The following is a 71,289-nucleotide window of genomic DNA, read 5'->3' on the forward strand; positions in this document are numbered from 1 at the left end:
GAAATCTTCTTTGTATAATAAATAATTGACGTACGTCATTTCTATACATATGTATACACGATAATTTAACAATACTAGGCATACAAGCAGCTACATTCGGTAGACATTCAAGCACGGCGTACACATTGTTTGTACAGATTCCTGTGTATATTTCTAATAACTAACGATTCGAATTCCGACTGTTTATCAATCTTACCCGATTATTTAATTTATTACGTGTAATTTACTCTTCCATTTCTTCTGTTTATCCATAATAACTTTTTAAAAAATATTCTTCTCCTTACAGGTGGCAGAAGGATGCTGGTGATATTAATAATCACTACAATAGCGCTAGTATTTCCGAAATCCTTGTTTTGACACCAGTGTTGTCTTACTAATCGTAAGTAATTCTTGTGTACTTTATGGTACTAGATTTCGGACGTATCACGATACTGCTTTACGTTTCCCTGAAATACTAAATATAATACATTTGCGAGCCATTTTAAATATTTCAATCGCGATTTAAATATTATCTCGTTGTACCTTTGTACCTTACTGTGCATGAGACCAGATTTTTAGAATAGCGTCATGGTAGTTAATGAAACCACATGCAAGCGTAACTCTGTTTGTAAATATTTAATGTTCGTGAGAGCCATACGAAATGTGCCTATCCATTTCCAGAACTGGTGGACAATATCTGCTAAGCACAGTTGTGCTAATACTGCGGCATTACATGAAGTATGGTGGAAATCATTAAATATGGCTGCGAATCATTTTGTTTGTGGAGAGGTATGTATTATTTTAAAGCTTGGGTTCAAATTACGGTAAATCCGTGTAGTAGGTAAAAATGACGGCGTAAGCTTGTCGTGCCACCTGTGCTTGAAAAATCAAGAGCTGTAGTGTTCTGAAACATTGATTACATTGCACTGCTAACGCTTTCGCTGATAAACATGTAACTGCTCAGTGAAGTCGTCCGAATTTCTACCAGAGCTATTATGTTTTCGTTTGCAGTGTTTTCCGATATAACTGTGCAACAATGTTATGTATGTGATGCAAAAAATAAAAAAAACAATTATTCCTCGATTGATTAACTGAGTACTTGTATCATATCTGTTTACCTGGATGACGTTAGTAAACGTGTATACATACACACATTGTTCTTTCTGGCGATATTTAAAAAGGTCCAGTACAGTAATTTTTGGGAAGGTACACAGTATTACTTGCGAATTAAAGAATATCAACTAATCATCGTGATTTATTAATTTTATTTATACGTTCGATATAACGATAAACTATTATATCGGTTATTATACCATCTTCATGCTTACTCAGTCCAAGTATAAAATGCAACGGATATGGAGGTAACAGTGAACTTCATCCTTTCAATGACATTATCATCGTAATATACGACATGCAGGTTTTGAAGGTCTTAAAATGAAAACGATTGTAAATAATGGTTGATATAGTGCAACAATTACAATCGACTTATGCTGTGTTACATACAGTTCCAAAGTTCTCAATGTTCATTTGGTATAATCCACACGCAGTTAATGTACATGGCTTCCTAGTTCTTATTTGCATCATGTAAAGCATTCTTTGAACTTTTACTGGTGCTCCATACCATGTAGAACCGTATCTGTTTCAATGTCAGTAAAACATTACATTCTATGGTTTAGAAGATTATAGTAGAATCTTGATTATCCGATCTAACCATATTGCCAAAAGCGCTGTTCGGTTAATCGAATAGCTTTGTTTGGTTATGGAAACATCATTTACTTCAATTATTTTTATAAATAATATCGGAAGGAATAAAATGTTTGGATAAAAAGTAATAATTCCATCAGTTCCCGTCTTATTTTTCCTTTCTTTCATATACAGGAGAACCACCCACAAATTTTTCATTTAATCTGTGATCTGATAATCAAAGTTCTGCAGTTATGTTTCGAAAGCATAAGCACGTACAATTTGTTTCGTTAGTTCGGTGCAATGATCTACAAAATTTGTCAGGTAAACTAAGCATAAACAAATGAAACTGATTAGCACCGCATAGCACAGCGCTTTTAATTGATTCTCCCGGTCTATCTAAGTTAATGACTGTCTGCAGATATAAAACAATTGATTAGATTAACGATTTTTCAAGCTTTGCTAGATTTTCACTAAGAATACATAAGAATATCTTTACTTGAACAGCTGTCGTGGTTATACCAATCATATTTAGTCCAGTTTGAATCATATAGCTAATTCGATTGTTTTCATCTAATATATCGTAAAACCTAAAAATGCAACGAGCAAAAATGATTAATGTCGTTCAATAACAATTTGATAATTTATTGTATTTTATCGTTATTTGTTCAATACCAACTCTATGGCTTTATTGTGCATGATCACGCAATTTCTGATCTGTTTGTATGTGTAACTTTCCGACATAGCTTCATTAGTGAACGAATTTAAGTTCCTTGTATTTTTCTGGATTTGGTGCCTGTATATATATCGAGAATTAAAAGAAATTGTCATAATGTCTATTGGTACATACAGTGGCTGACAAAAGTATATATGTTGTTTCATGTATACATCCATTACATATGTTTCATAAAACGTTTTGAAATTTTACTAACACTAATGCGACACATCTGTCATTATTGTATTAGTAAAGTTTTAAACTAATCCAAAATTCTATATAAACGTATATAAGCGAATATAAACGAATATAAAAGCTATAAAACATTTACTACAAAAAGAAGTAAACGATTAGTATTTGGATGTCGAAGTACTTTCGTGACCCACTGTAAGAAACATCTGAAAAACTTGAACATCTACAATTTTATAGTTATGTTGCAACGAATTAAAATATGTGCAAATATTTTTAAGCGGTAATATATATACATAATTATATGTAATACCATTGTATTGAGTAAATCATATTTACCCACATACTACAAATAGTCCACTATTGTGGTGAACTATAAGCATCAATAAAGAATCTACGGTAACTATGCTTATCGAAACTACTACTGACGCCCAAGATAACTGTAGTACACAGAAAAATGGATTATGCTGTCCAAAAAGCAATAATTAACATTAACAAGTTGTTGTCGTGGTCGAGTTTCGTTTGATGGAAGAACGATATCAATATTGGGAGAAATCAGTGGAATGAGTAAAAAAAGTACCATACATATTAATAAAGTATCTGAAAAGATTACAATTGATCATTTATGTGCGAAGTATTAAGTAGTACAAAACCGTTTTTGCGTGTACTAGAAGTATGCCGATTGCAAAATTAAGGCACGATAACTTACTTCGATACAATTTCGCCATTTTGCTGCCCCGTATGGTGACTTCTTCCAGAATGTACAAATCTTGACTTAACTTCAGCTGCTGCCATTCTTTCGTTATAGAATCGAACAATTTTCTAAACTACAACATAACGTGTGTTGTCATATCTTTATAACATGCTTTCGTCCGAAAAGATTATTCAGTAGTAATAAATTTGCATACATTTTCTCTGTTGAGATGAACATTCAATACTTTAACGAAACTGGTCAAAAGTGCACCTAAATGTGGCAGACACTCGAGCACCATGTCCAGATTCTTGGTGTATAATGATCCGTACAATACGATTGACTAATGAATTATAAGTTGCAGTTGTTTAATGACAGTATCTGACTATTTAATTTATTACGCAGAATTCAATCAATTATCACATTTTAACTATAGTACTATTTTTCTATAACATGTTCATTTTGATCTGTTTACTTACCATTGGAATAAATTACACTTGTGTAGTCGCAGTACATAGAGTACGGCAAAATCAATCCATTTTTTTAGTTATTGGATCTAGGCCCAAAAATCTCAAATACTTCTTGATCATGTTATAATAAGGAATGTCATATATATTGGGATACTGTTCTCCGGTTTTCTGAAATACTACATATTTCGAAAATTGAATAAAATTATTTGAATGAACTATATTTGAATAAAATTATCGATATAGAATATGTACAGAAATATAATTCAGATACCGTTAATATTATTAGTAAACGAAACGTTAGATATTTTGATCACGGTATAATATAAGTATATCGTATCCCTTCCTCTTACCGTCCATGTTTCCAAATTTCGAAACAATGACTTGTAAAAGAAACGCAACGCACGGAACTACAAACTCAATAAAGCTGACATGTCGTTACCGAATGCATGATGATTCTTTATAGATCAAAGTATAAAGTGGTAGTAGAATTGATTCGGTAAAGTGTAGAAACTTAATGACAGTATTTTCATATTATTTTCATTTATTGTATCGCGGCAAAACTGTTTGATTGCTGTTGGTGTTGTTATTGTATTAGCAGTTTATACGGTAGTTACATATGTGCATACCTATAAAGGCGTAATCGTTAGGGACTACTGCAGATTTAGGATGCATCGCCCATCCACAAAATCATCTCTTTAAAGAGCTGTGGCTTGTTGGACATTCGTTTAGGAAGAGGCAAAAGGATTGATCCTATTGTTGAGAGCATATTGAGCCTCGAATGAAATGTTGAGATATAGACAAAGGAGATTACGGAATATGAGATAGGGTAGAAATATGAAGAACTCAGGTATTCTGTGTATAATACTTACATTGCAGTTACAGTACAGTTCTGACAGTTTTGATAATCGGTCGTGTAGATTTTGTATACTGTTATAACGGCTAGAACCTCTCCTAGTAACTATTGCTGATAGTTATCGTTCTCTTATTTGATGTACATTTTACGTTCCAGTCGCAGTAGGAAGTGTCTTCATGTTCTTATTGAAGTGAAACTCACGTTGGTTTACTGTGTGATTTTAAAACAAAACAAAAAGGGGAAGTTATACTACTATAAGATGAACTATAAGATGAAACCTACTGTGTACATGTAATAGAAGAATAATATATATGTAGAGGAAGAAATCTAGTAAGAACTAATAATAGTTAATCATTAATTTAGACATGTAATTTTCTTACACGATAATTTTATTTGCATATTCGATAGGGTGATTTAAATAATATAAAATTAATAATATATGTCGATTATCTTTTCTATTATCTGCATTCTTGCTTAGTAAAAATTCAATGTCAGACCATAATGACTATGATACCATATTTCCCACAGCTGACGTGAAAGCATTATTTTGCCGACGTTATCATTGTGAAAGACGACATGTATGTTATGAAGGTCTTAAAATTTAAAAATAATCGGAGTAGATAATAATACGAATACACATACAAGAATATAAATAGCTATGTCAGCCTTGTACAAGTACACAATATACCGAAGTTTCCATATTCATTTCGTAGAATCCATCTGCTGTTGAGAACACATGGCTTCTTCCACCTTGTTGCGTCACGTAAACAATTTTTGAATTTTTTGCACCGATATATTTGTAGCATGCGGAATTGTATCTATTTCAGTTCAGTCAAATGTTATATTGCGGATTAGTATGATAATTTGCATATGATGGTCCACTAAATACACGTGCGGCACTAAACGTACTATTGTTTCATTGAAAGTCAGCATAATAGTCTAGTAGTATTGTCGAGGAGTAAACTGAGCACAACTAATGGATCTGAATGGCTCTACAAAATACACCACATTTAAGAGCTACTGGTCTATCAAAATTGACGATTTTCTGAAACATATGGGTAAACAACTGTCTCTAACGCCTTGAGACAAAAACTCAAGTTGTTTGGTCCAACCTTTAAAAATTGATTCGATTTCGTGAATCACTTTGTACATTAATCTTACTTCCATACAATTGGGTCATTTCATTGCCTTGCAGAACTATTTTTTCTAGAACGGACAATTCATTATTCAATTACAACTACTGCCACTCTTACGACGCAAAATCGAACATCTTGTTAAACTACAATATATAAAATAGCATGTCCTTTCAACATTTCGCTGTTGCCTGAAATCTTCTTTGTATAATGAATAATTGACATACGCCCTTTCTATACATATGTATATATGTATATATGTATATACGATAATTTAACAATACTGGGCATACAAGCAGCTACATTCGGTAGACATTCAAGCACGGCGTCCACATTGTTTGTACAGATTCCTGTGTATATTTCTAATAACTAACGATTCGAATTCCGACTGTTTATCAATCTTACCCAATTATTTAATTTATTACGTGTAATTCACTCTTCTGTTTCTTCTTTTTATCCATAATAATTTTTTAAAATATATTCTTCTCCTTACAGATGGCATAAATATGATTGTGATACTAATCATCACTACAATTGCGCTAGTATTTCCGGAATCCTTGTTTTTGACGCCGGTGTTATCTTACTAATTGTAAGTAATTCTTGAGTACTTTATGGTACTAGATTTCGGACGTATCACGATACTGGTTTACGTTTCCCTGAAATACTAAATGTAATACTTTTGCGAGCCATTTTAAATATTTCAATCGCGATGTAAATATTATCTCGTTATACCTTTGTACCTTACTGTGCATGAGACCAAATTTTTAGAATAGCGTCATGGTAGTTAATGAAACCACATGCAAGCGTAACTCTGTTTGTAACTATTTAATGTTCGTGAAGTATACAAATGTACCTATCCATTTCAGAACACAATTGGACAATATCTGCTAAACACAGTTGTACTAATACGGCATTACATGAAGTATGAAATTGAACTCATTAAATATGGCTGCGAGTCATTTTTGTTTTATTGGAGGAGTATATATTCTTTTTTAAAAGCAGGTTCAAGTACGGTAAATCCGTGTAGTAGGTATTAAAAAAATGACACGTAGCTTAATTGTCGTGCCACCTGCAATGTTGAAAAATCAAAGAGCTGTATTGTTCTGAAACATTGATTACACATTGCACTGCTAACGCGTTCGCTGATAAACATGTAACTGCTCAGTGAAGTCGTTCAATTTCTGAAGCTATTATGTTTTCGTTTGCAGTGTTTTCCACGATATAACTGTGCAACAATGTTATGTATGTGATGCAAAAATAAAAAGCTCTGTTATTCCTCAAATTGATTAACTGGTACTTTGTATCATATCTACTGTTTACCTGGATGACGTTGGTAAGCGTGTATACATACACACATTGTTCTTTCTGGCGATATTTAAAGGGTCAGTACAATGTGTAATTTTTTTGGGAAGGTACACAGTATTTACTTGCAGGAGTAAGGATCAATTAATCATCGTGATTTATTAATTTTATTTATACGTTCGATATAACGATAAACTATTATATCCGGTTATTATACATCTTCATGCTTACTCAGTCCGAATTATAAAATGCAACGGATATGGAGTAACAGTGAACTTCATCCTTTTAATGACATTATCATCGTATTATACGACATTACCTGCAGGTTTGAAGATGTAAAATGAAAACGATCGTAAATAATAATGGTTGATATGGTGCAACAGCTGCCAATCGACTTATGCTGTGTTACATACAGTTCCCAAAGTTCTCCAATGTTCATTTTGTATAATCCACGCACCCAGTTAATGTACATGGCTTCCTGTAGTTCTTATTTGCATCATGTAAAGCATTCTTTGAACTTGCGGGTGCTCCATACCATGTGAGCAATATCTGTTTCGATAATCTGTAAAATATTACATTCTATGATTAATAAGATTACAGCAGAATCTTGATTATCCGATCTAACCATGGTAAGCGCTGTTCGGTTAATCGAATAGCTTAGTTTGGACATAGGAAAACATCATTTACTTCGAATTATTTTATAAATACCAATATCGGAAAGGAATAAAAATATTTGGATAAAAAAGTAACAATTTCTATCAGTTCCCATTCTTATTTTTCAATCTTTCATATACAGAACCACACACAAACTTTCATTAATCTGTGATCTGATAATCGAGATTCTACCGCAGTTATGTTTCGAAAGCATGAAACACGTACAATTGTTTCGTTAGTTCGGTGCAATGATCTACAAGTATTTGTCCAGGTAAACTGAGCATAAACAAATGAAACTGATTTGCACCGCACAGCACAGCGCTTCTAATTGATTCTCCCGGTCTATTGAAGTTAATCACTGTCTGCAAATATAAAACAATTGATTAGGTTAATGATTTTTAAAGTTATGGTAGATTTTCACTGTATGAATATCTTTACTTGAACAGCTGTCGTGGTTATACCAATCATATTTAGTCCAATTTGAATCATATAGCTAATTCGATTGTTTTCATCTAATATATCGTAAAAGCTAAAAAATGCAATGTCCAAAAATGATTAATGTCGTTCAATAACAATTCGATAATTTGTGGTATTTTATCGTTATTTGTTAAATACCAACTCTATGGCTTTGTTGTGCATGATCACGCAATTTCTGATCTGTTTGTATGTATAACGTTCCGACATAACTTCATTAGTGAACGAATTTAAGTTCCTTGTATTTTTCTGGATTTGGTGCCTGTATATATATCGAGAATTAAAAGAAATTATCATAATGTCTATTGGTACATACAGTGGCTGACAAAAGTATATATGTTGTTTCATGTATACATCCATTACATATGTTTCATAAAACGTTTTGAAATTTTACTAACACTAATGCGACACATCTGCCATTATTGCATATAAACGTATATAAACGAATATAAACGAATATAAAAGCTATAAAACATTTACTACAAAAACAAGTAAAAGATTAAAGTATTTTGATGCTCAAGTACTTTCGTGACCCACTGTAATAAACATCTGAAAAACTTGAACATCTACAATTTTATAGTTATGTTGCAACGAATTAAAATATGTGCAAATATTTTTAAGCGGTAATATATATACATAATTATATGTAATATAATTGTATTGAGTAAATCATATTTACCCACATACTACAAATAGTCCACTATTGTGGTGAACTATAAGCATCAATAAAGAATCTACGGTAACTATGATTATTGAAACTACTACTGACGTCCAAGATAACTGTAAGTACACGTAGAAAAAATAGTTGTGCTGTCAAAAGAAATCGTAATCAGCATTAAATATTTGTTGTCGTGGTCGAGTTTCGTTTAGTGGAAGAACGATATCCAACATAGGAGGAAGCAGTGGAACGAGTAAAAAAAGAACCATACATATCAGTAAAGTATCTGAAAGGATTAGAATTGATCATTTATGTGCGAAATATTTAGTGGTATGAATTCGTTTTCACGTGTACTAGAAGTATGCCGATTGCAAAATGAAGGCACGATAACTTACTTCGATACAATTTCGCCATTTTGCTGCCCCGTATGGTGACTTCTTCCAGAATGTACAAATCTTGACTTAATTTCAGCTGCTGCCATTCTTTCGTTATAGAATCGAACAATTTTCTAAACTAGAACATAACACGTGTTGTCATAACTTTATAACATGCTTTCTTCCGAAAAGATTGTTCAATAGTAATAAATTTGCGTACGTTTTCTCTGTTTAGATGAACATTCAATATTTTAACGACACTGGTCAAAAGTGCACCTAAATGTGGCAGACACTCGAGCACCATGTCCAGATTCTTGGTGTATAATGATCCGTACAATACGATTGACTAATGAATTATAAGTTGCAGTTGTTTAATGACATTATTTGACTTTTTAATTTATTACGCAGAATTCAATCACTTTACACATTTTAACTATAGTACTATTTCTATAACTTGCATCCCCGATATGTCTACCTTACCATTGGAATAAGTCCGCTTGTCATACTAATCACCATTATAATTACAATGACCAATCCATATTTTTGGTGTGGATCTAAGCCCAAAAATCTTAAATACTTCTTGATTGTGTTATAATATGGAATGTCATATATATTAGGATAGTGTTCCCCGGTTTGAAATACTAAATATTTCGAAAATTGAATAAAATTATTTGAATGAATTATACAGGGTGGTTGGTAACTGGCAGTTCAAGTGGAGAGGGGGTGATTCAACACGAAAAAAGAAGTCGAAAGTATAGAATAAAAATTTTTTGTTTTAATTTTTCCATCGAGACAACGATCTACATTGAGATCCGTTATAACGAGACGTGATAAAATGCACGCGTACCGAGCGAAAATTCAAAGTCGATTTTCTCGAAAACAAAGCCTCAAACGGAAAATTTTTATTCTATATTTTCGACTTCTTTTTTTCGCGTAGAATCGCCCCCTTTCCGCATGTGCCACCAGTTACCAACCATCCTGTATACAGAAATATAATTCAGATATCGTTAATATTATTAGTAAACGAAACGTTAGATATTTTGATCGCGGTATCATATAAGTATATTGCGTCCCTTCCTCTTACCGTCCATGTTTCCAAATTCTTGAAACATCGACTTTTAAAGAAACGCAACGCACGGAACCACAAACTCAATAAAACTGGCATGCCGTGTCAAATGCATGAAGCGATTCTTTGTAGTAAATTGATTGGGTAAAGTATAGAGAAACTTAATGACAGTATTTTCATATTATTTCATTTATTGTATCGAGGCAAAACTGTTTGATTGCCGGTGTTATTGTATTAGCAGTTTATACGGTAGTTACATATGTACATACCTATAAGAAAATGACGTAATCGTTCTGTTAAGGGGCTACCAATTTGAATTAGGATGCACATCATAAAATATAAATCATCTCTTTCTAAAACTGTCGCTTGTTGGATATTCGTTGAAAGACAAAGGATTGATTCCCCTTGTTGAAGAACATAGATACCTCGAAGATAAATGTTAAGATATAGACAGAGGAGAGATTACGAATATGAGATAGGGTAGAAATATGAGAGAACAAAATTTTATTCTGTGTATAGTACTTACAGTTACGGTTACAGTACAGTTCTGACAATTTTGATAATGTCGATCGATATGTAATGTCTCTCCTAGTAACCATTGCTGATAGTTATCGTTCTTTTATTTAATGTACATTTTACGTTCCAGTCGCAGTAGGAAGTGTCTATATGTCCTTATTGAAGTGAAATTCACGTTGGTTTACTCTGTGATTTTGAAAAAAAAAAAAACAAAATCGGGAAGTTATACTACTATAATCGAGATGTAGTAAATCAATGAAGTGTTTCTGGTTTTGATTATGACATAATAAGAAAAAGTAAAACGAACGAATTGGCAGAAATATGAGAAATACTTTATTGCTATATGACCGCCTATATAGTTTATACAGTAAATAATCAAATGGATGTCGATCTTTCCTTCAAATGCCACGGATAAAGGTAGATAAAAAAAAATAAAAAAATTTAAGAAATAATTATTTCGAAAAAAATATGATACAAGCTATTAAAGCTGTTTAACTAAAGAAATTTGACTACATTAGAGCAGTGAAGTTATTATAACGTGTGACGATAGACTGTAAGATATTAGTGCTGAGAATATATGTAGCTTGCACAGAATTAGCAAAAAACTTGCACTATACTGTACTACTATCATAATCTTTAATAGTTCGATTTTACCTTCATTTAAAAAAAAAAAAACGTTCGAAAGCCCCAAAAAGATCTGGAGTTCTATAAGATCCACGAGATCTATGTTTATACAGCACATTTCACATAACATTTTCCAAACTTCTTCGTGTGTTTTTTCTATTTATGTCTCTTCTGAGACACTCTACACTAAAAAATAAAATGTATATTCCATATTCATACCCTTCTCTAAATATTTCAATATTATAGATCTCTGTATGCTCTTAGTTGCAAATCTCATACTTTGCATAAGTGACACTGATTTTCATTTTACGTAGCGTGTATTGCTGAAATTCACAAGTTTAAAATGTTTGTTTCTTCACAAAAAATGATCTTGCTAAGTTTCGTTTCCCCAATTTATTTTGGGCTTATGAGCATTGAATTTGAAATTATAAAAACTGAAACATGAGACTATGTAATACAAGCATTGTGCTATGTGTATTTTACTTAGAAAATAGACATGTTTTGTGCTACTTTTATTGAAATTAATGAAAGAACAAAGTAAAAAGGTGCAAGACAATATTGTTTTCATGCTTAAACAGTAATACCGAAATAAGCGCCTTGTTTATGAGTACGTTTATTTATTGTACCATACATTGATTTACACCTTTTTATTATACATATCTAACTAGCTACTATGTAGATACACATTGCCATATTCGTATCAATAGTTGATCATTGTTCGGTATTCTTTTACATCAAAAACAGGATTGGCAGGATGAACTTCTTCCGAGAACGAATTAGTCTTTCAATGATAGGAGCACCATGAAGTATGATATGCATGTCTTAAATGTCTTAAGGTATGAAAAAATACCAATTACTACTTCGTTACTTACATCATGACGAAAAATGATTATACCCGTTTTATACAATCATGTACGTACTATTCCAAAATTCTCTATGTTCATTTCGTATATCCCTCCTGCTGTCAACTTACATGGTTTACTAGATCTCATTTGCATCATGTGAAGTACTTTTTGAACATTTATTGGCATGTTAAAATTCACATTGAGCGGTATCTATTAGATAAACTGGATGGATTCTTTTCGAATAAGCTTAAAACATTAACATACATATCATTAGGTCAACTCGAAACTATTATGACCGTGGATTACTATCCGTAGGGTAATAATGTAAGCAATGGAATTGTTGGCCCACAAGAAACAGTCCAATTCTGAGAGCTTCCTCGGGTCGATGCAGATTTATTACTGCCTAATTAAAAGGTATCAATATAGTTTAATATTTGATTCATTAATATTTTCTATAATTGCAAAATAATTCTTACTTGTACGGCTGTTATGGTCATGCCGACCATAGTTAGCAAAATTTGGAAAAAGAAACTCCTGCGGCTGCTGTCATCTAACATCTCGAATAATCTTAAAATACAACCAAAGAAAAAGTCAACCGTAATCTGTAAACTCTTTTGCTACTTTTTCTATTATAACATTTTTATTATTATAACGTTAATTATAACTTTATCATTACTAACTGTAGGGCATTCTTATGCATGGTCAAGCATTGTCTAAACCGTTCAGTGTAAGTTTCATTTATACGAACACCAGTAGATCCTGTTGCTGTTATAATGTTCTGCCTATATCATTGATAAGTATCTGAATAAAGGAAGTCCATTTTTCTTTATATTAAAAGAAGCTAGATAGATTGAATTCAAGATAGAAGTAATTTCGAAAAAATGTTATTTTTATTATTTTTTACAAATACTGTAGCGAACAAAGAAAATCTCATGATATCATTCCTCGCAGCCTGCGATTTTATGTAGAAACGTTTCTAAAATATTATTATATACTTACCCACATATAGCAAATATAGCACAATCGTGATGAACGATCTGTATATACAATGAATCGATAGTGACTGCAATCATCACTGTTACGAATGAACACCAAAGTGAATGAAAATATATATAGATAAAAGTACCGATTTTCATCTAGAAAGTAATGCGTCAGTCTTGAAACATTTGATGTCTTTGGCGAGTTTCATTGAGCGGTATGATGATATCTAAGAATGCAGGGTATAACGGAATGACTATAAATCCTGACATACATGACAATACAAAAGCTGAAAATATCAGAAACTTGTCATTCGTATAGAAATTATTAAAAATATTAATATATAAAAACATATTCAATGTATAAAATTTATCGAAAGATAAGTTGCAACAATTACTTCTATATATTTCACCAATCTTATTTCCTTGCTTAGTAATTTCCTCAAGAATATGTGTTTGACTCTTATCGTTTAATAATTTCCAGTCTTTCTTTATAACATCGAACATCTTTTCAAACTAGAAAATAATTGTATATAGTGATTTTTATTTTTACCGCAGAATTCGTTTTCATAAATTTATATACATTTTTCTTGTAAATTTCATGATTTAGCAATTTTATTAAAACAGCTGATACCGAAGCCACTACAGGCATGCCTTCCAACATCCCTCCCAAATCATTTTCGTATAATGACGTAAAAATTTGTGCAAACTGTTGAGTAAAATCTCTAATTATATTGCATCCAATATCCTTTCATCAATTTCATGTAATCAATATTCACAATATTTTTTTAATAACATAAGTATTTTTAACGTATTTAATTCATTTGTAGCATTTTTACTTACCGCTGGAAAATAGAATGTCAATAGACTGCCTGTCATCACGGTTACATTAAATTTGCTGCTCCATCGCGATTGATTTGGAAACTGTCCCAAGAATAGTAAATACTTTTTAAATACTTTGTAATAAGAAATATCAAATACAGTGCTTGTGCGTCTTTCATTCTTCTGAAACACTAAATAATATATATATACACATATAGTTGACATAACATTAATGTTATTAGTGAACGAAATGGTAAATATTTTAATCGTGATATATGTATATTGTATCTCTTTCTCTTACTGCCAGTGTTTCAAAATTTCTGGAGTAATACTATGGAAACGTAGCGTGGTACGAACGTTTCAACAATACTGCTGGACACGAAGTAAGAATCTACTCTTTAGAATAAAAAACATTTTGTTGATCAGATAAGATATGGATATCTTTTACATTCAGTGACATCATGTTATTTTCATTATTACAGGTAGAGTATGTGTACATTAAAATTTATGAGATAGCTATTAGTCTATAAGAAAATGATGTACTTATCTTTCCTTTTTTCAATCTGTTTGTTGAATGACTCTGTGATAAACGGAAAATTGATCGTTAGAGACTTCTGAATCGTTGAACAAAAATTATTATAGGATTTCATTTATACTATGTCTATTTCGACGAATTGAAACGACATTGTAGTTGAAACGATATTAACCAATGAAGTGAACTCCTTTCGTTTGAATTCTCTTATTCAAATTCCGATTATTCGAAAATAATAGCGAGAATCAGAATCTTTACCATATGTATCGTTTGTTTCTCCGTAGATTTAGGTAAATGAAAGCATCTTAGTAGCAAGTCTGTAAAAATCTTAGTGCAAGTTTCATGCTTTGCATAAATGCCATTGCGTTCATTTTACAGGGTATCGACGACTTTAACAAATTTGCTCCTGTTCATCAAATAATCTTGGTAAGAATCACCTCTTTAATTTATTTTATAACTTACATATGGAATATTTCTTTGATTTTTTCTGAAATATGTCATACTATCGTACATGTACAATTAACTATTTTGACTACAATTAACAATTTTGGGGAAAAAAATAACTTGTCAAAGTAATTTATCTCAATTAACATATATTAACATATATCAAGTATTAATACTGTCATTCGGATTTTCTTCATATTAATGTTATCCTTTACTACTCGTCAGAAACGAAAGTAAAATACGACTCTTCTGAATTTTTCAGCGACATTGTGGTGTGGGCTCTACGTAAATAACGTAATTACTTTTTCAAAAAGAATGTTTATTAATGTTATCGAAGTGCTTTTTAAGACTCTGTAACAAGAATTGTCTTCTCCTTTTACGACTATACTTATAGAGTACCTAAACTAAAGGGAAGGCAATAACGTTTTTCTGTGAGTCCTACCTAAGTTCGGCTGCGTGTTTTTAAGGATTTACTAAGCAAAGGATAAGGAAGCATCAAAAACATTGATTTCTAATAATCTAGAGTCTACTAACTGACTTCCACTCTGTATAGAAAGACTCTATTTGAAAACAACGTTTTTAGAAAATGTATGATTAAAACAGTATATGACATCTTATCATAAGACGAGGAATAATTGAATATCTAAAATTAAGTGTTAGTTATAAAATGTTTACTATTCGAGGATTCAGCTATCGAAAACGTACAATAACAGTAGTGGTTTTCATATACACTAATTCTCCAATATTTGAAGATTTCTTTCATATGTAAATTCAAGGTGAAATATGATGCAGGCCAGACAGATATGTGTTATGCTATGCTCAAGTCAAACCATTCTATGGCAATTATGTGTAGCCAGTGGACAAAGAAATCAATGGTGGACAAAATTGTCCAATTTTTTCGGACAATCATCGATTTCAGTGAGATGAAGTATTGTAGACGGTGATTAGAACGTTTCATGGAATATTCAGTGACAGATTGACTTCCCAGTAATTGAAGATATTTGAATTCATAAGAATAGATGAGATACTGTGTGTTACGAACAGTTTGAGCTTCCCATTTTTTAAATAACACTGAATTACTTCGACCAATGCCAGGTTTTTTATTTGTGCAATATAGAGATTCTTCACTTGCCTGCTTTCCACCATTCTTTTGCGTTGTTCAGAGAAACCGCATAACACTAAAAGTAGAAATACATTACTATCGCATCACGTGAAATCACATACTATCACATAGCGTATTGCATATAAACAGCATGACGCATGTCGAATGTATCGGATTACGCTTTTCGAATGTTATGTGAAATCACGTGCTATGACGTGATAGTAACGTGTTTTTACACTTTTTACCTTAAGCAGTTAGCCATAACGTCTTAACAGATGAAACGTGCGACGTATTCGTTAAAACGACACGATGGTGGGAACAGCGTTTATCACCCGGGAGACAATTTTGGACAGCGTTGGCTCAAGTTAGGGTCAAACCGTCCAAATCGTCGCGAACTGTTCTTTTATCACGTTCGGGTCATAGACCACAATCGGGTAATATCAATGTGTTCATCGGTGGTGCTTCGCTTTGTAGTGTGTAGTTTGAGTTATGTTATCCGTACAGTACGCAACGTTGCGGATTCGATTCGAACCAGAAACAAAGTACTTATACCACCACCAGTTCACGCTTGGCAAGAACAGGCGACAGACGTAGAAAGAACGATGCAATATCTTCCATTACGAGGTGTTAGTAGCCGCAGGATACAGGCTTTGCGTCGCATGAAACCAAGTTAAATAATCGTGCTCGCTTTAATATTCTTAATCGAAATAATTGTACGTGCTCATATTTATTTCATCGTCGCTGTTAAGTTACATCAAGTTCAGTTTAGTGGATTTTGTGTGAGTTTAATTTAATTTAATTCTTACAATAATCTTTCTTGCTGTGTTATGCTCGTCTTGTTTGTTTTCGTGATCTCATTCTTAGTTCAAATCCTTTCTTTCGGTATCTTGGAGTTTAAACACTGTTTAAACATCGTTTTGTTCTAAACACTGTGCCTTTACACGCAAAGATATAGCTATGAACGTGAAATACAAAATGTCATCTTCATTTAATGATATTGAAGTGATCAAAATTTATTTAAAAAGAGAAACAATATTGTTGTCATGTTCAAGCAATAATACGAAAGAAGAAATGAGGTATATAGTGATTTTATTTATGTGTGCTTATAATTATTCGATGCTAGTATTCTATGTAAACACTATTTCATTGTACGCCTTGTACACATTTAATGTTAATAACACCATAAAAAGTATAATAGATACACATTACCACATCTATACCAATGGTTAGCTTCCGGAGAATCTTATAAATTGAACATACGGAACAAGTCGAATTCATTTTGAAAACGAATCAGTCACCCAAGGATAGGAGAACCGTAAAATACGATACGCATGTTTTAAATGTCTTAAAATAAAAAATATTATTATATCATTATTTAAAGTACAACAAAATAATTATAAACCTAACACTGCAAAGTACGTACCGTTCCAAAATTCTCTATGTTCATTTCGTATATCCCTCCTGCTGTCAACTTACATGGTTTACTAGATCTCATTTGCATCATGTGAAGTATTCTTTGAACATTTATTGGCATGTTGTACCACATTGAGCGGTATCTATTAGATATAAGATTAATACAGATGTTATGCCGAACTGATGATTTTTCTAACGTTTAAAACATATTTGTTAACATACATATCGTTAGTCAACTCGAAACTATGATCCGTGATTACTTGACCAGGTAGGGTAATAATAAGCAAGTGGAATTGTTGAGCTACAAGGAACAGACCAATTCTGAGAGCTTCTTCAGGTTGATGGAGATTCATAACGGCCTATTTAAAAGGTATTAATAGGTTTCAGTGTTTGGTTTATTAATATTTTCTATAATTGCAAAATAATTCTTACTTGTACGGCTGTTACGGTCATGCCGATCATAGTCAGTAAAATTTGAAAAAAGTAGCTTCTACGGCTGCTGTCATCTAGCATCTCGAATAATCTTAAAATACAACGAAAGAATAAGTCAACTTTTATTATAACTTCTTAATTATATCGTTATATAATTATAATTCTTTCGTTACTAACTGGAGGGCATCGTTATGCATAGTCAAGCACTGCCTGAGCCATTCAGTGTAAGTTTCATTTGTGTCAACATCAGTAGATTTTCGTGCTGTTATGAGGGTCTGCCTACATCATTGTCAAATATCTCAGTGAAACTGTAAAACTGTTACATCCTGTCTAATTTCGATGATTTTTGAATATGTTATAAAACTCAACATTTTAAGCAACTTTTTCCTTTACATGTAACAGTCAGTGGACCATAATTTCCAAGATATTAGCAAAAATCCAACGATATCACGACAGTGAATTCCTTCTATAATATAATTGTACGTCCGTAACAGCGTATGTGTTATCATTGGTTGCTAATTATGTAGCGAGCTTGTATAATAACTCTGTTATCAATAATAATAATTAATGATAACTTGTATAATAACTGCATACCCGAGGTTGCAAACGGTGCCTGTTGTATACGTATAACTTATAGCTCGATTTAAAAGTGAATATCATCAACGTGTTAGTTTAGATTTTAGTTAAAGTTACATGATAGTTACATATAAAAGAAAAAGCTGTTCAATTTGTTGAGTTTCATAACATATTAAAAAATCATCTAAATCAGAGAGGACTTAACAGTTTTACAAATTCACCAGTATCTCAATAGAAAATATAATTTTTATTATTTTTCACAAATACTGTAGCGAATGAAGGAAATCACTAGATATCCTTCCGCTATATCTATACTTGTATATATTATTATATACTTACCCACATATGGCAAATAAGGCGCTATCATGATGAACAATTTGTATGTATAATGAATCGATAGTGACTGCAATCATCGTTATTATGAATGCACACCAAAGTGAATGAAAATATATAGCATAAAAGTACTCATCGTCATCTAGAAAGTATGTTACTCTAAACATTTGTTCTCGATGACGAGTTTCATTGAGCGGTGAGATGATATCCAAGATCACAGGGGACAATGGAATAATTATAAATCCTGACATACATGATAACATAAAAGCTGAAAATAATATTAATAACATCATTTGTATAAAAATTATGAAAAATGTTGGTATATAAAAACATAGTCAATGTGTAAAATTTATCAAAAAATAAGCCACAACAATTACTTCTATATATTTCACCAAGCTTCTTTCCTTCTTTAGTAATTTCCTTAAGAATTTGCGCTTCGTTCTTATCGTTTAACAATTCCCAGTCTTTCTTTATGATATGGAACATCTTTTCGAACTAGAAAATAGTTACATTTTATAATCTTTAATTTCATCATTGGATTTATTTTTATAAATTTATATACATTTTCCTTGTAAATTACATGATTTAGCAATTTTATTAAGACAGCTGTTAACGTAGTTATTACAGGTATGGCTTCCAAGAACTTTGCCACATCTTTTGCGTATAATGACGTATAAATTTGTACAAACTGTTAAGTAAAATCTCTAATTATATTGTATCCAATATCTTTTTATCAATTTCATGTAACTAGTCTTCACAATATTTATTTAACAACATAAATATTTTTCACATGTTTAACATGTCTATAATAATTTTACTTACACCTGGATAATGTAATGTCAATAGACTGCCTATCATCACGGTTAGATTAAGTTTCTTACTCCAGCGCGATTGATTTGGAAACTGTCCCAAGAATAGTAGATACTTTTTAAATACTTTGTAATAAGAAATATCAAATACAGTGCTTGTGCGTCTTTCATTCTTCTGAAACACTAAATAATATATTTTTATTTTGTTATTTCCGCTTGCATTTCGGTTTTGTAATGACCTTCAGTTTACATTGTACAAACATACATATAAACAATAGCATTAAACAATATATATATATTTGATATAACAATATAGTAATGAACGACATGGAAAATATTTTAATCGTGATATGTGTGTATTGCATATTCTTCCTTTTGAAGCCCCCGCGCATTAGCGACAATTTTATCGTTTACGGAAAGGACATTTTTATATGAAATATAGGCATGTACACATTTGACAACGCGACCAGAGAACGACTCATTTTTTCCTTTCGTTCACATAAAAAAAAAATTCAATATTTGCTTCTGCTAATAATGCCATAGGGGCATAACCGGGTACTTAATATATTTCTCCTGCTAGCAAAGGTCAAATGGCAAAAAGAACCTTGTATACCGTTGAAAATCTTAATTTGACCGTACGGAATCAGGAAATGAGAGACCGTCTTTGAAAAAGCTATTTAGAATATAGAAAATCAAGATTGTTTGGAAGTGTGCAAATATTTATTCTATAGGTGTCGCTAATATCGGGTACCTATTAAAAACACATAAAATATGATATAATTATAAAATCTTTATTTCTATTATTGTAAAACGGTGAAACTGTAGAAACACTATCTACCCTTAAATTTTGATGATTTTTGGATGTGTTGTAGAAATCGATATTTTAAACAACTCTTTCCTATACGTAGAAAGGATGCATTCGCTTAGTTTCTGAGATATTCGCGAAAAACTGGCATTGAAAACCATTGAAATCGGAGGTAGGCAGCTTTTCGACAAAAGTAATAAGGAAATCTTGCAAAGGAAAGTTATTTTATATGATTTTGACAAATATTGGCTTATTTCAGTTTATATTAACTTATTTTAGCTTGCATTAACTTTTTTCAATTATTTAGAAATTCTTTTTTCGTATGATCTTTTTCCGAATCCGAACAATTTCTTGTTCGAGCTGGTTTTTATATTGTTCCGATTATAACAAAAAGGAATGAATACTGAAACACATTTACACTATAGATAGAAAGCAAGCACAGCAAAGCAACACTGGTTACCGATTTTACCACACAATCAAATACCCAATCTTATAATTTATATTAGATATTTACATTTCAGCATGCGATAAGAAATCGAGTGAAATGTGAAAATACCGTGTAAAAACTGCAAAATATAATTCAGTATTTATCGTAATAATGTTTTAAATTCAAGCGATAAAAAATTATTAATTTACCAACACAACACTAATACTTTCCAACCTGAAATTTTTTTAACTTCACTGGATGAAACACTATGATGTTTTCTGCCCTACTCTTATGATCTCATAATAACTTAAGGTTAGCCCAAATGTAATACCATACCAGACAATACAAGTTTGTCTTACATACCCGGTTACACCCTACGTTCCTCTATTATATAATATAAATGCTAAAGTAACAGTTTTGTCGCTAATGCGCACACAACCTTACTGCCTAAATTTCTGGAATATGTTTCCAAATGTCTTGAACGATTATACGTATGTTTCGTGATACGTAAGGTAGATACGTGGCCACGAAGGTTTCTACAATATCGTTGCTGAAGCATGAATCTATTCTTTATAGACCGGAAATAAGAAATGTTAGTAAGATGACTGGATGAATCTTTTATACTCAATACTGTATACTCGGTACTGCAACAATTTATGTTATTTTCACTATTATAGGTAGCACAAGTTATTTGATATCGGATAAGTATATACGTATGATTAATGTTATAGTTATTACTGTCTATAAGAAAATTAGGTTCATTCAATTTCATCTTTCTTTTTTTCAATCTGTTTGCGACTTCGTAATAGACGAAAAATTGCTTCTAAAATTACTCGTTCAAAAAAGATAAACTGCGCTTATCAGAATGTATTGAAATAGCATTGTAGTCGATTTCAGTTATTCGAAAAATTATAGACGATATCAAGAATCAGAATTTTTATTGTATGAACTGTTCATTGTTTAACTAGTTTAAGTAAATAAATATGAAAAATCTTAATTATTAATAGGTTTTTTTTATAAATTAATTCTCTGTATAAAAATTTAATAGCAATAGTATTTGTAATGTTTCGGAGTGCCTTATTCCATTCCATTCTTTGCAGAAAAATATTACAGACTGTCGAGTAATACTCTACGGATTTTGAATAGTGTATTTTGTAATTCTGCTTATTATTACTACTATTATTACTACTGGGAATGATGATATTTACTGAGACCGATAGTGCTGGAACTAGTAATCAAGTTTATTGGAGAAATAATTACAAAGAAGAACGGTAAATATTTCAAAATAAACTTTTATTATTTACATAATATGATATAGATTCTATGGTATAACTATTTTCAAATCAAGCGTAAGTTTTATTGATTAAACACCAATGTTTTACTAACATTAGATTAAGACGGATGCATTATCTCAACATTTCTAAAATTTGTTTAAATATTATTTTATTACAAATTCTACATGAAGACCGGAGGGAGGAACACGATAAATCACATTTCCTATTTTTTACAGGGAAGTAATTGTAAAATTCAGTACATTATCAATCAGTCTCATATCGCCAAAATTATCTTCATATTTCATTTCGGTGCTAATCATATGTTTTTTCATCCCTTTCAAAATTTTAAAATTTGCTTACATGTTTGGAATCAACAGATCAGTTTCATCTTCAGTTATATCATATCAAAATCCTCCTACTTAATTATAATAAAATCAAAATATTAACAAAAATGCACAATCAAATTGCCGAATAACTATTCGGCAATTACAAATTATGAATAACTGTTACTTCCTCGCCAGTTTCGATGGCCTTGGAATCAAGGTCATCATTTTGAACAACTTTTTCCTATGCATATAATAGGGATCGGTAGGTTGCAAGTTGCATACAAAAGTATGTTTAGTATCATATATGGCGTGTGAAGCTGTCGATGTGTTACCTTCTAATGAATTTAACGGAATTTTTTTTATATCTTTATAGAGATGTACGAACAATGAAAGAAATAATTAGAAGTCCAATCACTGAATTTCAAATGCACAGGAATAGATAGGGTTAAGCTATTTAAATAGTGGCGGTCCCGCGCAAGTCGTGAGGGCAATACCAATAATAATGCGGCTACATTAACATAATTATAATATGGACACATACACGCATATACAGGCAATAGTAATAATATCTAATCGACAATTTTGTACAAAATATAGGAAGAAAGTGCATATATGATACCAAATATATGTTTGTGTATAACGCGAAAACTAAAATCGACCACTCCACATATGTATAGGAAAAAATTGTTCAGAATGATGATCTTGACAAAATATTTCAAGGATATCAAAATCGACAAGGAGATAACTATTTGGCAAATTCACCAAATGTATTTATTATGCATTCCTCCTCTGACAATGAGAAATGTTCTTCATATAGAATTTTTAAATATTCCCGCCATTTTTTAACTTATTTCCTCTACAAAAGATGGCACTATAATATCACGTAATGACCGCAACCTTAGCGTGTTGCAAGTTACCTATCCAGTATCGAACTCTGCATCGCAAGTTACGGTTATAAGCATACTCGAGTTTGTTATTCATTTGATTGGTGTGTTGTATGTGTTTATATTGGTTTATTGTGTAAAAAGTACAAAATTTTCATAATGAGTGCTGAGGAAGAAGTGCTACGGATTCAGAAAAAATTAAATAAGATGTCGAGCGGAGACGGGACGGTGAGTAAGTGAGTAAAATATAGTTGTGTACCCTGCTCGGCATATTGGAGGCTGTTCATTAAGCAAAGCTCTTTTCCAATATAAATTGTGATTACTCTAATACATCATCGTAAATATTTAACAAATACAAAGAAATATAACAAATACAAATATTGTTTGAAACTTTTCTCCAGAAATAAATGTTTGTTCGTATAAATTTTTGTATACACAGTAATTCGATGGTGTTGAAGCAACAAAACGTATTTATGGAACTTTAATATTTGGCACGATAATTTTAATGCATTCATGAAACTTGAGAAAGGCGAGTCATGTTATTTTCGTTGTAGAGTTTTCGAAAATGCGGCTTATAAAATTTTCTATACACATAAGTATTGAAGTCGTCGTTAAAGTCTGTAATCGCACTAATTCAAAGCTCATTAGTATAGACTTTTTGTTTATGCTATAATTATTTGTATATATTTATGTATATATATTATATATATATATATTATTTGTATAGTTCAACTGTTTACATTTAACGTTGCTTTAAAAAAAATTATCTGTTACATACACAAATTATATCCTTATATAAAATTGGTTACAATGCATGTTTTGATGATAAAGATACATGATAACAATGTCTTCAGTAGATTATATAAATATCATGTATGCCTATATGTGTAATCTACATTAGAGAAATATAAATGGATTATGTATACTTCGATTTCCTTTTATAATAAAAGTATGTTCATATTACAGGGGCAAGAACAAGCACTGGAATTACTTAAAATATTACAAAAGTTACCTGTGGATTTGGAACTTCTGACCAAGACACGCATTGGAATGACAGTGAATGCATTGAGAAAATCAAGCAGAGACGAAGAAGTTATATCGTTATCAAAAACTCTTATTAAAAATTGGAAGAAATTTTTATCTGGTAAGAAAATAAATTTAAATATAAAATTAAAAATAAAAAAGTAAACATAAAAGTAAAATTTCTCTTAGATAAATTAAAATTCTATATCTTTCCCATAGGGTCCAATAAAGAAAAAGATTCTACTTCTTCAAGCAGTTCAAAGAAGAAAGACGATAAATCAGAGAAAAGTAAAGATGATGGAGAACAGAAAAAAGAAAAGGATAATGCAGATGGAAGTGATGTTAAAATGAAGGAAGAGAAACCTCATAAAGATATTCAAAGAAAACAGTCTACGTTTCCTGCTCCTACAACCACAGATGCTGTACGGCTTAAATGTAGAGAGCTACTGGCAGCAGCTTTAAGAGTAGATGGAAATACAATTGATGGCTGTGCTACTCCAGAGGAATTAGCAGAAGAACTCGAAGAAGCAATTTATGCAGAATTTAAAAATACTGATAATAGATATAAGAACAGAGTAAGGTCCTAATTCCTTTATATTTTTATATTTTTCTGTAAATGCGAAACCTAATTATATATATCTAATTATTTAGGTGCGAAGCAGAGTCGCTAATTTACGTGACGCAAAAAATCCTAATCTTCGAACAAATTTTATTGCTGGTGCTATAACACCTGCTAGGCTTGCTGTTATGACTGCAGAAGAGATGGCAAGCGATGAAATAAAACAATTAAGGGAACAGTTTAAAAAGGAAGCAATTAATGATGCACAACTTGCTACAGTACAAGGAACGAAAACTGATCTATTAAAATGTGGAAAGTGCAAAAAACGTAATTGTACTTATAATCAAGTGCAGACACGTTCAGCTGATGAACCTATGACTACTTTTGTGCTATGCAACGAATGTGGAAATCGATGGAAGTTTTGCTAAATATCCTTACCTACCACAGTTTTTTCTGATTGCAATGGACAGGAAAATGTATTTCGTTCAAGACCTACCTATTATTAATCATTATTATTAGAGTTAAAGAAACTCAGTGCAAATATATTGCATATTTACAATTCACAGATTACATTGGATGCTTAATGATGTTTTTAATTTTTCCACGAGTTCAAAAAGTATGTCAGTTTTCACTGAATTGTATATACTCATATTTGATTGATCTACCAGAGGTCTCATAGGATTTAAAAATTAGAGACTCATAGAAGCTTTATAGGACCTAAAACATATTAACGAAGAATTCATTAAATTAAACAAATTGAATGATACATGTTTTTATTTTGTGTATATACAGCATTGTCGCTGTAAAAAAGTTCGGATATGCGACTAACGTTAAAATAAAAATATTTTGTTTTATATTGCACGAGGTTACATCGTATTTTATCTGTGAAAAATTAGAAATTGTGGGTACAGTTCTGAAATACATGTATGTAATTACATTGTAGTATTTTTGGAACCCTTTTTGACAATATAGTAGTTAAAAATTTCATATTTAAAAATAGATATGATATATGATTGCGAATGTAAAAGTTTCATTTTTATTTAAATTAAAGAATTTTTATTATATCATCTGAAAAAATTGGATTGGTTAAGTAACAATTGTACATATGTTACCGTACAACCACACACGGGTATAATTTTTCTTTTTGTCGATTGACTTTACCATAAACTTGATAGTTTTTATGAATCACCGTTGGGGGCCGCCACTGCACTCGATGTTTCTAGCAATTTAGATTTAAGGGTTTACGTACTTCAACGCGTACGCTAATTTCTAACCTAATATCAATGTCATTTGTGTAACTATTAAAGTATGTCCATCAGTATGTACTTTTCGAATGGTTTCTAAATCTTTTACGGTTTATTAACAGATCATGTAAAAGAATGAAATTACGTGATTCTGTTTACGTTAAAAGATAGCATATGAGTATTATAGTAAAATTGATCGTAATGATGTAACATTTAAAATGAAGTTTTTTGAAGGTAATAGAAAATTTAATAAATATCCAGGAAAGCATAAGTAACGTTTTTCAATAACTATACATAATGTTTATATAATATGTAACGATCGTTAACTTTTCTGAAATATTTGATGACACAACGAAAAATAATTAAAGAATATATTAAAATAGAAAGTGAATGATTCCTGATCATCACTATGTGCGGAGACGCCCACATCAAAGAGCAATGGCAACTTTTGCAAAACCTTCGATCTACGGTAGAAGGTTTATTGGTCGATGGTGTTTTAAACGTATGGGATGTTTACGGTGGTTTAAATCGTCTTCACAATGTAATGGAAAGGATATTCAAACATGGCTGTCGAATATTTAATCGAAATGTAAGATTAAATCCTTTAACTTGTTTTTGCTTGACATGCATAGTTATTAATATGATATAATTTACTTGTATTTGTAATTATACTTGGCCATATTTTATTTTTGCCTCTTTATTGTTTAATACAATTAAATTTTTGATTGCAATGTAATATGAAATTGTACTATGTTATAATTGTTTGTTTACATTGACAGTGACATTGGTTTTTTTTACTTTCATTGAAGATGTCATCTTCTTTTATATTTAGAATAATTTTACTATTTTTACTTATGGTCAATATATTTTTATATTATTTACATAGAGAAATACTTAATATAAACTTAATGTTGAAAAGAATTTAATAAAATTTATTATAAGGGAGAACCGGATTGTTGGATTTTTATTCAAGGATTAAATTGGCTGCAGCCCTCTGTAGCATTGTCACCTGTTGTTCCTGAAACAGAAGATTATCTTTCAAATTTACCAACTCGAATTGTCTCACACAAAGATATGTTATGGCTGTACAAGAGGTAATTACCAAAAGGAACATGTTGATTTAATCTATTAGTGTTTATATATATATATATATATATATATATATATATATAAACATCAGATACTTAAATTTACATAACATAATTTAATAATTATTATGACATAGTTTGGAAAGTCATTCTTTGTCACATAAGCTTCCATGGCTTTTGTCTGATAAGGAACATTTACTTTCTTGTTTTGAACCATGGGCATTTTTGTGTCAAGAAAACTTAGCTGAAGCCACACTCTTATGTTTAAGAGCAGTTGAAAGAAACCAACCTACATTGCTTACAGAAATTGATCCATCCTTGGTAAGTTGTCCAAAAACATTTTTATTTATTGTAATGTGTATATCATTGTATTTGTATGATTGATACACATTTTAATCTAATCGTTCACTTAGTATTTTTGTTTTTAGTTTTTACCTTGTTGGATTTCTCCTAAAACAAGTCCAAAGAGACATCGTCGATCTTCTTCATATCCAATTAATTTCTCAACAATAAATCTTAGTGTTGCAAGAGATAAAGTAATACATATTGAGAATTGTCAATTAGAATCATTAAAAATAGCTTCAGACAACAAAATCATGCAACATGATGATGTTAAATCTAATGAAAAATATGAAGATAAATCATTAGATTCTAAAGAAATTAATGATATACCTTTGAAAAGTTGGAGTAGTCTTTCAGTACTGACTAAAAATTGTACATCTGTAGAAAAAAGTGCTTCTGCATCTTTATCATGCGTTGCAAAGAGTAGTTCACATAAAAGTAATGATCCTCAAACATCTTCTGTTGAATTATCAAAAATAATTAATGTAAATTATGCCGAATTAAAACATTCAACATCAAATGTGGATAATAAACAACTTGTAAAGCCAAGGACTCCTGTAAGGAAAGTACAAAACAAAACTAAAACGAAACAGAATCAAAGTATGAAGAAATCTAGCGAAGATTCTGATGTGTTAAATTCTGAGGATACATCAATAAATGCAGTAGAAGAATACCGGATTCCTTCTTTTATACCAAATGAAGGAAATCCAAATGCATATAACACAAATTCTACAGAAATTAGAATTTCTCAAACGCCAAGAAGAAAAACTTCTCTTTTATCAGGTTCAGCGCCTGAATTCACTAGTCCATGGAATTTAGAAATTGAGGGGCAAAAAGATATAAGAACAGCAAAGAAGAGTTTCATGGAAGATGGAGGAAGCAGTGTTCAACCTATGGCAATAGGATATTTTCCCCGTCCAACAGAAGGTCAAAGTTTAACAAATTTTTTAGCTTCTGCACAATTTTCTAGAGCAAATGCTGAATTGGACAGAGAAAACGCACATTTCAGTGTTTCCGAAGCAATGATAGCTGCCATAGAACAAGTAAAATGTAATAGGCAATGGCATCTTATGGAAGAAGCAACTGAAGAAAGCGACGAAGAAATAAATAGCTTAAAACAGAGGATACGATTAAGACGGCGTCAGCGACAGGAAGAGCGGTACAAAGGAAGGACGTGGAATCGCGAACTACTGAGTGATGGCAAAACTGATACTACAACCACTGATCAAAGTGTTAGTCCATTATCAACTTCGTCTGATGCTCCCTCAGAAAATATATCTACAGATGACATAGAAGATTTAGAAGTGGATGACGAGCGAAATGCAGTAAAACTTAAAAATGCTGGAATTTCCATATCCATGGCATCTTTATATTCAGATGCAGATTTGTATCAATCATCCCCTGCACATGGAACAGAATCAACTTTAACTGAGAGTAGTATGTCCGCGGAAGGGGTAGCTTTGTCACTTCTTAGTAAATTTAGTGAGAAACAATTACCGAGAGCGAGTGAATTACAATGGCTGGTCTCTGAAAAGGATGTACCACAAAGATTGTTACCATTACCAAAAAGTTGGCCAATAAATCCAGATGATGCAGAAAATTCACAGTCAATTCCTCTGCGTGGAACAACAGAATGGGCTCCACCAAGACCTCAAATTATTTTTACATCACATCCTCCACCAGTGTATGTTTATGAATTTAGAAGATACATATATATAATTTCATTATTCACTTAAACATGATATTTTTTATACATAGGCGACGGACTCTTATAGCCAAACAGAATTACAGGTGCGCAGGATGTGGAATGAAGGTTGCAATAAAATATGCAAATAAATTTCGTTACTGTGAGTATTTAGGTAGATACTTCTGTACTGGATGCCATACTAATCAGGTAGCATTAATACCAGGAAAAATTTTAACTAAGTGGGATTTTAACAGGTATAACAATTAATAAGACAACATACATTTATAATTTATAAAATGATACTATATATTCATTTATTTGTCCGTTTAGATATTCTGTATCAAACTTTTCATATAGACTGTTGGATCAAATGACATCAGATCCATTATTTCAAATAAATGACTTAAATCCATCATTATATAGACGAATAAAACAATTAGCCAGAACAAGATTATTACGTTTACAATTATTTTTCTTTAAAGATTTTCTATTTACATGTCGATTTGCGACAAGGTATGCATTTCAAATATTTTTTCTTTTTTATTATGAAAAAAGATAATATTCTGAAATTTGTGTTACTTCTTTTAGTGTTCAAGATATACTGAAGAAAGAACCAAATTATATAATAAGTGAACCCCATGTATATTCCATTCAAGATCTGATGCATGTTAAATATGGTATCTTGCCAATGAGATTGCAAGAATTAGTTGAAATGTGTAATATGCATATTATGGGCTGTGAGGTAGTGTTTTTTATAGTAAATATATATATTTTTAATGAAAGCCGAGTTATGTATGTTATATATTTGTACTTTTAATAAGATCTAATCTTGTTTTTAGCTATGCCAAGCTAGGGGATTTGTATGTGAGCTATGTCGTTCCAAAGATGTCATATTTCCGTGGGAATTCACAAAAGTTAGTAGATGTGAAATGTGTGGTGCATGTTTTCATAATGAATGCAAGCAGAATTTTAATAAAGTAGATTGTCCACGCTGCATTCGTTTACATGATAGACGAATATCTAGAGAACAATTTTGACATACGGTAAGATTATCTTGTGTCATATTTTTAGATATAAGTATCGAATTAGTAATTTATAAATTTCATTTAAATTATTATTTGTAAAAAAAAGATATTCCCAAATTGTGCTTTGGTTTCTATTTATCATATTTAATACAAAATTGAAATTGTCAAGTAGCAACAAGTAAATTCGAACTACCAAAAATCTCCATTATATTATTAGTTACATAGATGTGTTAAAATGTAAAAGTTATATTTTAATTTAAAAAATTTAATATATTTGCAAATTTCACGAATTGAAACATTCTATTGCTTGAAACGCCTAAAGTATAGCATTTTATAAAAAAATTTACTTAATATAATTATGTGTACATTACAAATGTAGTAAAGACTGAGAAAATGTGATATTTAAAGTAATTGTAACTTTATTCTTGAAGTATTTTTTCTATTTATTTTTTTTTATATTACATAATTACTCATGCTGTAGTACGTATACTGTTACCAGTCAACACGAAAATAGCGATATATATAATTTATTTATAAGTTTTCGACTTAAATAATATAAATTATTTCAATGTGACAAAAGGTAGTGTAAATATTACGTATTTGCAAAATGTATTATTCTAAATATGTATTTATAGCTTGCTTTTATTTTTTTAACTATTAATTAATTTGATAGACGTTTAATATGATTAAAAATAAAATAAAAATAAATTATTACATGTTATAAATATTGATTATAAAGTGGTAATAATATTTTTAGTACAATGGTTTATAAAAATATTATCTTTATACTGAAAAAATATAATAGTCATAAATGCTGTACCTGGTTCCTATCATGATTGAAAGTATGCATTGTTTATTTATAAAAGTTGTTAATATGGTCGAAGTTTATAATAAAATATTAAAATCTAATAAGATGTTTTATTTTCCGGAAGTATTTGTAATATATGTATTACAAATAAGGTACAGAATAGGTGTGATATGCAATGCTCTTTCGTGTCCTACGTTTTGGGGATTATCTGATATTCCCTTACCACTTTCGTACTATATGTGACGTTATCGATTCAGTATATAGTACTGGTTTGAATTAAAACTAAATAAAGCTTTGTACGTACGAAATTATAAATAAAATATAGATCAGGTTATGAGACACGGAGTCCCATTTAATGTCCGTCTATTCTGTATGTTTCATTCTCTTAATAAATTGTATTGGAAGATTATATACAAGAATGATATGTACAAAAAATGAAAAATCATTATTTTTTATTAAATTACATCTCGTTTACAATGGTTCACATACACACATCTTATAAAATAATAGGTAATACATTCACTGCTGGTACAAAAATATGATATTATGTACACCACCTAATGTCAATAAGTCTTACTATGTAGTATTTCTATATGATAAATTTTTATTATAAAAAAATCACCCTAAATTTGATTTAATAAGTGTTAAAAATATGTACACATCGTTAATTGTGTTTACTATGTACAACTACCCTCCTGATCCAACATGTTCTAATTGATAGGCACATGCCTTGCATAAATATTGTTTATGAGAAAATCGTGATGAATTTGACTGTACCAAAGTTTTGAATACATATATATCACAGGTGGTATTTTGTAAAGAACATGCCTTACAGACACAACTAGTGACTATGAGTAAAATTCGAAAAATAGATCTCTTTGTTACACTTATAATATGTATGCAACTAACTAAAGTAGTGAAGAATACAATTTTATGTATAATAGCAAATAATGAGAAATTATTTCCTCTATAAACTACATATTTATATATATATATACTGAAATTTATTAATTTCGTGCAATGTATTAATCGAAAACATCTAAATTTTTTAAATTCCTAAATTTCTTTATGAAGGAGGAAATAATTTCCTACTTTTGATAACGAGTGTAATGCGTAAAAATATATATTCGTCGGTATTTCAATGTAACTATCCTTAGGAGCATACAATTTATTATCAGTCTATAAAGTGCAACAACAATGCATAACAATACGCCACTCTCTATAAAATATGAGTACCACTTAATTTTCTATTTACTGATATTTGAATATGTGTACCAACCAAATCTTTAGTAAGACATCATATAATAGCATTATATATAAATAAAAAAAAGGAGTAAAAGATTCATTTCAATCTTAACATGCTAAAAAACGGATTTAAAAATATTAATTTTTATCAGAATTTCAATGAAGTATAAAAGTGTGGCGCTAAAATAAATTTCTCAACAAAAAAAAAAAAAAAAAAAAAAAAAAAAAAAAAAAAAAAAAAAAAAAAAAAAAAAAAAAAAAAAGAAAAAAAAAAAAGAAAAAATTAACTTACAAATACTGAGATTGTAGATAGAAATTACTAATATTGTATAAATACTAATAATAATAAAAAAAAGAAAAAAATATAAAGGAGAGAAACCGTGTATTTACCGATTCTTTTGGACATGTTAAATTTATACTGAGCGTAATTTATTTGATTTTTTTATGCCGCATAGATAACTTGAAAATTTTCTTATTGGAATTTCATTATTACATAAATTAGCAATCACTTTGATTTATAAGTTAATGCTCAGTGACCATCTCAATTTTTTTATAAATGTCATTACAGATTACCTAGCAATAATTAGGCAATCCTATATATTATTGGCAACTACACATCTTTACTTAAACTAATTATATATTTAAAGTATCTTTTAATGGCAGCGTTGCTACTTCAAAAAATATCCTAAAATAAAAATTATTTGTAAATTTCATTGTTATTTTAATCTCCATTTAGTTTTTCTAATTATATATTAGAGATATATATGAAGCATATTGATATACTTACTTGTGACTGTATTTGTTGTGTATAGTGGTGAGAGTTTCTTTATGTTTCCGATGTAGTCCATCTTCTTTAAGATTCCGATGTAACCCTTGGTTCATAATATTTACGATGTCTCGTATGTCATCAACACTATAACCGCTATAATATTTTAGAGTAGGAGTCCACCCTCCTAAATCTTTCATTTGTAATGCTAGGAGGAGTGCAGATGCAGCCATTTTACTATCGCTGAACATTATTGTCGAATAATCCATTAATGAGTATTCAAGAATATATCGAGCTAAAGTTAATGTCGGCATCGACACTTTTGCACACTGTTCGAAAACGACATAATTATAATTTGTTACATTATGATAAAAAAAAGTGTTATTAACGTAACTCACCCTAGCATATCGTCGAAGAAATCGATAAGAAAGTGGTATACCAAGATCAAAATCGACTACTTTCAATATGCTCATTTCCATTCTAATTAATTCTCTTTGTGTGTAAGCACCGTCACATATATACAAAAAATCTTCCACCATTGGAGGTATTCTTTCCTTTAAAATTATACAATTACAATAACAACGAGAACAATAATGAGAGACGTTAAGTTTGTTTAGAAATTAACCCTTTGCGGACGAGACGGTTCGAAGTCAACCGTACCATGAGGCCGGGCTGCTGCCGCAATAGTCACTTAAAATTGCTAGCACACATTTCTGCTTAGACACGATTTTCGTTCATAGCACTCCAAGATGTCAAATTCTAAACATATTTACACGCACAGTTTCTCCATAGGATAAATAAAATGACACACGTATGAGTCTTTTATATATACGCATATATGAGATACACGAGTTTCTCGACCATAGCAAAGCGTTTATGTGGGACACAGATATGAGTCTTTCGGCTTTATCAGTTGTTTTCGCCAACTGAATATATGAGTTCCTCGGCTAAACTGATGGTTTACGCAGAACGCATATATGCGGCGGTAGTCCACAAAGAGTTAAATAAAAATAATACAATTAATTTCAATACTAACATCATATTTACTTGCTATGAAAAGACTTGCTGCTCCCAATAATTGTAATGTTTCTTTTCCAACAATTACTTTCGTCAAGTATAGGTCAACTAGTTTCACAGCCAGATATAGAGTTTCATGATTGAGTTCAAAGGATTCTTGAACTTCTACCATCCAGTCAACTAATAAAGCTCTCATCCATCGTGAGAGGCATACTTGTTTTTCCATATAATCTCCAATTGAAAATAGATGTTCCCTTTCTTTTAAATAATCGAAAATATCCATGGCATAGTGAGAAACTTGAAATGGATCCAACCAATTTTCTACATCAAAATCCCATTGAACACCCTCAGGTAATGTTCTTTCAGGAACAGCATCCAGTTGATTCGTTACTAATTTTTCTTCAACTTCCACAGGTACTTGGGGCTCACTTGGTTCATTTTTTTCATCTGTTTCCTCGATTTCTTCAGGCTGTTTTTAAATATTTATTTGAACACTTAAAATTCACATAAAAGTACACGATATAGGTAAAGATATATAATAACAAAAATTGCTTACCTGTACATTGCTTTTTCTGAATTTCTTCGTACTGTCATCTCCAATATCATCTAATGCACTTACATACAAAGAACTGTCCTCTGATTTTTCTAAATCTAAACTACGTCTAACCTTTACAATTTTACTAGGTATTTCAACTTTTCCATCATCCTTTTTTACTGGTTTCACACGTGGCACTGGCTTTGGTTTCTGAGGTATTACCTCTGGCTTAGTCACAACTTTTTCAAGCGTTCTAATAGAACTTGTCTGTGTGAAGGGTTTTACTTGAGTAACAGCTGTCTTTTTTACTGTTTTCTTTGGTTCTTGTGTTTGATGTGTCCCCAATGTTTTTCCAATTGCCTTTAATTTTATATGTTCTATTATTATATTTCATGGGACTTTTATCAACAAAATATAAAAGAAGAAAAATGAAAGATTAAATAACATACATTAGTAATATTTCCCAGTGCAGATCTCTTTGTTGTCTTTTCTTTTGGTGGGGATGCTTCTGCTTTTCTTTTGACACGGGGATCTTTACCGAGAACAGGTGGCTTAACTAAAACATTGTTTAGTGCAGAATTTTGACTTCTCGTGGCTATTCTTTTTCTTGTATTTGTCACATTAGTACCACTTTGTTTATTTTGTATATTTAAAATTTTTGATGGAGCCATCCTTATAATTACTTAAGATTAAAATTCAGATTTTCCCCTATATAGGAATCAAGTATTAATATATTAGATTTAATGTATAATTTTACAGTAATAAAAATACAATCAACGACTGTTTAAATCCATTATTAAATAAAAGATTTTAACCTTAAGTTTTAAATTAAAGTTTTTACTTAAAAATATCTAAATATAAATAAATATTACAGCAATATTTTTTAACGCAATATAAGACTTTCAATAGCAATATGTTAAATATACGTGGACTAAATTACGAAGAAAGCAAAGCTCGATGATCAATAAATTCGATCGTTTATTTGTTCATTGGCACAATTTTATAGCACTTTGATCAATATCTAACCAGTTTATTAAAAAATTGGAATCACTTTCTGTTATAAATCGAGAAATTTTTCTATATTTCTTGTACCCAAATTTCGATTGTTGACTTAATTCATGAAACGATCTATTCAGAATGAGAGAAAAGCGCGGGAATATACACCAAGAATACGTCGTTAGATGAGATACGAAAGCACAAGTTTTATCGTTTCAAAATTACGATACACAATCTTTAAAAGTAATGTCAAAGAAGAATGAAAATAAGTTTAATAAATTCATCATGACTGCTATAAAGACAAGCGATCGCAAAAACGGCCCAAAACTAGTAATTTGTATACACGAGGAAAATTGACTATTCACTTAAAAGGTTATTTTCTGACAATATATGAATTATTCTAACTTACTTGTAAGTATGAATTATGATTTAGTATGTTCTGGTTTAATAATGTTTCTCATTTATCAAATTCTTATGCTACTAACAGATTGCTATGTGTCCATTTATCTCATGAGAGCAACTGAAGTTGACGCTGTTCAAATTATCACAGTTATTGTTAACTCTTCCTGTTATTGGACCACTTCGGTTTACGCCAGCCAATCAGAGACGAAATTAATCCGACCGCCACCTATCGACAAAATATACAATTCAATACTGTTCCGTTTATTCAAAATGTATACATCCGTTTTTTATACTTTATATAATCAATGGCTTATATTGTACAAGTATAATTTTAATTAATCTTTAATATAACGTGTGCATCACATTACTGAACTTTAAGTAGAAAAATATACCAATTGATTAACAATTTGGTATACTCAATTTATGATTGTCTATAATGTAAAACGAAACAATATGTATAAAAAATTGTCCATTACATATACATTAATATATATATACAGAACATTTATGTCTATCTTCCTCTTGTTTGTTCTGTTGAATACTACAATACATTTTTACTGCAAATAATTGGTCTCATGTGAATAGTTTGAACTTAATATTTGTAATAAATAATTAACCTTTGACCTGTATTTAATCGTTCGATTTAGAGTAAAACACTAGCATGTTTGAAACTTCGGGTAGATACATAAATTCTATTTGAGCAATTATAAAGAGTATTTCGTTTCTTTGATGTTCGCTAACCTAACTAAACATGGTTTTCGTTTGGATATTGTGAAAGTTTTGTCACATACCGAATATTTATCATATATTCTCTTCATACGTGTGTACCTTCGCGTGCCGTGCTCCGGATTTTCGTTTTTATTGGTCTTTGATTTTATGAACCAAAAGAATGCAAAGTGAACGTTTTGTAGTTAAGTATATAACAGTGAACAACTGTTTTGCTTATTTGCCGGACACCTGGCTACGTAAATTGGAAACTAAGGTTGGTGCTTTGTTCTTATAATCAACTAGGAAACGTATAGATTGTGAAACATATATCACACATATAGTGGTAGATAGAATATCTGATACACCAATTGGAACTCAACGAGTCGATTTTGAATGCGGTAATATCCTATCGTCTCGCTAGATGTCGAGATTAATTTTTTCTTCGGTTAAGTAGATAATAAAGTTCTCGTAGGCATTGAAGATATTTCGATGATTACAGATCTATATATTATTCATTAATCGTAATAGTTTTAAGTATTACCGCTTTATTACAAGTAATAATTTAAATTTTTATATTAATTTCGTAATAAATGATTTTGTTCATTTCTGTTACCATTATATGATAAAAGGAGAACATGTGCATACGCAAAAAAGTTTTTCTAAAGTAATTATTTAGAAAGGTTAATTCCTTAAAATTTAAAGATCAGCCAATTTTTGGAAAAATATTTGTCACGTATTTTTGTGTATTTACTAATATATACGTAAGGATAGAAAACGGTTCTCAAAATTAGAGAGGAAAAAAGGAATTTTTTTTAACACTTCAAAAACTATTGGATCTGAAAAATATTGTGTATTTTTTTAACAAAAAATTTAATTACACCAGCAGTTTTCTGCAAGCAAAAAATATAAACCTATATAAAAATTATATTAGGAATCATTTATTTTTCTCATATTTTTCTTAAACATTGTTATTCTACCTTTGTTTAAAATTGTTAATATAAGCATTAAATCAGAGCAATGAAACATTTTATTCCGTCGTTTCAATAAAGTTAGGGTCGTAAAAATAGAGGCGGGTCAGAAGGTATTTTAATGGTATACAATAAGTTGAAGAATTATGTGACATTTCTAATTGCTAATGCATTACTTTCCTAAATAAATTTATGTTTAACTGATGGTAGAGATCGGCTGGTAAAATAAAATAGTCCGATTTGCGTTACCCGCTCTTATTGTAAGCAGTTATGCGGGTTTTTATACCTGTGTAATTTAAAATCAGTATTGTGAAAACCAGACATTCAGAGTTCACTACGTCAGATATCTTTTAACTTTTTTTTACTTTTGTGACCTTTATACCTATCGGTTAGACGGTTTAAGTCGCACTACACTAAATTTGTTATCAGTTTATTAAATTTAATCCCAAAAAGTTATCCACGCCTATTGCCTGACATTCTTATACATTGTTTGATGCCGTTATTGGGTGTTATCGAATGAGGAATAGTAATTCCCTTCTGATTTTGTCTACTGCTACACAGGGTATATATAACTTCAAAATGATAAAAGGTAGACAACAGTTTAGGCAAAATTATGCGATTCCAAATGCATGATGTATATCTTCGCTTCAAAAATGCCCATTCCAGGCGTTGAAATATTTTAATTTTTAATAAAATATATGAATAAAATTTAAAGTTGAAGTAAATCAGTGGAACCTAAATAGAGATGAATTATTCTTCGACAAGATATAAATCGTTTCTTATAATATCAATTGTATCTTGTGAATTTAACTTCTTAGGTATTAGAGTAAATTATTATGAAAGATATAACAAATTTGACACGTTTCTGTTGTAGGCTCTGCAATTGTATTAATATATAATCATCCTGTTTTTTTTCTTTTTTTAATAATTCAATATCCTTTATTATAAATTATAGGAGAATGTAATTCAAATAATGCATAAGGATGAAACATATTACATGTCCTATAACGTAAGACCGAATCCCAGTGGAACACTGTGCCTTGGCACAATTTTTGCAAGAAGTTTGAACATTGAAGAAGGTGACGAAGTATTTGTATCCCACTTGAAGGATGTTCCAATTTCAACAAAAATTAACGTTGCACCTCTCACTGCGCCTGATAGGGAAATTTTGGTATGTCCTATAAAATTGCAGGTAGCATTGTCGTACACTCGACTGGATATAAAATTGTATTACTTTTAGGAAATACAAATGGAAAAGGTGCAATCGACACTGTTAAGCCAAATTCACGTGGTAGCTGCTGGACAGCCAATCGTTGCGTGGGTTTCGAAACATACATCCATTACGCTAATCGTAGGCAAGTAATTAAAATTCCCTGTATAATGAGACACCCTATGTTCCCTACGACGATCGTTTATTACCAACAAAATTAGAACGCTACAACAAACAAAGATTAGATGGACATAATGTGAAAGAAGTTATAGTGTAAGAATTCATATCGTAATTAAAATGACTATTGTTCATAGGAATGGTCATTAAAAATAATTAAAGTTTGCTTAGTTACCAGCTGTGGTTAATTAAGGTTACAGAGTCGATAAGTCTTTATTATTTTGCGAATAGAAATATATACATATCTAGAGTCGTTCCTTTTTTACAGAATCGCTAGAGCCAGCAATGAAATACGGAAGGCTCGAGCAATTTTCCGAGGTTCACGTTTCTGATACAATAGCAAGTACAAAAAAGAACGAGTCAGACGAAAATTCCAAACAGTCGTCCAGTATGGCGAACAATCTGCTCTCCGCTCTCAAAAGATTCTTACCAAGCATGAACGATCGAAATTCAGAAGAAGACCGAGCAGCAAAGAATTACGAACTTTTGCAGAGTTTTCGCGATAGGAAAATACCGACGGTGTACCGTGTCTATCCGATGCCCAGTGTGGATGCAATCGAAGGAAATGAATACGACGAGATTGCGCGTTGCCCCTATCACGTGTTTATTCCAAGAATTCAAGCGCCAGAATTCTCACAAACAAACGATTTTGCTATCTGTCGTATAAAGAAGGTTCCAGAGGACAAGCAACACTTGAACATAACAAACACGAATTTTCTCCAGAAAGACGAATCCCCGGTTCCAAAGCTCTCTACGGAATTGATAACGAGAGTGTTTATATTGGAAGATTTATTAGAGAAATCCTCTACGTTGGACAGGAACCATTTTAACGTAAATTTTCGTCATAAAAGCGTATACGTTTCGACTAGTTTGAGAAGCAGTTTGAGCTTAAAAGTAGGCGCGAAAGTAAGTTTGTGTTTGGTAGATACTTTTGAAACATCTTCACCATCTTCCATCGAGCTGTTCTCGTGGAGAAATTCTGTGTCTATGAGAGATTTCCAGAATTTCGTTAAAACGCATTCCTTTCATAAAGAATTGTTAATCAACGCACGTGCTGTTATCGATATGGATAATGGTTGTCGTTGTATAGTGAATATCTCACCGGAGAATTGTAAGTTTGCCATGATCACGGAGAACAATTTAGGAAACGTGAGGGTGCATGTGAGGGATGTTGAAGAGGAAAGTCAACTGAGAATATCTGAACACTTGGATCAAGAAACTCCTTTGTTAGGAAGGACATTCACGAGGTATTGTTTTTCTTCTCTATATGCATTCAAATTATTAGCTTTTTTTTTACATTTGAAAATTATTCAAAATATACAGAATGGTTTATGAATTCATCACCACAATATTTAAGCTAATCTTGATAACTTAATAAAACGAAGGTTTCGAGTAAAATTTTATTGTCATTAAATGAAGAATTTATTGATGTAACAAATAATTTCAAAAGTATTATTTTTCTAACTAAAAAGAAATCGGAGTAATTTTTTAAATAGCAACATGTGTTTTGCTTTTATTTGTTGTTTGATAATTTTTCTTCTACTTCAAATATTGTTTGTTCTAGATACTTAAACAAAATTCTATCAGAATGCGAACTCTCGTTAGATCTTGGTCTAGGCTTAAAAACACAACTACCATTCGAATACGAGCCTGAAAACATCTTAATTTCTGGAGCAATTGGTTCAGGCAAAACCACTATCTGCAAGATACTTATAGAAAAATTACAGAATCCACCGTATTTTGTACATACTCACATGATGGATTGTAGATCTTTAAAAGGTAGATCTATAGATCTATAAGTAAACTGCGATCGTTTAGCCATTTATGGAAAATAGCTCATTTATGGAAAATTTGAAGGTGGAGAAATGAACAAAATACACATAATATTCAGAATATACGAAATAAAAAAATAAAACATATAATAAAATATTTAACCAATGAAATATATCTCTACTTAAAAGTTAATTCTTTGGTTATATTCATAAAGATATAAAATTGCATTCTCAGTCTATTTATACAGGATGATTGGTAACTGGTGGTACAAGCGGAAAGGGGGTGATTCTACGCGAAAAAAGAAATCGAAAATATAGAATAAAAATTTTTCGTTTGAGGCTTTGTTTTCGAGAAAATCGACTTTGAATTTTCGCCCGGTACGCCTGCACTTTATCACGTCTCGTTATAACGGATCTCACTGTAGATTTTTAAAAAAATTTAAAAAAAAGAATTAAAAAAAGAAAATTTTTATTCTATATTTTTGACTGCTTTTTTCGCGTATAATCACCCCCTTTCCGCTTGTACCACCAGTTACCAACCACCCTGTATATAATTATACATATAATATTATATTTAATCTTATTTCCTTAAAGAATTTCTCGATTTATGGGACTTGTTAATTTCTAGGAAAGAAGGCTGAAACGTTACAAAAAATTATTATGACCGCACTAACTGAATGTATTTATTATCAGCCTTCGGTATTATTTTTGGACGATTTAGAGTCCATTACTAGTGCGTCCATGAATGACGAGGGAAACACTCCCGATAGCATAAACGCTGCCAGGTATTTCCGTCTAGTTTGAAATAAAATTGTAAAAATTTATTCTTATTTTCTAATTTCTTGTTATCAGGATCACAGATATATTGGTTAATACAGTGACACAATATCAAGAAAGTTGTCAAGTATCAGTAATTGCTACGTGTGCGAGTGTTAGCACGATAGGTCAAAAACTGAGACCGGCTAGGGGTTGTCATTTTTTTAGGACCGTTTTAGCTGTTCCTAATCTAGAGAAGGTATTTTATTTTGATTGTATATTATTTGTTAATTAGATATTCGGTTGCAATATAAGAAGACACAATGTGAGTCTCAAACATTTATAATTCATAATACGCTTATTTACAAGTGCATAAATTAATTAGAAATAGATCAATTATTAAGGACCAAGTTAGTTAAAATGAAAGTTATATAAATTAAGAGTTATAACTTGAGAAAGAGAGGAAGGAGAACGTGTACGTGGTGATCGAACTATGTATTAGAAAGTTATCGTGTTTAAATAACTCAGATCGTGATCAGTGTTTCCGTTTGGGATATAACGTATACTCTCTAATTAGGCGGATAGAATCGATATTTTGCAATTAATGCTTGGGGACAAGTTGTACGTGCCTGGAGACGTGAATTGGGATTACTATGGAAACAAGACCGAGGGATGGATGGTTCAGGATCTCGTGGATATGGCTGAGAAAGCTGCATTTGCCGCTTGGAAGCGTCACGGTACTACAGTTACCTTCGTTTAAAACAAATATTACATTAAGATATTATATCATTTTCATTTTTATCGTTTATTAATTTATCTAACATCAAACAATTCTTTTTTATCGTAATGAACATATAATTAGTATGTACTCGTATAATGACCAACTATTGTACATTTTATTGTATATTATTATTTTATTGTTATGAGACGATAGAATTGGTTTTAAATAATTGATAGACATGGAAAATAAAAATTATAGATAATTTCATCTGTAAGATTGAAAGAAATTATGGCATAATTTTTAATATAAATATTTATAATGTTAATTTTTACACAAAAGGTACAAAGTTACAAGTTTTCTAATGTTTTGTGCGAAGTAAGAATAACTAGTACCATTTCTGATCATAAGATAAATATTTGTAATGTTGATTTTTACACAAAAGGTACGGTCAAGCCTCCAGTCGAGATCGCAGAAGAGGATGTAGCGGTCGCCCTGAAGAATTGCACGCCGATATCTTTGCAAGGTGTACAATTGTACAAAGGGGCGGGCCACGTTTGGTCCGATATTGGCGGTCTGGCTGAAGTGAAAAGATCTCTCGTAGAGATTCTGCAGTGGCCATTAAAATATCCTGAAATATTCAAGAATGCCCCGATTAAGTTGCAAAATGGGGTTTTATTGTACGGCATGCCTGGCACGGGAAAAACGATGCTCGCCAAAGCTATTGCCAACGAATGCGGTGTTAATTTAATCAGTGTTAAAGTACGAACAAATACATTTTTACTTTCTTCTCTATTTTTCCTTTTATTCAACTTAGTAATGTAATTATTACATATATAAATGTGTATTGCAGGGTCCAGAATTATTATCAAAATATGTTGGTGTTAGCGAGGAGTCTGTTAGAAACGTATTCGAAAGGTAAGAGTTTTTAACTGTATTATGTTCTTCCAGTCAATTTTGACATAATTTTCGAACGTTAAAAAATATTTTAAGTCAAAAAAAAAAAAAAAAATGAGAAAAACTCTTATCTGCAAATATGCGTGATTTCTCGTTTCAAGATTAACGATAAAAATTGGTGAAATTTACAGAGCGCTTCGTGCCAAACCGTGTGTATTATTTTTCGATGAATTTGACAGTCTTGCTCCAAGGTAAATTTATTTATTTTTTACTAATGTTCGTTTATGGACCGTTTTAAACTGCACCATTTATTACCGAACTTATTTCAGACGAGGTCACGATAGTACTGGCGTTACTGACAGAGTGGTAAACCAATTATTAACGCAAATGGATGGGGTAGAGGACAGAGAAGGTGTTGCAGTCGTGGCAGCGTCTTCAAGACCAGATTTATTGGATCCAGCACTGTTAAGACCTGGACGTCTCGATAAAGCTTTATATTGTCCACTTCCGAATGAGGCAGGTAGCTTTTGATTTTATCCTTATAATTCCAAATAAAAGTAATATATTCTAATAAATTCTAATAATAATTCTATATTTTTATAACTCGAAATGAAAGTTTATATACAGAAAAAGATTCTATATAGGTACAATAAAATTATGTAATAGTTTCCCTGATAAGAATGTCAGTTGAATAAAATTATTTCTCGAATTATATAGGTGGACAGGGAGGAAATCTTAATTGCCCTGTGTAAAACACAAAATATAGATACGACGGGATTAGATTTAAAAGAACTGGCAGTACTTACTTCAGGATTTACGGGTGCAGATTTAAATGCTGTGGTAACACAGGCCAGACTATCAGCTTTCGAAGATGCTGTTGCGAATGCTCCTGTAAGTATGTCTAAATTGATTTAGGACTACGTACAAAATATATATATGTACACCACATTAGCCACGTTACGTATAATAAAATGTCAGGCAACGAACCCTTTATCAACGAACCCCACTTAAACGCTAGCATGAATATAAGTTGCGCAATATGAAGGCAATGTTTAAGTAACGAAAACGAATTGTACATATTACGGACCAAAGAATTGTTCCTCTGTTCCTAACGATCGCGCCGTTTTGTTACACGGCCCGTTGTATCTCTCTTCTGTAATAATGAAAAGCATTTTAGCGCGACTCCGGCCGAGAATCATTTGTAGGGAGCTTCCGAAGTAAGATAGTGCGTAATGATGATAATATCGTTAGGTGTATACTCCTCTCCCACCCCTCTCTGCTTATGTCCTATGTATATAGAGTGTCGAGCTGGCTAGGTGGGTAGGTATGGTGCGATATAACTGAGGAAACGTAGACCAGGTTTATTAGCGCACGCTGCCGAGAGCACCAGCCATCCCCCATTTCGCTCCACTTCATCCTGGCCTACGCCTCACTGAACGTCGAGGGGGTTATTATCTTATGCGTTATAATGATACACGGTTTAGGGCCTGCAGCGGTCCTGTAAAATCGAAAGGCAGACACCACCCACACCCTCGGTTACCACCTTGCTTCCAAGAGTTCGGATTTTGCGATTGAACCACGAGATCATCTTCTTCGATGCTTTATTAAAAATACAGCGACTTATGAGAGTAGTCTTTAGTTTAAGAATTACTACACTCGTTGCTATTGACGCTTATTCTGCGTCGATTCAATTCTAAAAGGATACTAATTCTAAATTACATTATTAACCTGACCTTCAATGCTTCTCCACTATCTCAAGCAGAGAAGTTATTTATACAACATATAGGTAATGTAATTTATATTTTTTATAGAACATATATCTCATGTCATATCAAATTTTCTCGTGAATAAAGTTCTCGACGTAATTTTCTTATTCTTGAGTTTCGTTCTATTTTGAATCATAGAACCTTCCTGACTTCAATCGTACCACGAATTTAAGGGACCACGGCGTATATGATATACATGTTTTGGCATCATGCTATTATATATTTTAATAGTATTCGTGCGTTGTTAATACTAACTTAAATACCAGTATCCACGTACTTATAAGCGGTAAAGTAAACATAAAAAGTGAAGCGGTATACGTGTCAGTATTCGCGTTTCACGTGTAACGTGTAAGAGGTGTGAGTGTTGTGTGTCTAATACGCTGAAGGTGGTAGAGTCATTAATTAACTTCCTAGTGAGAAAACGAAGTTACGCCGGCACTTACCTACCGGAAGAACACGAATATCCAAACTGTACGTCTAATTAGCGAGCGAGTTTCCTGAGCGCGACACGTTTCGAGAGGAACGCGTCTTACTGATAAACGATAACGCATATAGGCAGACTTACAGGCCGTTTCTCGCTTAACCTACCAATTAATAGCCTTGTCTTCTTACCCTGACTTCAGGACGGAAAGATCGAAGCGGAGGACATTAAGGTTTCTCAGACGCATTTAATCGATTCCATCAAATCTACTCATCCTTCTTTATCCCGTGTCGAAAAGGAGAAATATAAAAGGATGTAAGTATTTCCTTAAACCGATCCATACGACTTAGCCGATTTTTAGAAGTGGGTCGAAACCTGATTTCTAGATCTGTGACAATGGATCGAATTCAAAATTTTGTGAAGCCTCGAAACTCTCGAAACCAGGAATGTTTATTTCTTTCCTTTTTTTTCTAAAGAATATACATATCTTTTGCTAGGAATTAAAATCTTAATGATTTTTTTTTAGAAGATCAAATTGTTTAGTCAAAGCTTCCTGTATTCGAAAACACAAAACTTCCTGAATTTCGTGGGATTTTGAGGTTTCGAGTGTTTCATCCCTGGTAATTTTTATATTTTTTTTATCGCAGTTATGCCAAATTTGCGAAGAATGATAATTTCGTGGAAGATATATTGCAAAATCAGAAAGCTACTTTGGCATGAACGCAAGATGAGGATGGATCTTCTTTTTGGTGTAATTAAGAATATATTTTCAATGTACAATGTTTCATTGTAAGAAATATGTTTATATCTTTATTCTTATACATTGATACTGGTTACTTATACATTGAATTTTGCAAGAGTACAATCGATTTGTATAAAGTGATTTCTAATAAACCAAAGTTTAATAATTATTCATATTTTTATCTTATAACATAATAACTGTACGCTTATTACTGTTTCTTTCGTGTTTCGTATTTTTAACACAACATTTTAATAAACCTTTGAACGATTTATGATTATATGATATTTTTTACTTGATCTATAAAGTACACTCGCAAAGTTACATTCTGGCACATTTTGTGTAATATATAATATACGTATAATATACATATAATATGCAATATATAACACAGTATAACATGAAGTATACGAGTGAAGACGGAGCCCTATTCTGTAACAATATTATCGAATTCTCCGTCAAGACAGACTGTGCTCGAACAATTCTGGCAAACCGAAATCGCCTGACGCAAAGAAGAACGCGTTCTAATTTTCGTTTTATCGCGTATATACGGTTCTGCAGATCCGCGAAGCCGTTCGCGTAGACGGGGGCCCAGTTTTCCTCGTTTAGCCGAGCATAAGCGTAATCCGGATGCCTGCGTCTCTCAAGAAACTCAGCCTCCGGCGGCGTCGTTGCACGCCATGCTGAAGCTTAACAGCACGGGCATAGCACGCCACGGAACTTTTCGTATTAATAATCGGTATAATAATTAGTATTTTCATGCGCGACTTAGCAGGAAGGATGTGGCCGCATGTAAGACAGAGAACGAGTTTCAGAAGTGAAACACAGTGAGAAAGAGAGAGAGAGAGAGAGAGAGAGTGAGAGAGTGAGAACGAGGCTCTGGGAACTTCGGTGAATCTTGATTTTAAGTTCAGGCGAAGGAGGCGCATATTTCACCGCGCTAATGTCCCGCCAGATAAACTACAATATTAGCTGCCTTCGCCCGTGATTTAATTTAACTTTGCCCCGGTGCGACATCCGCCTCTAGCTTTCAGCTGCCTCCTACTTCAGCCTGGTTAACCAGCATCTACCCCACGACCACCCAACCCTCTCTACGTCGACATGTGTTTATAGTTTTGCGAGGCTGGGATAAGCGGATTCCAAAGAAATTACGCGCTCGTTGAAATAACGTCGGGAATCTTCGTTTCCGGTTCCGATTTGTTCGCTAGTCTCTCGACGAGTTCCTTTCATAGGTGTGTATGTTTTATTGGAAGGAAAATGGAAATAAAATTATATCGTTATACAGTTATATCGTTGCAAATACAGTATTTCAATACGAATAAGTTCATTGGAAAAAGCAAAGAACTATTTAAAAACTTACAAAAGAATTATTTATACACGCACATTAAACGCGTAAAGTTGACAAAAAAGATAGATCCTACGAAATATCTGAAGGTCAAGTATTGAAGAAAGATCTCTCTTTGACATTCTAACACAGGACTCAGTTATTTTCTGGCACTTTTGAAATACGTGTGTGACAATGAGTACCACTTTCAGCCATTAGCTTCCCATTAATTTATACATTTTATCAACATTCATGAACTGTTACTACAAATTGACAGAAATATCTGGATATGTACGAGCGGTTAGTGTATTACGAAAAGAAAAACTTTTCTATCGACTTTTCATCGCTGCCACTGCTACTTAAATAACAAAATTAAAAAACTAAGCGTCTCAGTTAAAGTCCAAGTGAAAGGCGTTTCCGGTGGTGAGTTTTCCGCAACCATCAGAAGCCATTACGCAACACATAGTACCGGTGAACGCGGAGGCAAACAAACTTGCACTCGCGATTATTCCGCGAAGAATTAGGATGGCATTCAGTCCTCTTGGAAATCATGACGGCATTGTCGCGTGTCCTTCGAACTGGCTGGGTGCCTCTACGTTTCTGTAGCTTCTCTCACCTCTTCTTCGTAACGTCTTCTTCGCTTCAAGACGCCCTTCTTGTCGATGAAAAGTAGAGGAAAAAGAGGAGGTGGAGGAAAAGAGAGAGAGAGAGAGAGAGGGAGTTAAGTTTTCGAATGTCAAGGTAACGAGATTAGTACGACGAGAAACGGTAATCAGGAATAAAAATGCTAGGACCGACGGCATTTACGCTAACTAATCTGCTTCAAGAGGCGAGGAGGCGCTAACGGAGTTAGGACCAGCCAGCCTCCGCGTTTCCACGGGGTTTTCGTCGCTCGGCCGGCTTGTTAGCCGGATAATTGGCCATTTTTATGCTAAGCAGACCCGTGGCTGTTACGCTACCTCGCATTCTCGTTTCCGCTTTTCTTCTAGTCGCTCTTACCTCCGTTTGATCGTCCTATGGTTTTGTCTTTCCACTCCTGAGAGAAATGGTCTTTTTAAAAAGTTGGAATTTTAAAAAGACGACAGCGTTCCTCGCATAAATTCAAATGTTTAGTTTCGTCTTTTGTGGAAGCTGTGTAACTATCCTAGGATATGTTAGTTAATATGCATCGAGAAACATTCTATTAATGTGGTTGAGGAATTCACTTTTTAATGGGATACTATATGACAAACATTATTTATGAGAAACCTTTATTCGTATTAATCGATAACTACGTTGTATTTTCTTGCAGAAAAGAATTCGATAAAGAAATAGTAAAAATCTTCAAGGACGAAAAGAATATCCTCATCGCTAACAAATCGATAACTTTCGTACCGGGAAGTTCATTTCTTCACGGAGCTCGCAAACTTCCAACTTATTATCTAGAATAATTTTCAAAAAGAGAATTCAGTTTTGGGTTGGTCGTACATTCCGATTCACGTGCTCTTTCTTTATAGCGTCGGTCTCCTTTCTCTCTATCTCGCGGTTGCTACAAGATAAGGCTGTAACGGCGGTCTGTGCCGCGGTAAGGCGATTACCGAATCGCGGAAATACATTTCTCTGGTCAAAGTACCAGTGCACCTTTGTGGTGGAAGTCGCGAAAGGAAAAGATTCACCGTCCTCCAACTGCAACGATTGTTCCCCTTCTACAAAGCGAAATTGGACTGGAACGAAACGTATTCCCGGAACGAACTTCATTTTTATATCAATTTTTGTGTGTTTTTTTATACCTTTATATTTTCCATACAACTTCGAAGTCTAATTATAACGATTGTTTTACTCTGGATATTTTAAATATGTATGTATTTCGCACACATTACAATTTTTTCTTCATAAACGTACAAATATTCTCAGTTGAAAAATAACAAGCACAGTAAACGATTTCTCTGTGCAATAAAAATCCCAAGGATTATCATATTCCCTTTCAATCTCCCGCGAAAGCTCTGTTTTTATGAAATTTCATTTTCTATCCCCGCTTATGATAGAATTTCGAAATTAAAGGAATCCATCCAAAGAAGATTGAAATTTCGTGTCATGGTTGGCTCTCGGGTGTGCAGACGAATCACATTCGCGGCTGTGATATGAAACAATTTCGCGGTTGCGATTCGATCCCGGAATTACGCGGCCGGCACAGCTGGAGGCTGGACTAGGCGTGGGTGGTGTTGCAAAAATACAGGATGGAAATGCAGAACAAGGAGGCAAAATCCATCTAGTGATTTCACAGGCAATTATGTCGTGACGGCGTGCTGGCTGGGTTACTCTTATTTAACGCCAATGTGCGCCGAGAGCACGCCTCAACGCCCTTGCACCGCGATCCCATTTGCGCGAAATTGTCAATGATAGAATGGCAGATTGAAAACTCGACATTCAGCGTACCCCCTTTCCGTTGCGTTCTCGCCTTTTTTCAAAGTCGTGACCGTCTTTCCTTCATACTATTTTCTTTCGCACCCCGTCGCTACTTCGAGTATACTTCGATTTGTAGTTTGGATCGCATATTTTGTGGGGTTTGTGATTTTTAAAAGTATGGATGTTATTATTACTATATTTTATGTCATAATTATTCAATATACTTATATATATATATATATATCGTAATAATTAGACTGCGGATTTTTATATAAATTCATATTTCTATAAAGAATACTAGTCTAGCTTTATTCTGTCGAAGGAAAAAATGGAATATGAGCAAAGATTCGTTTCGTCAATTTAAATATTGTAACGAGAACTATACTTTGGATTTGTTATATATTGTATGTACATATGTTAAATGTTATATATTTTATATTATTATATTTTTTAATTTTCCATAAATGTATAGATTAATGCATAAAGCAAAAATGTTTAAAGGTAAAGAGATAAAATTATTATTGAACAATTTAAAAATGGATACAACGATGTGAATGTCACGGAGGAAAAATGGCATGATGTAAAGTTGTGCTTGGAGAACAAACGTTCTTGGCAAACACGGGAGATTCTGTTGGTGGGGTGAAATCGTCGGAACGTTGTACACGAGAGTTTCTCTAATAAATTGCACTCGAAACGTGGCCGATCCCTCGAAAGTGTCACCGATATCTCTCGGTGTCGGTCGAATCGAATGAAAAGAAAGCAGCGATAACTCGATTATCAGAGACCCAGATAAATAGACGATGGCCAATGCGCTTTTACCAGGAACGAGTACTACCCACTCGAACGCGTCCTATGTCCGGAAGCTGCATTACAAGAATGTCTACGGTTTCCGTTTCTATTGTTACCAACGTTTTATCGCGCCGAACCACTTCTACTGTCTTTTGGAAATGGCAATTGAATTAATTTCCCTTAGATAGAAAAATTTCTGAAAATTTCTTTAGTTAAGTTCGTCTATAATCTGAAGAATGAATTAAATCAGTAATTTTAAACTAATTCATATGCTGATTATTTGCGTGTGATAGGATTGAATTTGTCATAGTTTATCATAGTTGAAGTTAAGTTACTTTTACCGAAACCTTATATGGCTATGCTAATTCTATATGACTATACTAGTCTAATGCTATAACCTAATTCTCGTGATTATACCTGGCTAACGCACAGTAAACAAAAGAAACTCGTTTTTTAATAGCAGCAATTAACTACCGATCACTAGCCAATAGTTGGAGTAGTTGGAGTTGTAATCACGTGTTCTATGTGTTAATATCAACACTGAAAACTTCCAATATAAAATAATCGACAGATCTTCGAAAACCCCTAACCAATTCTGCCAAACAATTACCCTCATTCCAACCCCCGAAATAAATCATCCTTCAACCTCTCCAATCATTCAAACAAATCATCCGAATGCTCATCCAGTTTTCCAAACTACATATGTACTTTTCTGTCCAACTGTCTATCGCGGTTCACCCCCAACAAAGAAAACAATCCAAACATTAAATAGCATCGAACAACTGAGTAGAAAGATGTTCATGATGACGTTTCACGTCGCTTGGCACCCTTTGCAGCGGCCTCCCCTTACAGGGTAGCCGATCCAGAGGATCTTTTGACAAGGACAGTCGACGCTGTTGTGGGCGCCGCTCTCGGCCACGCTGTCTCTCTCGGCCGCGATATTTACGGGGCGTCGAGGCGTGGGTAACGCTGTTTGCCGCAATTTCTTGTTTCCATTAGGTTGGCCGGCCTGCGGGCTAAATTCCACCCTCACAGGCCCACCTACCCTTCCTGCGGGCTGGGTTGCGCAACTTCGACGGCGGCGCGGGGCGAAACGACAGACGACCGATGGCGAAGGGGAGAGTGGAGGGAAAACGGGGGTGGCGGATCGGCCGACAAGCCTGGCAGGAGGGAAATGGTGCACACAGAGAGGCCTCGGCTTCCACTGTGCGCGATCAAATGACGCGCGCCAGCGCCCACAATAACGGCCTCTTCACGCTTCGCTCCGATCCTATTCCAATCCAGGCCCTCCAACCCCTTTCCATGGGAGACGATCGAGGATCAAGAATCGGACCTCTGGTAACGTGACGCTGGTCCTCGTGGTCTCCGGACAATTTCATTCTTGATCTATCGTCTATCGTTCGATTCTTCGGAGGTGGTGACTTTGAATAAATTTTTAACTGGATCATCCTAGTTTATGGTAGTTTTGGTTATCAAAGAAAGATAGAGCGTTTTATAATTGATGGTTCTTGCGACCAGAAGGAAATTTGACTTTTGAGCAGTACTTAAGATTGGACACTTTAAGGGCAGTGATTTTGAAAATATTTTCAACTGGATCGTTTTCAGTCACTGTATTTTTCATTATTAGTAAAAGATAAAAGGTTGTTTTAGTGGTAACGAAACGATTTGACGCTTGATTAATTATTGGGGTTCGATTCTTAGAAGGCAGTAAGTTTCTGAATTTTTAACTGGATCATTTTGGCTTACAGTATGTTGGTCATTAAAGAAAGATAGGCTATTATGTAGTTGAACCTTGTGGTCAAGGGAATGTTCGACTGCTGATCAGGTTTTAAGATTGATTTTTCAAAGTTAGTGACTAAAGTCTCAAAATGTTGACTTGTGTAAGTGTAGTACTCAGTTCACTCTTTGTAAATCGTTAAACACAAACACATTTATCTCACGATATTATTAATTTCACAAACATTGTATCCGGACAACGGGTAACCAGCAACGACAGGAACGTGGTGCAACAACAGGATTCTATTAAACATTCGACGCAGGGAACAGCAAGGAGAAAGGAGCCGCGGAGAGAGGAATGGCGGATAAAGTGATTCGCGGCAATTAATTCGCCTGTAAATGATAGCGTTTTCATTTTCGCTGATGCCTTGCTGCCACGGCTCGGAGAATAATAATCTATCTTAAATAACCTGCGGGGTTCAAGCGTCGTTGAAGGAGTCTTCATCGTTCGAGCTTCGCTGCAAGATGCTCCAGCTGAAGTAAATGGCGAAAGCTAAAGTAATCTCGGCCAAGAATTCAATTACCGAAGAGTGTTGGGGGATGGTAAAGGATGGGTCGAGATTTAAAAACAGAAATTATGCCCGTCGTCGATGATATTAGTTACACCAAGTCCTTTTTTTTATCAAACGAATTTTCTCTTGGACTAGTTACCAAAGTATGAGCAAACGGCAATTTCAACATGCTTTCTGCATAATTCAATATTTGATTTAATAAATGTAGTAACCACGTATTAGTTGTTCAGAGGGCTCACTGACTTAATGTCACATTAAATACATTAAAAATTAGGATACATTAAATTGCATTAATATAATTAAAAAGTAGAAAGAAGTCACGATGATATTATTATCGTTACATAAGAACGTTAAATGAAGCACAAATAGAATTCCTTTTGTAGCAACGAAATTTCAGTTGGTTTCTGATTAAACGAACTCCTGTCGATTGAATCTATTTATCTGAATGTGAACTCTTATTATGTGAACTAACAAGTAGTGGACAATATTGGTAAACTATAATATGAACTCTAATTACACGATCTATTTGTCTTTCGGAAAGATCATATACAGGGACTTCTACTGTATCATCAAATAATAGCAACTATTCATGAATGGGATAAACCACAACTAAGAATAAACCTCATTCAATTTTCCCTTCAACATGCTATGCACATGCGAACTTTGACATTTGACCGACTTTACCATACTGTGTCGTGCAGGCAACTACACACCATCCTCGTAAATGTAAAAGAATCAGATCAATAGGAATAATAAAACACACAGAGTACATGTGACATTCCCGTTCCTTGTATAGAACATTGAAATACACTGGCAAATACGTATAATATATATACATATAATTCAACGGCGTCGCGTCGAAGGAATATGCATTAAGCATAAATATAGCAACAAGAATAGCATTACATCAATCGACGAGCCGAACGCGCTACACACGCTCTTGTAATGGGCTAAAAGCTTTACAAAGCGTACGAATAGATAGGTGAAGGAGGGGTGTGGAGAGGAGAGGGTAAGGTTTTGTCGGCGGCGGAGCTTCGCTTCGCGACAAATCCTTCCTTTGTTGGTTACGGGGAAATAGAAGAGCGGAGAGAAGAGAGAAGCGAACGTTGCATTATATTTTGCCTCCGCTGCATATCCATTGGTGCATGGATTCCTGAGCCTCTATCGGGGATGGTTGTCACCGTGAAAAATAATTTGCGCTCGCGTCGCGTCTCCGCGAGCACCGTTCTTTTTCTCTTCCATTCACCCTTCGTCGATTTCCTTCGTTCCACCGATCCACTGAAAATTTCTTCTTCTTTCATCTATTTTACAGATTGTAAACCATCCTTTTTTCTTCTTAGATAAAGAAGATAATATTAATAAGATAAATAAACGTATTTTACAAAAATAAGAATCTAATAAAATGAATTTTTATAAAAATAAAAATGCCTATCGGTTAATGTTTTTTTTTAAGACAAACGCGTCATTCTTTAATTATTTATTTGGTTATTTGAAATTTGACGAGTTTATAGAATACAGTGTTTCGTTATTATATTTCAGCAATGTGCAACACGTATAATAATTCTGACCATTTGAAGAAATCGCCAGTGATATAGTTAGGAAGCTAGTATATTGGTACCGTTTTACCCATTTGCATATCTATGATTGAATTATTTAAAGTGAATCGTCGGAGGAACGATAATGACTGGCGAGTCTAGGCGGTCTTACGTATTTATCAAGCGATTTATTCGCGTTATTGGTGCATTGCAGTCGATGTCAGGCGTCGTATGGATAAGTTGAAGACGTTATAACCTTTGAAATCGATTAGAACCACCGTCTAAAGCCACTAGCGGTATACCAACTATTTTGAAACGAAACGAATATCGCACGAATACTCTCAATTTTATTCCATATCTAAACGAACCTTTTATCGATAATCAAATTTTCTCTATGAATTTTAATAAAAAAATTAAAAAATCTTCAAATGAATTCCTTTAAATTCCTTACATTTCCAGTAAATTCTTTCAAATGAAACAGAGTGACGTAGTATCTTCTATATTCACCATATACGTACACGAAACCAAAAACCAAGATTTGCCAGCAGATAGAATTTTCTTTTGCTAAAATCGAATCTTCCTCTCAGCGGCTGATCCAATGGTCAAGGGATTCCAGAAATGGCGTGCAGAACAGTGGTCCAATTTTTACGCGATCGAAGGAAAGGATCGCCAAGTAGGACTTGAGATGTCATGATATGCCGTGTCTGCTGAGAACTGTTGAAAGGAAATAAAATCAATTCTATATGCCATAGATAGAAATACTGTTGAGGAGTAAGGAAAACGAAGATAAAGTACAACGTATCCTGTATAACGTGGATTTGTGTAACGCGATAAAAGAACATTAACATTTTGACAGAATTTTGTATAGCAATACTGATCTGTTGTTTATGTGTGAGTAAACAAGCTAATAGTCATATGACATAAAGGGCTACGAAAAGTTTAAAAGGTGGAATCATTAACAGAATATTAGGAGTCTTTCGTTTGTCTCCCGAGCGAAATTAAAAAACAAAAATTCGAGGATTATCACAGGATTGACAGAAATATGAAAGAATTATCGATACAACGTTAAAAACCTTTGCGTTTATTGAAACGGGTACTAGAACGAGAAGGAGAACGAGAATAGCTATAAAAATTCCAGGACTGCAACAGGGCTTAACAGTCAGTTGGAGGACCATTGAAACCGGAAGAACCACGCTCGACAATGTTACACAGGGTAGAAGAAGGTAGGAATGAGAAAATAGAGCAGAACGTGTGGAGAAAAAATGTACGTTCGCCTGCATCGGGGGCACTTTCGAAATATCAATTTGAAACAGCCACGGGTATAGGTATGCGTCATACTTTCCATCGACCATTATGGTCGGCTTTCCATTTTTATTTATATTTACCGCCGCGTGGCCTGCCAGCCCCTACCAGCCGCGATTTTATATCCGTCGTTCTCGGGTCAGTCGGTACGGCGTGGAAACGAGAGGGAAAGCCGGAATACTGTTGGAAACAGGCAGGGGTGAAAGGGGTGAGGAAAGGAGGGAATCATTGGCCGAAGCTTCCCACCCGATATTTTACGACATTTTGTTTCCAATCCGCGGTAGAAGGTGTCGGGGCATCACCGGCGTCGGGCCTTATGCGACTTTTATGGCGTTAAATCGTGATGAAGTATCCCCGGAATGGCCCCTTCTGCCAACCTTTTTTTTCTTTCCTCTCTTCCTTCCTTCGGCAGACCTACACGCGATTCTTTCTCGAAGCTTGAAGCATGGGACGCTTCGTCGGAAATGATCTTTCCCAGATTTACTCTCTTCCTTGGGTGTTATTATTATTGAATGTGCACTTTACTCTGTTCGAAGTCCACTTTTAGTATTTATTGAACGTTCATACTGAAATTAAAATCCTCCAAGTTAATCCTATTGCATTTTTTTGGGATCATTGAGTTGGAATAATTGAGCTTTTATTTTCTTAAACGATTTCTTAAACGATTTCTAAACACGAAGAAATCATTGTTGATATGTATGACTTCTTGTTTCAATCCTATGTTAAAAAATATTTCCTGAAACATTGAAAGTCTAACGAGATAACAGTTCTTACAGGTTCAAATAATTTCGTAATCATTTCTCAGATCAACCTAAATTTTTTTAGGTATTCTAATATTTATGAACAAAGATATATGTTCACTCGATAGTAGTGGCACGATCATCGATCGACTTCCGGGTAACAGATTACCTTTTTAAAAGACAGCACTTGACCACAGGGTTCAGTTTATCTCCGTTCGTTCTGAACGGTTTCGCGGTCGCTTTTCGAACACGTCGCATCCCCCACGACTAGTAAAATACTAGCCAGGGCAACATTTCACGGACGGATCTTCATGACCCAGCCGCTACCGATAGGATCGTCGCATTTCCCGTGGACGCTCATATATAAGGCAAACTTATGCCGAACGTAAATTCCCTGGTATTGGCCACGGCTATCTTATCACGTGCGCGCTTTTCCAAGACGCCGATAGACCATGCCCAGACATTATGCGAAATTGAAAAACCGAAAGCGGCCAGTGGGCGCTGCTTGGACGGACTTCCGGTCGACACGAAGGCGGGCCATCGAGGGTCACACGATTCTTGCGGAAAAATCGATAAATCGACGAAGGACGTTATCGGAGATCGTAAAAGAAGCGTTATCGATATTTTAGAATTTAATTTCATTTTGCAAGGAAATCATCATCTTCGATATAAATTGGATTTTTTTTTTGGTAATATCATTTTTAGCTAGTCATTTTATAAAAATTGAAACTACGACCTTCTGTAATGTGATAACGATAAGAATGTGAAAAGTTTGCTTTCAACTATCATGTTATTAGAAACCAGATATAGGTACTATAAATTCCAATTTTCTCAAATTAAGTCAAATTAACTTAATCTCTTAGATTACAAAAGGTAATGTTTGTGATATGATCAATTTTATCAGTATTATAAAAAATGATCCACGTCATAATTTATTACCAAATAGAAATTAGATTATGGTTTTACAAAGCAATCTTTATCAAAGTTTCATAACTTCATGATTCAATTAAATACAGTTTCATGTTCAGAAATTAAAGAAATTAAAGAATGCTACAATATTCCTTCGTCTTTCGGGAAAGACATGGACGATGGTCATTTTTGTTACGAGCCTTACTAATTTATTGCCGATATATCGAGATACTTATTAAACTCTTGTCCAGTTCTCCGTTCATTTTCTCTGGCAAAGTTTCAAGCTCAATAGCAGAAGAAGGCAACGCGATTGTTGACGCACCCGAAGTCGACATACCTCGACATTAAACCGCGAAGCGGGTGGGGATCCCGAAAACCCTTGGATTGTCTGCGCCATGGCCTGAAATAACAATAACGCTATTCAGCGTGGTGGCATTTGACAGTGGGGTCGGAAACAATGAAACAATCAACCCCGTACTACCTCTCTGCGGGGCTTTCGTGGCGGCGAGAAGAGGCCGGAAGTCAACAGTGCCGGACAATACCGGGCGGCGTCTGACTACCGTCCCTAATTAACCAAGTTCCCCAACTTGGGCCGGACTTGACGACCCTTGATGCATAATTATAGCCGCTGCTTGGGAGAATATCGTTTCTACGACGATTCTTGGCCACGTTTGTGTCCCTTACGACCGATCAACGTCCCTGTTACCTAGTTTCCAGACGAATATTCGCACGACCCACTTTGCCAATTGATCCTCTGTCGAAGACATCGTGTATTCTTGCTCTGAATTCGTTCTTCGACTTCGATGTTCTACGTGTAATATTTGTAAAATTGATTCTTGTTGGATTTTAACATTTATTAATAAGTAATTTTATTTTACGATGGTAAATGCGAGTTATATAATTGAAATAAGGTATATAGTAATGAAAATTTTAGGAGTTATGAAACATTGGAAATTAAAGAACAAGAAATACACGATACAGATGATAAAGTTTAGTTGATGTACTCTGATTGTTCTTTAATTATGTTCATAAAAATATTTGCAATTTAATAAATTTCACCTCTATTCTCATAAAAAACGGATAATCTTTAAATAATATAAAGAATTAAAATAGATTAAGAATATAATATAAAAATACTTCGCCTAAAAGAATCGCGACCATGTTCAGAGCTTCGAGTCATCTTTTATGTTAACCCACTATCAGAATTCACAGGATTATCGTCGCCCTATAAAAAGGGAGAACAGGGCGAGGTTGGAACGAAGAAAAAGATGCGACCCTGACGCTATTAACAAACTTCTCACCGCTACCCCTGCATCCATTGCTTTACCACGTTGCATCCCTTTCTCTCTCTTCCTCCTCCTCTGTTTCGCTGCATTTTATTATTCGCATAATCGGATCTGGGACGGCGATAGCGCCGGTGATTTCGGGTTTGTCTACGGTAACGCAGTTGTCGGCCCGACAATGCCACCCCTGAATGCCTCATTGTCTGCCAGGACCGACGCCCACTCAAAACTTCCACTCGCGCCATCGCCGCCCGTCATTTTCCGCAATCAAACGATTCGTGCGATGCGCTCGAGCTCCCACTCACGCGGTGCTTACAAAAGCGCTTATATAATTTGCAATTAAAATGTCTATCGAGTCGCGTGTCGTCTCCTTCGTATTCTTTAATTTGTTTTCTTCACGTTCAAATGTCGTCCGAATTTTTTGGAGCTAAGAGAGTTTTGGAAAAAGGTGTGGCATCACGGAGTAGTGATTTACACACTGAAGGATGAAAGTTAAACATTTCTAATTTCTTTTATAGACAGTGAGCTCGCTGTCTTTTCCGTTGTGAACTGATTATGGCAGGTATAAGGTAAGCCAGATTTATGAGAACACGATGGTGTCCATGTATTTATGGATTTAAAGGTAAAATATCCAAAGTATACTTTATAATATTTAATGGGATAAAACAAATCTCTATTTGCTTCTTTTCCTGATATTATTTCTTTAATCATATTCGTACAAATATTTGCATAAATAACTGTCCATAATTTATTTATGGATCTGTAAGAAGTTGCTTGAATATTTTAATCTTCTCCTTCAGCGTGGATCTTCATTTGTCTAAATACTTTGTAATAGCATCATGTGTGGACTTTGTGTTTGTGAATTTTTTGAAGATTATTTTCGTACACTAACAAAGAGTGGATACTTTTAATAAAATTAATGTTAACTTTTGTTAAGATCAAAATATAATTTACATATAAACAAGAAAATTAAAATCCGTTACTTTTATAAATTTAGCAGTTCTAACTTTGAAACAGCCCTTTATTAATATGTTTTCCATGTTTTTCATTTTCCATTTTATTGTAATTATTTTTATATAATATATTTAAGTACACGTTAGAAACTGGATACTAACACTAGTATTAAAGCTTATTCGGTATAACACACTTCCTACCTAATCCCTTACCTCTTTTCATCATTAAAACAACCATTTCATCTCTAATTTTTTGCCATTTTACAAAAGTGATCGAAGAACGTAAAATCGACTTCCTTGGAAAAATCCATCGTGGTCTGGTGTTTCTCTGCTAGAAACTAGAGGAGGACGTCTTCTCCGCTAGGAGAAGTTTTCCACGGCGGCGTGCAAAGGGGTGAAAAGGGGGAAAGGGTGGATTGGGGCGTCGACTACTGGCTGGCCAAAGGAGTCTAGGCGCCTCTCCATTAGTATGCGCGGAAGTGCTGCTCGCTCGATTGTGGGAGGTATTGTCGGGGAAGAATGTCCTCGTTGCCGAGGCTCTGTACCGGCAGAGGCTGCCTTTGCCGTAAGGAGGCACGAATCCAAGTCAAATGTAATCACTTTCGAATCGGAACACCCACCGTGCATTTCGAGTCTACGTCGGTTCTTCGGGCTTCCGGTCGTTCCTCGTGCCCTCCTTCAGATTTTAAACGTCCACATTTTCGATCGAACTACTTCTATTCGTGTTCGTGTCCTTTCGAAGCTACAAAGTCATGAATTTCTCTAAGAATTATTTCGATAACGGAGAAATGATACTAACTATTGATGAATTGGAAATACATATGTTGATTACTTGGTAAGGTATTGTGATATCAGAACTTGTAAGTTACAGTTATAAAGGAACACACGTTTAAAGTATAATCACGTCATAGTTACTGAAATATAATTTGAGATATGTATTGTATAATATACTATAACTATAACTTATAAGCTCAGGTTTTAATTTATCATTAAATGTAATTAAGTAAAAATAGCGTAAAATGTAAAATAGTGTCTCAAATGTCTATTCTCCAAAGAATTGTAACATGTTTTCATTTCATTGTAATTAAAGATTATTCTTTCATTAGTACTAATTCCTAGAAAAATTCAGAATTTTATAAATCTTCGAAAATACGGACACAAGAGAAGTACGATTACAGTCCTATAGTTATATTGACTAAATTGATCAAAACGAAGATTAACAGAATACTTCGCGTTATGTGTTGCATCAGATCAAAATTACGATTAATTATACACTAAGCAGCAATTAAAAAATAATTTCAAGACTTGAACATTTTCAACATATAATTATCACGAATAATTTCATGTATTACTTAATTGAAAACCGACATAGAAAACAATATGCTCGTAGGTTTCACAGAATTCTATTCACAATAAGAAAGAAAGTGGAAAGAATCGCTTTGCTCGCTTCATGGTCGTACGAAGAATTATGGAATCGTGGTTGAATTCGTTGGCGCGAACGGAGACGTCTCTGGCTCTCCATTCTGCTGTTATCTCGCCACGAAGAAAGCGTGATTGCCTTTATGGGGGAAGAAAAGGTCCTTCGCGGTGGCGATAATGTCCTCGCGGCGACGACGGAGGCGTCGCTATCAGAAATAAAACACGACGCAACGGAGGGGAGGATCGAGGGTCGAAGGGGAGGCGTGAAAGTTCCTCCTTCTCGTCCTTTAGATTTTCCCCTACGACGATTCCTCCTTCACATAACCTCCGATTAGTTCTACAAATACGTGGGAGATACGTGTCGATGGTTTCTTGATCGATCCTGGTTACTTTTCACCTTCTGTGTCAAGGACCAGTTCTCAAGCATACACGTAACCATCTGTAATATTTTGGTGAAATGTGGTAATCATGAAACGTGTTGTTAATTAAAAAGTGTGAGATAAGGAGTGTACTGTTCATTGAATAGGTATTTTAAGACTTTGAAATGTAGTAGAAGTTCGATTATTGGAATATTGATTAACAAAACGCATGATTATAGGGATATTAATTAATGAGAAACTTAAGGATGGTTTCTTGCAAGAAACATCGTGAAACAAGAAAAAAAATCGAAAGAAATAGTTACATTTTTATTTACAAGCTTTTCTTTCTATCTAATATTAATTTTTATAAAGTAACTCGAAATAATTGGTGGTAAAATATTCGATTACCTTGAGCAACGTGTCATGATTAGTTCGAATAATCAAAGTTCTATTGTATTAGAAATTTGAGTATTCCATAAAATAATAGTGCGGGAAAAGTTAAATTAATTTCTTGTATTATAAAAATGCTTAAAGGAAACATGCAAAACGTGATGTTACTGCTATCAAAGAACCTTTTACGCAATTAGGATATAACACAGGCAAGTCAAATGCTTCGGTTAAGATCCAATTTATTTACAAACGTCGCGTTATATTACAGCAAATAATTAACAATGATTACGTGCATATCGCCTGGGGCGTTAACGCAGCCATTTTTTGTGATTAATGGAAAACCCCTACATGATCCTCTATATTTCTCGTCTTTTCTCTCGTTTAACGTTGAAAATGAACGGTAGCCGAGGAACTTATGTAAATATCGAGAAGATATGTTTCTATTTGTTTACAATACGCTTTACATTATATGTACTCTTTTTTTTGTATCGTCGATTCTCTATGATCGTTACGATTTTCTTTTTTCTTCTTTTTTTTTGTTAACTGTATACAATTTCTAGATGTGGGGAAAGTGTGCGTGGAAATTAGTTTCCATTCTGGTCAGTAGTGAGGCTCGATCGTCATGGTCGAAATTTTTCACCGAAAAATACGTGTCTCGCGCGGCAAAACAAGCGTATAAAATTTTGAATATACGGGTGCGCGTCGATCGCGAAAAATCAGCTGCAATAAAACTGCGTGAACAGGGGGAAGAGGTCAAAGGGGACCAACAACGAATTGAGCAATTCGCGGACAGAATGGCACATCTGCAAACAATTTGCTCGAATTGAACGTTTTATTATTACTGGCCAATTGTTTAAAGCTTCACAGTAATAAATTACAGCTTCGTATATTTCTATGCCATTCGAAAAAGAATGTTCGACACTTTTGCGTCCTGCTTTTATGTAGTTTCTTTTCAGTAGGATTATGAGAGAGATATGATAAACGATACTAGATTACGTATGAACTTCGTTCTTTAAACAAGTTTTTTTTTAATACTTTTTTAGCTTCGAAACTTTCTATAGTACAAAATTAATTGATAAATACTAAACTGTTAGTTGTACAGTTTGTATGCTGCACATTACTGGACTGCGAATTTTTATGCATACAATTTAAAAAATAAAAGATTTACCTTTAAGGTAGTATAATGAGTACTTTGGATATTTTATATATCTTTTTATATTATGTGTATTCTACATATATATGCATAAATATCCATAGTCTATTTATTATAAACTCTTTCGTCAATATTTTCTAAACGAAACAAACAAAACAACAATAGAACTGCGAATAACATAAGAAATACAACAGTAATAACCAGGATCCTCTTGCACAATAAATATTAGTAAATCAACAAGTTATAAGTTATGAGTCAATAATTTCCTTTCTAAAATTTTACATTAAATAGAACAATTAGATAACGTATACCTCCTCAAATTCCATTTGCTTTATTAACAAACGTGTTAGTATTGCACAGGAATATATATTGACACCGACATCTTGTGATTTATGCAATTTCGCTAATAATATCAATTTAATTGTGCAAAAGGATCTCGAAAGGATCACAAGATTTCGAAATCTTTATGATAGCTAAAAGAAGACGTAAAAATAAATTCATATCGTCGATTCACTTACCAATCTCTCCCTCACAATCACCACCAACCGGCGATCTAGCAATTACAAGGTTGCTAAAAAAGGAAATTAACGAATAACAGAAACAGAAAAGGAAAATGAGAAAGACACAGGGAAAATATCAGGGAGTTGCAGTATCAATGCGCGACGCAATAAAATCATCTCGTGAGGAGACGGGGGGAGGGGGGGTGGTATAACGCGTATACAGGTCCGCTGTGTCGCATCTACGTTAGCATTCAGAATGTTTGGCTTATTTCGCATGGCCGCGCCCTAAAGAAGAGATTTGCCTCTGCTCGAAGAGGGTTTTATTTTTTTCCTACCTCTCTTCGCTCGTATGGGGGCTCTTTTCTGTCCTCCCGTGGCGCTTTGGGCTCGCGTGTGCGGTAATATGTGCCACCGAGAGGGTTGGTTATCTCATCAAAATTGGACTCTTCTCTGGCATCCCTGTACACGCTTTGCCAGAAAGGACCCTTTCGCTTCTCTCTTTGTAGGATTTTGGCCGTGGCGAGTTATCGATTCGGCTTTGGTATCCACCGTCGAGTCGCATAACGAATTCTCATCGAAAAGTTCGACTCGTTCCGTCTCCCTAGCGAAAAAGCTGCAACTCCCAAGAGTAAGATCACTCGTGGACATTGTGGAACATCACTGGGATGATGTGGTATTTCTCGAGGTCTCCAACCAGGTTTTAGGATTTCCTCTCAACGAGATATCATATATACAATCGTAAAAAACAGGTTAAGTAGGCTGTTGGAATTATCACACAACGCAACAGGTTACGAACGATCGACGACCTTCGTGGTTCATCTTTCATACCTTTTTCTATACAGCCCTCCTTCGTCAAAATATCCTATCTAGTATTTTTGAAGATATGCAGCGGATACGGAAGGTATTTACATGTCATCGTATTTATTATAGCATTTACATAACAATTAATTAGGTTCAAATATGAACCCAATTAGTATTTCCATATGTTTTTATCTTTTAACAATATGTTATATTACACATGCTCTTACGAAATAGTGACTAAGTATTTTCGATTGAACGAAGAAAACTAAAGATAGAACAAAGTACACTATTCAACTTCAGTTTTCTTCAGTTTCAAGGTGGTAGATAAGACATTTTAACTAAGGAGGAGAGTATAAGATTCTATAAATGTAAATCTCCGATTCGTAAAAGAGTCACTTTTCCAATGAAAAGTCCCGTTTACATCATATACACAATTGATAACTTTCTTTCGTCATCGTTTACATAACAGATTATGGACCTTCGATCGACAGTTTTCAATCGAATCATTTTAGAAGCCATTCATCTCCCTGGGCATCAATGATCACTGTACATTTCCAATATGAATGCCCCTCGACCTGGCCATCACGGAGTTTCTCTGTTCTTCTTGTAATTGAACCTCGTCGTCCTTTGGCGGTACGTTTAAATTCGTCACCGTGGTCTGAGGAATGGGCGATAACATCGGTGGTACCCTCCACCAGTCAGTGCTTGGCCATCCAGGTGGTACCAGGTTCCCCCGGAAGTTTAGGTCCGGGAGAACCGGAAGCGGTCTTCATATGACGTGGCCGCGATGACTTCCCAAATTTGAACTGGACGACGTCAGATTTTGAACCGAAAACGCGCTCTCCACTTTTGTCGTTGCGGTCGACGTCGTCGTTGGAACACTATTAACAGCTTTTTCTGTCTGATCAGTAGGTGACGAAGAAGAAGATGAAGAAAATCTATCTTGAGACCTGTCTTCCTGGTGCCTGTCGACCGATGACAAGTACGTATCTTCTTCAAGTTTTCTATATCGAGCTTCTTCCCTGCTAGAGTCTCTGTCCGAAGGAAATCCATCCTCTTCTGGCTTACCTGGACTAGGAAAAGGTCTTTCTTCTAATTTGGTGGGCAAGTACGGCCTCTTTGGATCTTTAGGTGGACTTGGACAGCCACAATTGGGTTGGAGACAGGTCGCTGTTGATAATCCCGGCCAGGACATGGTTTGATGGCTCGAATAAAAGGTGCTGCCTCCGTAGAGTGCTTGAAGCGCCAAATCTGCGGCCAATTTGCCACCGTTGAACTCTTCTCCAAGTTTGTGTTGTATAGGATATAGGGGGTATGGAAATGGCGGGAAGAAACGGGGGATCTTGAGATCCTCGTGGCTCATCAACGTGTGGTGCGATGGTGGTGCCAAAGGTGGCAAGAGGCTTCTCGATATATTGCCTAAGGTCTCACCCGAGGACATCAGGGGTGATATCGAGAAACCGAATTTGTTCTCTTTCTTTACTAAAGATTTCGGCTTCCTGCGTGGCCGGTACTTGTAGTCTGGGTGCTCTTTCATGTGGAGGGCTCTGCAAGGAAAATGTTTTTCTGTGTTACAATATTAAACGTTTGATAGAAGATTATAATTAAAACGAAGTTTCAATAGAATATTATAATTAAATACAGAATAGACAGGTACGCGATGTCCACGATATATTTGAAGAATGTCTGTTTCTTTATTGAAGTGACCATGTGTTTTTTTTTAGGAATGATAGATTTAATGTCTGATTAAGGAACATTAATACAAGATCTAAGTCAACCTACACAACAATTTACTAATTAATGATAAGTAATAATTATTTAACTTAGTATTTATTGATAATTTGTTATGATTTATTAACGACGATTAAGGCGAGAAGAATGAAACGTTCATTTGATTTTTTCGTTACATGAAATTTTAAGATATTTCTAGCTATCGTAAATCTACCGCTAAACCTGCTATCGCTAGGTTGTAAGGGAGGCTTGTGTTCGAGCGTTTCAGGGGTGGCCTAATTGAATAGTTTTGCCACGGCGAACGCGATAGTTCTTCGAAGGGTCGAAGGCATAATCTCTGGCACCGCTGGTTGAACGAAAACGCTTGCAAGATTCTAGGAATTTTCACGAATCTTTCATAACGAAGAAACGCGTTTAGAACGTAACAGAAACATTCGTTCAAACAACGTAGATTTAATTAATCGAAGTCGATATTAATTTGAGCAAAAGCACTTTCGACAAATATTTTTCTAATGTATATTTAAAAATATATATAAATAATTTAAGTAAGTGCATCGTATCTCGATAAAATACAGATTATTTTCCAAGTTTACCAAGAAAAATCAGACTGTACAGTTTTAAACAATGATGTTGCCCTCTATCAATCTTCGATAATCCAAGGTGTCGCGTTATCGCTGGAAGAATCGCGCGAGACGAGATGAGACACTCGAGAATTCGGTAAACTTTGCTCTCGACACCGTTATCCGTACAAAGGAACGTATTATCGTGGTACTAGAACACGATACGGGACACCATGGGTATTTGCAGCTAATATCTTGTACACACACCCCGGCTGAAGGCGCAGTCGACGCCACGTTTGTGTCGACAGGCTGGTAAAAGTGAGGGGAGGAAGGGAAGAGTCAGAACCCCGTGGTATCTCCGTCACATAATACTCCATTATGTACCCAAGAGGCGCACAAACGCAGTCCTTATTTATGCTTCGCCTCACGGAGATAAAAGAAAGCGAGCGAGATAGGTGTTTCACGGGCGGGAACTCTTTTTTACGTGCCTAGAGTTTCGCGTTGGGGAATCCTGCCGGAAAACGCGCGCACAATCACAACCACTTGAATTACTTCGACCATCTCGCCAGGGGTTTTTAGTACTTTTCAGCATCGATATGTTCTATTTTCTATACAATGTCTGGCGAAAATATTTGAACACATATAGACACCTTTTATGAATATATTGTGTGTGTTATATAAAATATTTTGAAATATCATGAATACCGTGATGAGATACGACTGTCATGGTAAAATTTGAAAGGAATCTAGGAACGCAGATATATGTATCAGTTACATGGATTTACTGTAAATATAAGCTTGGTAGAAAATTAATCTCATATCATTTATATATTATGTAAAATATTTGTTTTAAATCTACCAATATATATAAATCTTTAGGTACCGTAGTATGTGATAAATTTATCAGGACATTTTACACAATTTCGACATCGATCTTCCTCTCCTAGCATTTCTTTACTAAATAGACGAATAAAATGATTGTAATAAAGGAAATAAATAAAATGATGAAATTTTTAACTTTCCAATTCAATGATATATTAATACAATACTGGAAATAAATCCAAATTCATCTTATTTTTGCAAGACAAGTGTCGTCATATTTCTATATTTTCTATATTTCGAGTGTATCATCGATTCTCGGGATCGAACGATAGGAATAACGAGGGAAGTCAGGCTGCACATTGGCAAAACCGATGGTTCGTATCGGCGTGGTCGAAAACGAACCACGAGGTGTATAACGGTGGAGAATTTTCCAACTCGCGAACGAAATCCGAAATTTCGGTTCCTCGCGGCGAGAGTGACGCAGCGGAATAATAATTCCGGGACAATGTGTCCCGGCAGATAGCACAAAGCGTAAATCAGCATAAACATCGGTAAAGCCCCGCCGACAATAATTCAGCATAAATGCATAAACATCGGGCGTAATCTTTACAATTCGCTTGGAGCCCTCTACCACCACCATCACACAGGGAAAATAGCACACCGCCAGAGCTAGCAGGGAGAGGGTGTGACCACACACCACTTCCAACCGTGCGATAAACAACGCGTTATATCATATCGGTGGACATAAGCCGCGCGGTAGTTGCGCTCGCGGCTGCCGCAACAAGAAACAATAACAATTAGTCACGATTGTCCTCTGGTGGCCTAGCGAATGTCGTTAGTGTAACGATTCGTCATAAATGTCATTGTGCTGCCAACGATCGACGGACTTTCTCGATGCCCTCGTGACGGTCTTCTCGTGACCCGTGTAACTGAATATTGGTCGTCGATGTGACCGATTATTGTTGGATAAATTGGTCCATGTTATATACCTTTTGATAATTATTGCAATATGTAAAAAGTTGTTTGATTTTGTTTCCCATATTTCTCGGTTACGTCTGTCCTAAAGGGGGATGGTTTTGATTATGATAGCGATAGCGAGGCGAATCAGGAAGGTTGAGTTTATTTACACTGACCTTTTCGTATATAGAAAACTAAATATGGAAAAGTGTACCAAATATTCAAGCTGAAGTATTCATTATTATATTTGCATGGTAAAAGAAACATTTCATCTTTTGAATTGAGTTCAACAATATACGAATTTGCATCGACATATTTTCAAAATGTTGGATATGGCGAAGAAACGCGTGTTTAGCTCGGAAACCAGATAATACGAAAACAATTTTGATAAAACAGGATTGATCGACGATATATTGAATTTTAAAACAGCTTCTTTGTAAAAAAATTGGAAATTTGTTTCTCATATTCTTCTCCTTTAGTCTCCATCCTATCTACGCCAGTTTTTATAATTAACTCTAACATCGTTCGCAGAAAACCCACCAACCATATAAAAAATCTTCCAAATCTCGTTGCCTATCGCCTATCCCCTAACCTTCCCCATTTCACCTTACATCGTTGATCGACGCAACTGACTCTAACTCACCAATTCTTTACCACCGTTTCGATGCAGCATTTTCACTCTCGCCGCTTTCCTTCTCGGTTTCCTCGGTGCGCGACCGAGAACGGGGTAGACAGAGCGTCTGTAGGAGCTGGGAGAAAAGAGGGTTGAGGAGGAGGGTATCGTAGGACAGGCAGCAGCAGTGGCAGCACGGCACAGCCAACGAACAGCAAGCGAGGGGGTGAGACCAGGGGCGGCGGAGAGGGTAGGGGCCGGCAGAGGAGCCGCGCAAATCCTTTTAAATCCACACAATTGCGACAATGGGGCTTTATTTGTTATCTCGGGGGCCACATTGTGAGTCGCCGTGAACGAACGGACAGATTACGTCGGGCCAGTGACGGCTTGGCTCCAGGGGAACCCGTTCCTACCAGGAACCTGGCTCCAGGGGAACGACTTTTATAGGGCCCTCTCCTCTTTATTTTACGACCGTTCCTCCCTCTCTTGGCAACCCTCCCCCGCGGGCCAACCCCTCTCGTTTTTGCACACTACCGTTACCAGAATCGTCAGCGACGCCGTCATCCGCCAGAAAAGCGGATTCGCCGTTACACGTCTCTGCTCGAAATTTTCCTCCCCTGACTCTCTGTATCTTTACCTGAGAAATGTTTTCGCGGGTAGAATGAATATTGAGGCTCCCTCAAGTCGATTTTACAGACTTCCAGTGGGGATGGTTGTTAGTTTGTTTCAGTGGATTTGTTTCTTTTTGAGATGGGATGTGGTGGAAGAATATATGGTAATCTCTACGAATAATTTACTTACGATCTAAGTAATAATATTACAAAATTGGTAAGTAAAAAATATAGGTTATAGGCTTGCATTGTATAAGCGGTTTTCATGTTGAACAGAACGATCAAAATTAATTTGTTTCGTCATCAAACTTGTGAGATGGCTTGCAAAATTTCGCTAACAATACCAATTCAATCGTTGCAGAAGAGTCATATTTATCCCCAAATTTTTGTTTCTCAATCTCATTCTCATCTCAACAATCAAAAGAACTTTTAACCCTTAAAGACTATCATGAGTGAAAGTTTATCACAATATGCTTTTGTTTTTAATTAGGAAACTGATAAAGCTAAGCAATTGGAATTAAATATTTTGTTATTAGTGAACACTAGATGAAGAGTAGAAGAACCCGTCATAAACATCAAGCGTTAATGTTTTAATGCTCCCGAAAAATACATATCTCAATAATAATTCCATCACATTTTTTTAAACTCGAGTAATTTTTCAATGATAGGAAAATAGGATTGCGTTGAGAATAAATAAAAAGACAGCATGCTTGGTAACAAATACTGGTTAATGAATATATAGGTCTTGTTTTGATGTTTTATGTTTTAGGATCATATTATGTGGAATAGAATTTTTCTAAAATATATATAATACATATAGTTTCCAGTTTGAAAATTTTATGCGCACATCTCTTTGAAAACTCGAATGGATTGTTTGCGAATAAAAGATGATTGCAAAACAATGAAGACACATTTGTCCACTTTTGAAAAAAATTTCAGTAGCGTCTGTTAGGCGGGACAATATTTTTCATTCGGCAATTGAAAAAGGCAATATTCGATACCGTGAAAAAAGGAATCGAATCACAACTGACACGGACTGTGCGTCAGTGCGAAACTTCATAATTCCTTTTGTTGGACTCGATCATGGTCATCGACAGAAAAGCGGATTCCATGTTACATTCCGTTGATAGAATTCACTACCGAGTCGATTGATTCTTCTTTCTTCTACCCTTTCTATATATTTTTTATTTTTCTTTCTTTTCAAAACCGATCTATCCCGAACGAAAAAAGAGGGGAAAAGTGAATACTTGGCAATTGAAAGTGAATCGACAATTTAGGAAGAACCGACTTTATTATTCTATTATTTATTTTACGAGCATCATCGCCGCGCCGGTTATATTCAACCCCGGCCGCCTCCTATCAATTCGCTGTCCCGGCAATTTTTGCTTTGAAAAACCCTGACAGACCTCGATTCTGTCATCGACAGTTCGCGCATCGTACTTTTAAATTAATCTTCCTTTCGTCGTGTTCTCTCGATCTCCGCTATATTTATTGTATTGTTGTTCTTTGTCTGAGTTCCTTCGTTTCCTTTTCTTTTAGAAATGCCCAAAATCAAGTGCCCAAAAGAATTTCTCTTTTGAAGAACGATTACTTCATGCTTTTTTTAAAACCAGT

General features: G+C 34.0%; 8 protein-coding genes and 2 pseudogenes across 13 annotated transcripts in view; 3 read left to right on the forward strand and 7 right to left on the reverse strand.

Annotated features, from left to right (window-relative positions):
* Nucleotides 1-1,086: 1,086 nt before the first annotated feature.
* LOC117233059 (transcription elongation factor S-II) lies at nt 1,087-25,899 on the forward strand. Of its 4 annotated transcripts, none has more exons than XM_033492976.1 (4): nt 1,087-1,185; nt 24,349-24,526; nt 24,625-24,980; nt 25,057-25,899. In XM_033492976.1, exons 1-4 carry the CDS (start codon nt 1,102-1,104, stop codon nt 25,390-25,392), a joined length of 954 nt encoding a protein of 317 aa, XP_033348867.1. In that variant the 5' UTR covers nt 1,087-1,101; the 3' UTR covers nt 25,393-25,899. The 4 variants fall into 4 exon arrangements, with proteins under 4 accessions (XP_033348867.1, XP_033348868.1, XP_033348869.1 ...); XM_033492977.1 differs by lacking the exon at nt 1,087-1,185 and adding an exon at nt 23,407-23,610; XM_033492978.1 differs by lacking the exon at nt 1,087-1,185 and adding an exon at nt 23,416-23,618.
* LOC117233029 lies at nt 1,901-7,454 on the reverse strand (annotated as a pseudogene).
* On the reverse strand, nt 7,451-9,820 carry LOC117233070 (annotated as a pseudogene).
* LOC117233061 lies at nt 12,538-14,415 on the reverse strand. Of its 2 annotated transcripts, XM_033492983.1 has the most exons (6): nt 14,047-14,407; nt 13,787-13,912; nt 13,602-13,719; nt 12,907-13,493; nt 12,703-12,793; nt 12,538-12,629 (listed from the first exon to the last, which is right to left on the reverse strand). In XM_033492983.1, the coding sequence occupies exons 1-4, from the start codon at nt 14,248-14,250 to the stop codon at nt 13,378-13,380; spliced, it is 564 nt and encodes a 187-aa protein (XP_033348874.1). In that variant the 5' UTR covers nt 14,251-14,407; the 3' UTR covers nt 12,538-12,629; nt 12,703-12,793; nt 12,907-13,377. The 2 variants fall into 2 exon arrangements, with proteins under 2 accessions (XP_033348874.1, XP_033348873.1); XM_033492982.1 differs by having other exon boundaries at nt 12,703-13,719; nt 14,047-14,415.
* LOC117233063 lies at nt 17,003-18,202 on the reverse strand. The gene is made up of 2 exons (XM_033492985.1): nt 17,739-18,202; nt 17,003-17,659 (listed from the first exon to the last, which is right to left on the reverse strand). The coding sequence occupies exons 1-2, from the start codon at nt 17,867-17,869 to the stop codon at nt 17,506-17,508; spliced, it is 285 nt and encodes a 94-aa protein (XP_033348876.1). The 5' UTR covers nt 17,870-18,202; the 3' UTR covers nt 17,003-17,505.
* Nucleotides 17,925-19,932, reverse strand: LOC117233071. Its single transcript, XM_033493009.1, has 5 exons — nt 19,420-19,932; nt 19,235-19,352; nt 18,864-19,125; nt 18,126-18,227; nt 17,925-18,039 (listed from the first exon to the last, which is right to left on the reverse strand). Exons 2-5 carry the CDS (start codon nt 19,341-19,343, stop codon nt 17,925-17,927), a joined length of 588 nt encoding a protein of 195 aa, XP_033348900.1. The 5' UTR covers nt 19,344-19,352; nt 19,420-19,932.
* Nucleotides 25,900-26,105: 206 nt separating the features above from the next.
* LOC117233053 (run domain Beclin-1-interacting and cysteine-rich domain-containing protein) lies at nt 26,106-30,455 on the forward strand. Of its 2 annotated transcripts, XM_033492964.1 has the most exons (9): nt 26,109-26,442; nt 26,592-26,797; nt 27,151-27,302; nt 27,434-27,617; nt 27,725-29,322; nt 29,397-29,579; nt 29,656-29,838; nt 29,914-30,067; nt 30,165-30,455. In XM_033492964.1, exons 2-9 carry the CDS (start codon nt 26,618-26,620, stop codon nt 30,360-30,362), a joined length of 2,832 nt encoding a protein of 943 aa, XP_033348855.1. In that variant the 5' UTR covers nt 26,109-26,442; nt 26,592-26,617; the 3' UTR covers nt 30,363-30,455. The 2 variants fall into 2 exon arrangements, with proteins under 2 accessions (XP_033348856.1, XP_033348855.1); XM_033492965.1 differs by having other exon boundaries at nt 26,106-26,797; nt 30,147-30,287.
* A 2,542-nt stretch (nt 30,456-32,997) lies between these two features.
* Nucleotides 32,998-37,047, reverse strand: LOC117233056 (G2/mitotic-specific cyclin-B3). The gene is made up of 8 exons (XM_033492969.1): nt 36,911-37,047; nt 36,127-36,345; nt 35,171-35,429; nt 34,743-35,081; nt 34,206-34,655; nt 33,568-33,723; nt 33,191-33,498; nt 32,998-33,088 (listed from the first exon to the last, which is right to left on the reverse strand). The coding sequence occupies exons 3-8, from the start codon at nt 35,390-35,392 to the stop codon at nt 33,037-33,039; spliced, it is 1,527 nt and encodes a 508-aa protein (XP_033348860.1). The 5' UTR covers nt 35,393-35,429; nt 36,127-36,345; nt 36,911-37,047; the 3' UTR covers nt 32,998-33,036.
* LOC117233052 (peroxisome biogenesis factor 1) lies at nt 36,964-46,423 on the forward strand. The gene is made up of 15 exons (XM_033492963.1): nt 36,964-37,101; nt 38,751-38,966; nt 39,036-39,150; nt 39,451-40,429; nt 40,747-40,961; nt 41,583-41,739; nt 41,807-41,969; nt 42,288-42,447; nt 42,874-43,190; nt 43,282-43,346; nt 43,517-43,576; nt 43,655-43,841; nt 44,043-44,216; nt 45,715-45,827; nt 46,160-46,423. The coding sequence occupies exons 1-15, from the start codon at nt 37,009-37,011 to the stop codon at nt 46,230-46,232; spliced, it is 3,087 nt and encodes a 1,028-aa protein (XP_033348854.1). The 5' UTR covers nt 36,964-37,008; the 3' UTR covers nt 46,233-46,423.
* A 17,063-nt stretch (nt 46,424-63,486) lies between these two features.
* The window catches only part of LOC117233027 (transcription factor Sox-21-B-like), a 10,050-nt gene continuing 2,247 nt past the window's right edge, over nt 63,487-71,289 (reverse strand). The window contains exon 2 of the mRNA XM_033492878.1: nt 63,487-65,928. Within this exon, the coding sequence (XP_033348769.1) occupies nt 65,151-65,928 (778 nt within the window). The 3' untranslated portion in view covers nt 63,487-65,150. The remainder of the gene's footprint in view (nt 65,929-71,289) is intronic.

Source organism: Bombus vosnesenskii, unplaced genomic scaffold (genome assembly GCF_011952255.1).
Source record: "Bombus vosnesenskii isolate JDL3184/JDL3185 unplaced genomic scaffold, Bvos_JDL3184-5_v1.1 scf7180000013294, whole genome shotgun sequence".
In the NCBI taxonomy this organism is placed as follows: domain Eukaryota; kingdom Metazoa; phylum Arthropoda; class Insecta; order Hymenoptera; family Apidae; genus Bombus; species Bombus vosnesenskii.

Bases quoted from the DNA above. Each gene is read 5' to 3' on its own strand.
- LOC117233059 (XM_033492976.1), top strand. From the start codon at position 1,102: ATGACGTTAGTAAACGTGTATACATACACACATTGTTCTTTCTGGCGA. The intron at 1,186-24,348 runs GTACACAGTATT...TTCATATTACAG, and splicing joins GTACAGTAATTTTTGGGAAG to GGGCAAGAACAAGCACTGGA. The intron at 24,527-24,624 runs GTAAGAAAATAA...TCTTTCCCATAG, and splicing joins TTGGAAGAAATTTTTATCTG to GGTCCAATAAAGAAAAAGAT.
- LOC117233061 (XM_033492982.1), bottom strand. From the start codon at position 14,250: ATGTCAACTATATGTGTATATATATATTATTTAGTGTTTCAGAAGAAT. The intron at 13,913-14,046 runs GTAAGTAAAAAT...TTTACTCAACAG, and splicing joins TGACATTCTATTTTCCAGCG to TTTGCACAAATTTTTACGTC. The intron at 13,720-13,786 runs GTATATAAATTT...ATTATTTTCTAG, and splicing joins ATGAAATTTACAAGAAAAAT to TTTGAAAAGATGTTCGATGT.
- LOC117233063 (XM_033492985.1), bottom strand. From the start codon at position 17,869: ATGAATCTCCATCAACCTGAAGAAGCTCTCAGAATTGGTCTGTTCCTT. The intron at 17,660-17,738 runs GTATGTTAACAA...TATATCTAATAG, and splicing joins TTCGAGTTGACTAACGATAT to ATACCGCTCAATGTGGTACA.
- LOC117233071 (XM_033493009.1), bottom strand. From the start codon at position 19,343: ATGTTCCATATCATAAAGAAAGACTGGGAATTGTTAAACGATAAGAAC. The intron at 19,126-19,234 runs GTAATTGTTGTG...TATTATTTTCAG, and splicing joins GCTTGGTGAAATATATAGAA to CTTTTATGTTATCATGTATG. The intron at 18,228-18,863 runs GTAAGTATATAA...ACAATGATGTAG, and splicing joins GCCTTATTTGCCATATGTGG to GCAGACCCTCATAACAGCAC.
- LOC117233053 (XM_033492964.1), top strand. From the start codon at position 26,618: ATGTGCGGAGACGCCCACATCAAAGAGCAATGGCAACTTTTGCAAAAC. The intron at 27,303-27,433 runs GTAATTACCAAA...ATTATGACATAG, and splicing joins ATGTTATGGCTGTACAAGAG to TTTGGAAAGTCATTCTTTGT. The intron at 29,580-29,655 runs GTATAACAATTA...TTGTCCGTTTAG, and splicing joins ACTAAGTGGGATTTTAACAG to ATATTCTGTATCAAACTTTT.
- LOC117233056 (XM_033492969.1), bottom strand. From the start codon at position 35,392: ATGGCTCCATCAAAAATTTTAAATATACAAAATAAACAAAGTGGTACT. The intron at 33,499-33,567 runs GTGAGTTACGTT...GTTTTCGAACAG, and splicing joins TTCTTCGACGATATGCTAGG to TGTGCAAAAGTGTCGATGCC. The intron at 33,089-33,190 runs GTAAGTATATCA...TTTTTATTTTAG, and splicing joins CACAACAAATACAGTCACAA to GATATTTTTTGAAGTAGCAA.
- LOC117233052 (XM_033492963.1), top strand. From the start codon at position 37,009: ATGCAAAGTGAACGTTTTGTAGTTAAGTATATAACAGTGAACAACTGT. The intron at 43,347-43,516 runs GTAAGAGTTTTT...TGAAATTTACAG, and splicing joins GTTAGAAACGTATTCGAAAG to AGCGCTTCGTGCCAAACCGT. The intron at 45,828-46,159 runs GTAAGTATTTCC...TTTTTATCGCAG, and splicing joins AAGGAGAAATATAAAAGGAT to TTATGCCAAATTTGCGAAGA.